We start from the raw sequence: 70,154 nt of genomic DNA on the forward strand, positions 1-70,154 counted from the left end.
TTTTGCCCTTTTTTGCATGTTTACAGGGGTCATTCTTTTGCACCCTGATCCTAAAGGCTTCATCTGATTGCCTTAAAATTATGTCTGTAGCATCTGAAGACCTGGCACAAACACTGGGGCTAAAATTTTTTGTTTCCGAAATACTATATGACGGGGGCGGGGCATCAAAGTTTTCACTTAAGATTTCCTTCGCCGCAATGGACAAAATGCTTAATAACTCTCCTGCACATGCTGCTAAAAATCCAAAACTTCACATGTACATAAAGAGTCTGTACCTGAAGACATCTATATGTTTATATTCAGTTATAGACCTTGCGCCAATCAATATCATTTTTTACATTTTGACGTACTGCACGGTGCCCTTTTAACGAATCTGATTGAAAATTGGCTAGAAAAGACTCAAGACATTGATCTTACTCTATCCCTATTTTTGTGACTTTCCTTCGAAGGGCGTGGCTATTACGGTGCCGCAGAGTCTGATTATTCTCCGTGGCAACAAAAGTTCCTGCAAAATGATTCAGATGATCCATCTTCTCGAAATTTTTCACATTTGAGGATATTCAGGCCCTGAAGACGGCTGCCAACTTATTTTTGATCGCAGTGGTAGCGCCACCAACTGGTTAAAACAAATACAAATTATTTTCGTTGATTTTTTTCTCCGGGCAGGTTAACAAAATCTACCTTACATTTGCTCGGATGAGTGTTTAGACCTTGAGGATGTCACAATACGAAAGTCTTTCGCCTTCTTCAGAGTGTCACATGATGGTGTCTTGTGGCCCGTCTTTATCAGCTGATGTTCCATGAGGGCGTGACTTACCTGTCACAAGAATAAAGGCAAGTCACGCCCCCCGCTGTCCGTTCACTCCGCCAAAATGCTGCTCCAGGTGGTAGAGAGGATGAAGGCTCCCTTGTCTCTGTTCATGGTTTTTATGCCTCGCTTGCAGATCTCAATGGCCTCTCTGATCCAGCGCTGTTGTTTGTTCTCTTCGGTGCGGATGACCCTGCCCTTCTCCCGGTCCATGATGTGGTTTTCCCTTTTGCAGTGGTCAGTGATTGCTGATTTGTAATGTTCATGTTGTGCTTGTTCTTTTACTGCTCTGATTTTTCATTTTTTTGACAGGTAAGTCACACCCTCATGGAACATCAGCTGATAAAGACGGGTCTCAAGACACCATCATGCGACACTCTGAAGAAGGCGAAAGACTCGCCGAAACATGTCAGGTAAAAAATTAACCTAAAACATAATTGTCTGCTTTTAATGAATCAATCAAATATCAATAATAAGAAGACAAAATGAACTTAATACAAATAAATGAATGCTTAATAACTCCCCTGCACATGCTCCTAAAAATCCAAACCTTCACCTGTAAATAAAACGTCCCGACCTGAAGACATCTTAATGTTATTATTTTGTTATACACACAGTGCCGCCAAGTGGAATAAAAAATTTGTTTTTATTTTAATTTTCACGTACTGCACGGTGCCCTTTTGACGAATCCGACTGAAAATTAGTCAGAAAAGACTCAAGACAATGATCTTACTCTCTGCCGAATTTTGTGACGTTTTGGCAAAAGGCGTGGCTATTAAGGTGCTGAAAAGTCCGATTGTACTCTGTGGCAACAAAAGCTCCGGCAACATGACTCAGATGATCCTATCTTCTCGAAGTTGTACACATTTGAGGATACTTCAGCCCTGAAGACATCTACCAACTTATTTTACATCGTAGTAGTAGCGCCACCAACTGGTAAAAGCTAATACAAGTTATTTTCTTGGATGTTTTTCTCCGTGCAACTCAACAAGGTCGCCCTCATATATGCTCGGATGACTGTTTCGGCCATGAGGATGTCACAATACGAAATTCGTGATTTTTCGTGAAAAGTTGTGGGAGTGGCATTGCACTGTTCGGCAATAAAACAAAGCTGATTATGAGGTTCTAAATATGAACGACAACTCGTAAAACTTTACACACACATGAGGCCGAGCAAATTTATCAATATTTTATACGTTAGTTGTGCAGCTTTTTTGAAATGGCTCGCCATGGCCCTCGAGAAATGTTAAAAAAAAGCAGCTCTGGTTGAGTGTTTCACCTCGCTTTTTGTAAATTTTATGGAGTACAGTGAACCCTCAGTTATCGCGGTTAATGGGGACCGAGACCATCCGCGAAAACTGAAAATCCGCGAAGTAGCGGCGCACCTTCAAAAATGCTTAAAAAAAATATACAATATATATAATAAATATATAAATATATATATATATATATATATATATATATATATATATATATATATACGGGGAGAGAGAGAGTGAAATTCATGTTATAACAAAAAAAAACAAATTATTATTAAAACGTATTATTTTTTTATTCCCCAGCCATTCTTTTTGTATTTATTTAATTACTCCGACTTTTACCTGCTGGTACGCCGTCCGGTGTGCCCTGTGAAATGAAAGGTGGCATTCTTTATTTATTTATTCATTTATTCATTCATAACTGACAGCCTCGCGCTCCGCTCGTGCCCGGGCAGAAGAGGTGCTCCAATTCGGCTTCACTGTGACACACGCCCGCCCTCCTCCCCCGGAGCTTCCATTCGGTTAAACTTAGGGGCCGCTTGGCACCGCCCGTGCCCGGGGAAGGTGCTCCTCTTCGGCTTACTGTGACGCGAGCATGCCCTCCTCCTGCGGAGCTTCCATTCGGTTAAACTTAGGGGCCGCTTGGAACCGCCCGTGCCCGGGGAAGGTGCTCCTCTTCGGCTTACTGTGACGCGAGCATGCCCTCCTCCTCCGGAGCTTCCATTCGGTTAAACTTAGGGGCCGCTTGGCACCGCCCGTGCCCGGGGAAGGTGCTCCTCTACGGCTTAACTGCCACGCACGCCGGCCGGAGCTCTGGTACGGTCCGAACCGCGCGAAACGTCGCCACCGATCGTGTCCGGGGGAACGTGCTCTTCTTCGTCCACTCTCCTCTTCGCCCACGCTCTTCTTCGGCGCACGCCGGCCGTCTAACTGCTCCAGCGCCCCGTCGTGCCGCTCGGCGAAACTACAATGCCCCCGAATATTTTTTAGACCTGCGAAGCACTGAACCCGCGAAAGGTGAACCGCGAAGTAGCGAGGGTTCACTGTATGTATAAGACCAAGACCTACAAAAAAGTCTCTTGGAGCAATGAGCTAGGTTTTACAGGAAGTCGGCCATTTTGAATTTACTTAAAAGGGGGCGGGTCACCACAATGGACTTTGTGTAGAAATTATTATTGGGGCCCGAGCCGCGACCGCGGCGAGGTCCCTATTGTTTTTGTAGAAATTATTATTATTATTATTTTTCCGATTGTTCGATCGCATTTTTGACCCCCGAAACATGCACAAAAACTCACCAAACTTGGCAGTCTCATCGGGCATGGCGAAAAATTTGATATTTTAACGTCTAATATGAACAGGAAGTGAGTTATGAATTTTTGAAAGTCCGACTTTTGCCCTTTTTTGCATGTTTACAGGGGTCATTCTTTTGCACCCTGATCCTAAAGGCTTCATCTGATTGCCTTAAAAAAGTACAGTGAACCCTCGGTTATCGCGGTTAATGGGGACCGAGACCACCCGCGAAAACTGAAAATCCGCGAAGTAGCGGCGCACCTTCAAAAATGCTTAAAAAAAATATACAATATATATAATAAATATATATATATATATATATATATATATATACGGGGAGAGAGAGAGTGAAATTCATTTTATAACAAAAAAAACAAATTATTATTAAAACGTATTATTTTTTTATTCCCCAGCCATTCTTTTTGTATTTATTTAATTACTCCGACTTTTACCTGCTGGTATGCCGTCCGGTGTGCCCTGTGAAATGAAAGGTGGCATTCTTTATTTATTTATTCATTTATTCATTCATAACTGACAGCCTCGCGCTCCGCTCGTGCCCGGGCAGAAGAGGTGCTCCAATTCGGCTTAACTGTGACACACGCCCGCCCTCCTCCCCCGGAGCTTCCATTCGGTTAAACTTAGGGGCCGCTTGGCACCGCCGTGCCCGGGGAAGGTGCTACTCTTCGGCTTACTGTGACGCGAGCATGCCCTCCTCCTCCGGAGCTTCCATTCGGTTAAACTTAGGGGCCGCTTGGAACCGCCCGTGCCCGGGGAAGGTGCTCCTCTTCGGCTTACTGTGACGCGAGCATGCCCTCCTCCTCCGGAGCTTCCATTCGGTTAAACTCAGGGGCCGCTTGGAACCGCCCGTGCCCGGGGAAGGTGCTCCTCTTCGGCTTACTGTGACGCGAACATGCCCTCCTCCTCCGGAGCTTCCATTCGGTTAAACTTAGGGGCCGCTTGGCACCGCCCGTGCCCGGGGAAGGTGCTCCTCTATGGCTTAACTGCCACGCACGCCGACCGGAGCTCTGGTACGGTCCGAACCGCGCGAAACGTCGCCACCGATCGTGTCCGGGGGAACGTGCTCTTCTTCGTCCACTCTCCTCTTCGCCCACGCTCTTCTTCGGCGCACGCCGGCCGTCTAACCGCTCCAGCGCCCCGTCGTGCCGCTCGGCGAAACTACAATGCCCCCGAATATTTTTTAGACCCGCGAAGCACTGAACCCGCGAAAGGTGAACCGCGAAGTAGCGAGGGTTCACTGTATGTATAAGACCAAGACCTACAAAAAAGTCTCTTGGAGCAATGAGCTAGGTTTTACAGGAAGTCGGCCATTTTGAATTTACTTAAAAGGGGGCGGGTCACCACAATGGACTTTGTGTAGAAATTATTATTTCGGCCCGAGCAGCGACCGCGGCGAGGTCCCTATTGTTTTTGTAGAAAATATTATTACTTTTATTATTATTATTATTATTATTATTATTAGGGCCTGAGCAGCGACCGCTGCGAAGTCCCTATTGTTTTTGTAGGAATTATTATTATTATTATTTTTCCGATTGTTCGATCGCATTTTTGACCCCCGAAACATGCACAAAAACTCACCAAACTTGGCAGTCTCATCGGGCATGGCGAAAAATTTGATATTTTTTAACGTCTAATATGAACAGGAAGTGAGTTATGAATTCTTGAAAGTCCGATTTTTGCCCTTTTTTGCATGTTTACAGGGGTCATTCTTTTGCACCCTGATCCTAAAGGCTTCATCTGATTGCCTTAAAGTTCTGTCTGGAGCATCTTAAGACCTGGGACAAACACTGGGGCTAAAATTTTTTGTTTCCGAAATACTATATGACGGGGGCGGGGCTTCAAAGTTTTCACTTAAGATTTCCTTCGCCGCAATGGACAAAATGCTTAATAACTCTCCTGCACGTGCTGCTAAAAATCCAAAACTTCACATGTACATAAAGAGTCGGTACCTGAAGACATCTATATGTTTATATTCAGTTATACACCTTGCGCCAATCAATATAAATTTTTACATTTTGACGTACTGCACGGTGCCCTTTTAACGAATCCGATTGAAAATTGGCTAGAAAAGACTCAAGACATTGATCTTACTCTATCCCTATTTTTATGACTTTCCTTCAAAGGGCGTGGCTATTACGGTGCCGCAGAGTCTGATTATTCTCCGTGGCAACAAAAGTTCCTGCAAAATGATTCAGATGATCCATCTTCTGGAAATCTTTCACATTTGAGGATATTCAGGCCCTGAAGACGGCTGCCAACTTATTTTTGATCGCAGTGGTAGCGCCACCAACTGGTTAAAACAAATACAAATTATTTTCGTTGATGTTTTTCTCCGGGCAGGTTAACAAAATCTACCTTATATTTGCTCGGATGAGTGTTTAGGCCTTGAGGATGTCACAATACGAAAGTCTTTCGCCTTCTTCAGAGTGTCACATGATGGTGTCTTGTGACCCGTCTTTATCAGCTGATGTTCCATGAGGGCGTGACTTACCTGTCACGAGAATGAAGGCAAGTCACGCCCCCCGCTGTCCGTTCACTCCGCCAAGATGCTGGTCCAGGTGGTAGAGAGGATGAAGGCTCCCTTGTCTCTGTTCATGGTTTTTATGCCTCGCTTGCAGATCTCAATGGCCTCTCTGATCCAGCGCTGTTGTTTGTTCTCTTCTGTGCGGATGACCCTGCCCTTCTCCCGGTCCATGATGTGGTTTTCCCTTTTGCAGTGGTCAGTGATTGCTGATTTGTAATGTTCATGTTGTGCTTGTTCTTTTACTGCTCTGATTTTTTCATTTTTTTGACAGGTAAGTCACACCCTCATGGAACATCAGCTCAAGACACCATCATGCGACACTCTGAAGAAGGCGAAAGACTCGCCGAAACATGTCAGGTAAAAAATTATCCTAAAACATAATTGTCTGCTTTTAATGAATCAGTCAAATATCAATAATAAGAAGACAAAATGAACCTAATACAAATAAATGAATGCTTAATAACTCCCCTGCACATGCTCCTAAAAATCCAAACCTTCACCTGTAAATAAAACGTCCCGACCTGAAGACATCTTAATGTTATTATTTTGTTATACACACAGTGCCGCCAAGTGGAATCAAAAATTTGTTTTTATTTTAATTTTCACGTACTGCACGGTGCCCTTTTGACGAATCCGACTGAAAATTAGTCAGAAAAGACTCAAGACAATGATCTTACTCTCTGCCGAATTTTGTGACGTTTTGGCAAAAGGCGTGGCTATTCAGGTGCTGAAAAGTCCGATTGTACTCTGTGGCAACAAAAGCTCCGGCAACATGACTCAGATGATCCTATCTTCTCGAAGTTGTACACATTTGAGGATACTTCAGCCCTGAAGACATCTACCAACTTATTTTACATCGTAGTAGTAGCGCCACCAACTGGTAAAAGCTAATACAAGTTATTTTCTTGGATGTTTTTCTCCGTGCAACTCAACAAGGTCGCCCTCATATATGCTCGGATGACTGTTTCGGCCATGAGGATGTCACAATACGAAATTCGTGATTTTTCGTGAAAAGTTGTGGGAGTGGCATTGCACTGTTCGGCAATAAAACAAAGCTGATTATGAGGTTCTAAATATGAACGACAACTCGTAAAACTTTACACACACATCAGGCCGAGCAAATTTATCAATATTTTATACGTTAGTTGTGCAGCTTTTTTGAAATGGCTCGCCATGGCCCTCGAGAAATGTTAAAAAAAAGCAGCTCTGGTTGAGTGTTTCACCTCGCTTTTTGTAAATTTTATGGAGTACAGTGAACCCTCGGTTATCGCGGTTAATGGGGACCGAGACCACCCGCGAAAACTGAAAATCCGCGAAGTAGCGGCGCACCTTCAAAAATGCTTAAAAAAAATATACAATATATATAATAAATATAGAAATATATATATATATATATATATATATATATATATATATATATATATATATATATATATATATATATATAGATATATATATATATATATATATATATATATATATATATATATATATAGATATATATATATATATATACGGGGAGAGAGAGAGTGAAATTCATGTTATAACAAAAAAACCAAATTATTATTAAAACGTATTATTTTTTTATTCCCCAGCCATTCTTTTTGTATTTATTTAATTACTCCGACTTTTACCTGCTGGTACGCCGTCCGGTGTGCCCTGTGAAATGAAAGGTGGCATTCTTTATTTATTTATTCATTTATTCATTCATAACTGACAGCCTCGCGCTCCGCTCGTGCCCGGGCAGAAGAGGTGCTCCAATTTGGCTTAACTGTGACACACGCCCGTCCTCCTCCCCCGGAGCTTCCATTCGGTTAAACTTAGGGGCCGCTTGGCACCGCCCGTGCCCGGGGAAGGTGCTCCTCTTCGGCTTACTGTGACGCGAGCATGCCCTCCTCCTCCGGAGCTTCCATTCGGTTAAACTTAGGGGCCGCTTGGAACCGCCCGTGCCCGGGGAAGGTGCTCCTCTTCGGCTTACTGTGACGCGAGCATGCCCTCCTCCTCCGGAGCTTCCATTCGGTTAAACTTAGGGGCCGCTTGACACCGCCCGTGCCCGGGGAAGGTGCTCCTCTACGGCTTAACTGCCACGCACGCTGGCCGGAGCTCTGGTACGGTCCGAACCGCGCGAAACGTCGCCACCGATCGTGTCCGGGGGAACGTGCTCTTCTTCGTCCACTCTCCTCTTCGCCCACGCTCTTCTTCGGCGCACGCCGGCCGTCTAACCGCTCCAGCGCCCCGTCGTGCCGCTCGGCGAAACTACAATGCCCCCGAATATTTTTTATACCCGCGAAGCACTGAACCCGCGAAAGGTGAACCGCGAAGTAGCGAGGGTTCACTGTATGTATAAGACCAAGACCTACAAAAAAGTCTCTTGGAGCAATGAGCTAGGTTTTACAGGAAGTCGGCCATTTTGAATTTACTTAAAAGGGGGCGGGTCACCACAATGGACTTTGTGTAGAAATTATTATTGGGGCCCGAGCAGCGACCGCGGCGAGGTCCCTATTGTTTTTGTAGAAAATATTATTACTTTTATTATTATTATTATTATTATTATTATTAGGGCCTGAGCAGCGACCGCTGCGAAGTCCCTATTGTTTTTGTAGAAATTATTATTATTATTATTTTTCCGATTGTTCGATCGCATTTTTGACCCCCGAAACATGCACAAAAACTCACCAAACTTGGCAGTCTCATCGGGCATGGCGAAAAATTTGATATTTTAACGTCTAATATGAACAGGAAGTGAGTTATGAATTTTTGAAAGTCCGACTTTTGCCCTTTTTTGCATGTTTACAGGGGTCATTCTTTTGCACCCTGATCCTAAAGGCTTCATCTGATTGCCTTAAAATTCTGTCTGTAGCATCTTAAGACCTGGGACAAACACTGGGGCTAAAATTTTTTGTTTCCGAAATACTATATGACGGGGGCGGGGCTTCAAAGTTTTCACTTAAGATTTCCTTCGCCGCAATGGACAAAATGCTTAATAACTCTCCTGCACATGCTGCTAAAAATCCAAAACTTCACATGTACATAAAGAGTCGGTACCTGAAGACATCTATATGTTTATATTCAGTTATACACCTTGCGCCAATCAATATCAATTTTTACATTTTGACGTACTGCACGGTGCCCTTTTAACGAATCCGATTGAAAATTGGCTAGAAAAGACTCAAGACATTGATCTTACTCTATCCCTATTTTTACGACTTTCCTTCAAAGGGCGTGGCTATTACGGTGCCGCAGAGTCTGATTATTCTCCGTGGCAACAAAAGTTCCTGCAAAATGATTCAGATGATCCATCTTCTGGAAATCTTTCACATTTGAGGATATTCAGGCCCTGAAGACGGCTGCCAACTTATTTTTGATCGCAGTGGTAGTGCCACCAACTGGTTAAAACAAATACAAATTATTTTCGTTGATGTTTTTCTCCGGGCAGGTGAACAAAATCTACCTTATATTTGCTCGGATGAGTGTTTAGGCCTTGAGCATGTCACAATACGAAAGTCTTTCGCCTTCTTCAGAGTGTCACATGATGCTGTCTTGTGACCCGTCTTTATCAGCTGATGTTCCATGAGGGCGTGACTTACCTGTCACAAGAATGAAGGCAAGTCACGCCCCCCGCTGTCCGTTCACTCCGCCAAGATGCTGGTCCAGGTGGTAGAGAGGATGAAGGCTCCCTTGTCTCTGTTCATGGTTTTTATGCCTCGCTTGCAGATCTCAATGGCCTCTCTGATCCAGCTCTGTTGTTTGTTCTCTTCTGTGCGGATGACCCTGCCCTTCTCCCGGTCCATGATGTGGTTTTCCCTTTTGCAGTGGTCAGTGATTGCTGATTTGTAATGTTCATGTTGTGCTTGTTCTTTTACTGCTCTGATTTTTTCATTTTTTTGACAGGTAAGTCACACCCTCATGGAACATCAGCTCAAGACACCATCATGCGACACTCTGAAGAAGGCGAAAGACTCGCCGAAACATGTCAGGTAAAAAATTAACCTAAAACATAATTGTCTGCTTTTAATGAATCAGTCAAATATCAATAATAAGAAGACAAAATGAACCTAATACAAATAAATGAATGCTTAATAACTCCCCTGCACATGCTCCTAAAAATCAAAACCTTCACCTGTAAATAAAACGTCCCGACCTGAAGACATCTTAATGTTATTATTTTGTTATACACACAGTGCCGCCAAGTGGAATCAAAAATTTGTTTTTATTTTAATTTTCACGTACTGCACGGTGCCCTTTTGACGAATCCGACTGAAAATGAGTCAGAAAAGATTCAAGACAATGATCTTACTCTCTGCCGAATTTTGTGACGTTTTGGCAAAAGGCGTGGCTATTAAGGTGCTGAAAAGTCCGATTGTACTCTGTGGCAACAAAAGCTCCGGCAACATGACTCAGATGATCCTATCTTCTCGAAGTTGTACACATTTGAGGATACTTCAGCCCTGAAGACATCTACCAACTTATTTTACATCGTAGTAGTAGCGCCACCAACTGGTAAAAGCTAATACAAGTTATTTTCTTGGATGTTTTTCTCCGTGCAACTCAACAAGGTCGCCCTCATATATGCTCGGATGACTGTTTCGGCCATGAGGATGTCACAATACGAAATTCGTCCTTTTTCATGAAAAGTTGTGGGAGTGGCATTGCACTGTTCGGCAATAAAACAAAGCTGATTATGAGGTTCTAAATATGAACGACAACTTGTAAAACTTTACACACACATCAGGCCGAGCAAATTTATCAATATTTTATACGTTAGTTGTGCAGCTTTTTTTAAATGGCTCGCCATGGCCCTCGAGAAATGTTAAAAAAAGCAGCTCTGGTTGAGTGTTTCACCTCGCTTTTTGTAAATTTTATGGAGTACAGTGAACCCTCGGTTATCGCGGTTAACGGGGACCGAGACCACCCGCGAAAACTGAAAATCCGCGAAGTAGCGGCGCACCTTCAAAAATGCTTAAAAAAAATAAACAGGTCACTGCTCGGGCCCTAATAATAATAATAATAATAATTTCCACAAAAACAATGGGGACCTCGTAGCGGTCGCTGCTCGGGCCCTAATAATAATTTCTACAAAAACAATAGGGACCTCGCCGCGGTCGCTGCTCGGGCCCCAATAATAATTTCTACACAAAGTCCATTGTGGTGACCCGCCCCCTTTTAAGTAAATTCAAAATGGCCGACTTCCTGTAAAACCTAGCTCATTGCTCCAAGAGTCTTTTTTGTAGGTCTTGGTCTTATACATACAGTGAACCCTCGCTACTTGGCGGTTCACCTTTCGCGGGTTCAGTGCTTCGCGGGTCTAAAAAATATTCGGGGGCATTGTAGTTTCGCCGAGCGGCACGACGGGGCGCTGGAGCGGTTAGACGGCCGGCGTGCGCCAAAGAAGAGCGTGGGCGAAGAGGAGAGTGGACGAAGAAGAGCACGTTCCCCCGGACACGATCGGTGGCGACGTTTCGCGCGGTTCGGACAGTACCAGAGCTCCGGCCGGCGTGCGTGGCAGTTAAGCCGTAGAGGAGCACCTTCCCCGGGCACGGGCGGTGCCAAGCGGCCCCTAAGTTTAACCGAATGGAAGCTCCGGAGGAGGAGGGCATGCTCGCGTCACAGTAAGCCGAAGAGGAGCACCTTCCCCGGGCACGGGCGGTTCCAAGCGGCCCCTAAGTTTAACCGAATGGAAGCTCCGGGGGAGGAGGGCATGCTCGCGTCACAGTAAGCCGAAGAGGAGCACCTTCCCCGGCCACGGGCGGTTCCAAGCGGCCCCTAAGTTTAACCGAATGGAAGCTCCGGAGGAGGAGGGCATGCTCGCGTCACAGTAAGCCGAAGAGGAGCACCTTCCCCGGGCACGGGCGGTGCCAAGCGGCCCCTAAGTTTAACCGAATGGAAGCTCCGGGGGAGGAGGGTGGGCGTGTGTCACAGTTAAGCCGAATTGGAGCACCTCTTCCGCCCGGGCACGAGCGGAGCGCGAAGCTGTCAGTTATGAATGAATAAATGAATAAATAAATAAAGAAAGAAAGAATGGCACCTTTCATTTCACAGGGCACACCAGACGGCGTACCAGCAGGTAAAAGTCTGAGTAATTAAATAAATACAAAAAGAATGGCTGGGGAATAAAAAAATAATACGTTTTAATAATAATTTGGTTTTTTTGTTATAACATCAATTTCACTCTCTCTCTCTCTCCCCGTATATATATATTTATATATTTATTATATATATTGTATTTTTTTTTAAGCATTTTTGAAGGTGCGCCGCTACTTCGCGGATTTTCAGTTTTCGCGGGTGGTCTCGGTCCCCATTAACCGCGATAACCGAGGGTTCACTGTACTCCATAAAATTTACAAAAAGCGAGGTGAAACACTCAACCAGGGCTGCTTTTTTTAACATTTCTCGAGGGCCATGGCGAGCCATTTCAAAATAGCTGCACAACTAACGTATAAAATATTGATAAATTTGCTCTGCCTGATGTGTGTGTAAAGTTTCACGAGTTGTCGTTCATATTTAGAACCTCATAATCAGCGTTGTTTTATTGCCGAACAGTGCAATGCCACTCCCACAACTTTTCACGAAAAAGGATGAATTTCGTATTGTGACATCCTCATGGCCGAAACAGTCATCCGAGCATATATGAGGGCGACCTTGTTGAGTTGCACGGAGAAAAACATCCAAAAAAATAACTTGTATTAGCTTTTACCAGTTGGTGGCGCTACTACTACGATGAAAAATAAGTTGGTGGATGTCTTCAGGGCTGAAGTATCCTCAAATGTGTACAACTTCGAGAAGATAGTATCATCTGAGTAATGTTGCCGGAGCTTTTGTTGCCACAGAGTACAATCGGACTTTTCAGCACCGTAATAGCCACGCCTTTTGCCAAAACGTCACAAAATTCGGCAGAGAGTAAGTGAGTCTTTTCTGACTAATTTTCAGTCGGATTCGTCAAAAGGGCACCGTGCAGTACGTGAAAATTAAAATAAAAACAAATTTTTGATTCCACTTGGCGGCGCTGTGTGTATAACAAAATAATAACATTAAGATGTCTTCAGGTCGGGACGTTTTATTTACAGGTGAAGGTTTGGATTTTTAGGAGCATGTCCAGGGGAGTTATTAAGCATTCATTTATTTGTATTAGGTTCATTTTGTCTTCTTATTATTGATATTTGACTGATTCATTAAAAGCAGACAATTATGTTTTAGGTTAATTTTTTACCTGACATGTTTCGGCGAGTCTTTCGCCTTCTTCAGAGTGTCGCATGATGGTGTCTTGAGACCCGTCTTTATCAGCTGATGTTCCATGAGGGTGTGACTTACCTGTCAAAAAAATTAAAAAATCAGAGCAGTAAAAGAACAAGCACAACATGAACATTACAAATCAGCAATCACTGACCACTGCAAAAGGGAAAACCACATCATGGACTGGGAGAAGGGCAGGGTCATCCGCACCGGAGAGAACAAACTACAGCGCTGGATCAAAGAAGCAATTGAGATCTGCAAGCGAGGCATAAAAACCATGAACAGAGACAAGGGAGCCTTCATCCTCTCTACCACCTGGAGCAGCATCTTGGCGGAGTGAACGGACAGCGGGGGGCGTGACTTGCCTTCATTCTTGTGACAGGTAAGGCACGCCTTCATGGAACATCAGCTGATTAAGACTGGTCACAAGACACCATCACAGGGTTCGAAGTTAACTTTAAAAACTGCTTCCCCATAGGGCAAGTGCCACTAAAATTTGCCTTGCCCGAGTGGCCAAATTACTTGCCCAACTTGGGCAAGTGACAATTCTTTTTCTCTTGCCCTGAGTGACTTTTTGTATGACAAAGTGTATAATTACAAATTGCATGAATTTTTTGTTCGGACAGTTCCCGCCTAGAAAGAATTAAAAATACGTTACAATCATAAGTGTTGCTTATATAAAAATGTATCATGTATTAACACATTAATTAGGTGTCTGCTGACCCAGGATTATGTTATTGTTATGTTATGTTATATATCAAAGAGAATGTGGAATGACACTGAACGATGGAAGGTGGAAGGATGTGGAAAGATCGTGAATGACATTGAATGATTTGGAATGACACTGAAAGATTTTGAATAATACTGAATGACACTGAATGAAGTAAAACTCTCTGGGAACGGGCCAATTCAAGATAGCTGCCGCACTGTGGGGGAGGCTTTGGTACCAAATTTGGAAAGAGACCCAAACGGTTGGGTCCATTTTATATCAGTGTGGGGGTGAAACGTTGGTCTCTGCGGAGCTGTCTGAATATTGGAGAAGTGAGAAGACAAAGTAAAACAGAACAATTAAAATCACTCTTCAAATACATATTGTTTGGTAAGCAGAGCATGATTTACAGCTCACCATTTTATTGCATGCACCAAGCATGTTATACATTTTTCTGTCCACGGGATGGCGTAGTCAAGAAAAATGAAGCATCTCGAAGCCCATTCGTGTGTGAAGTATTTCCCTGCAGGGCTTGGCTGCTTTATGGGGCTTCATTTTGCCATCACTAGTTTTAGATAGTTTTAATTTTTGAAAGAGCATTTTCATTTTACAGTGAACCCTCGCTACTTCGCGGTTCACCTTTCGCGGGTTCAGTGCTTCGCGGGTCTAAAAAATATTCGGGGGCATTGTAGTTTCGCCGAGCGGCACGACGGGGCGCTGGAGCTGTTAGACGGCCGGCATGCGCCGAAGAAGAGCGTGGGCGAAGAGGAGAGTGGACGAAGAAGAGCACGTTCCCCCGGGCACGATTTGGGGCGACGTTTCGCGCGGTTCGGACCGTACCAGAGCTCCGGCCAGCGTGCGTGGCAGTTAAGCCGAAGAGGAACAACTTCCGCCCGGGCACTAGCGGGGCGACATTTCGCTCTGTTCGGGAGCGTACGAGAGCTCCGGAGGAGGCCGGCCGGCGTGCGTGGCAGTTAAGCCGAAGAGGAGCACCTTCCCCGGGCACGGGCGGTGTCAAGCGGCCCCTAAGTTTAACCGAATGGAAGCTCCGGAGGAGGAGGGCATGCTCGCGTCACAGTTAAGCCGAAGAGAAGCACCTTCCCCGGGCACGGGCGGGGCGAAATGAAACCGAGTTCAACCGAACGGAGACACGCTTCGGGGGAGCAGGTGCATGACAATTAAGCCGAAGAGGAGCACCTCTTCCGCCCGAGCACGAGCGGAGCGCGAGGCTGTCAGTTATGAATGAATAAATGAATAAAAAAAATAAATGAAGAATGCCACCTTTCATTTCACAGGGCACACCGGACGGCGTACCAGCAGGTAAAGGTCGAAGTAATTAAAAAAATACAAAAAGAAGTAATTGAATAAATAAAAAAATAATGGCTGGGGAATAAAAAAATAATAAGTTTTAATAATAATTTTTTTTTTTTGTTATAGCATGAATTTCACTCTCTCTCTCTCTCTACCCGTGTATATATATATATATATATACATATATATATATATATATATATACATATTTATTATTATTTTTTTTTAAGCATTTTTGAAGGTGCACCACTACTTCGCACTTTTTTTTTTTAAGCATTTTTGAAGGTGCGCCGCTACTTCGCGGATTTTCAGTTTTCGCGGGTGGTCTCGGTCCCCATTAACCGCGATAACCGAGGGTTCACTGTATTTTTTTCATTATCGAATTTTATTTTTTTCTATTCAAGTTTTGAGTTCATTTTCGTTTACTAAAATAACCTTGGGCTGCAACTACTATCACAGCAACGGCTCATTATATTTTGGCTGCTAAATATGCCAATTTGTCAGAGAGAAGACCGTGACAAAGAATGGCCCAATCGCAATAAACACTCTACACCATACGTTCCTCGTTGACGTGTACATGGGGTGTTGCAGAGCACAGGTTCCAAGCGTACCGATATTGCAAAATTGGGACAATGCGTGTGACGACACCAACTTCCGCCTCCTATGTCATCGAGCTTGGCGGCACGTTATCATTATGTATTTATTTGTAACAATTTTGACGTTGAGAGTGATATTAAAACTTAAGTAATGTGGTAGTTAAGAAAAAACCCTGGCTTGGGACCCACCGGAACAAGCTATAGCTTCATTTGTACTATTTGAGGCGCTCTCACAATCTGCGGCGCATGCACACAAGGTCGCTAAGTACGCTAGCTGCACTCGGACAAAACACGTAGGTGACTTTAAAAGAGTGACCGAAATTGCACACATGCAACTGTTTATCATAATGTCATAATTTGATATGTACATTTGAAGAGAATTTTTTTCAGCATGGGCACAAGAATTCCACCGAACATCGCCAGTTCAATGGGATTTTGGTTAAGTCCGCAAATAATTGTGGACAATATACTTTGGCTGCGCGCTCGAATAATTTTACTCGTATATACTTCAATGAGGGTGTAGTGTGGGTATCGGGATCTTTAACACGCCCTAACACGAAGCTGACTCTCCAACCGCCACAGCCTTTTAATGACGAAATTATAAAATAAACAAAAACACTGTTCAACAACATAAAATAAAATAAAAAATCACATCATACTTACATTTATAAACTTTAATCCTCAAGAACATTATTCTCAGGTTGACCGAAAGACGAGGACACGGGAGCGCCTCTGGCATGTTCTTCTTCCTTGTGTAGGCGAATGACGTTTTAAGGTGCTTGTCCGCCACCTGCTGTGCTGAACTATGTATTAAATAAGAAAAGCAAATTGTTGAATGTTTTTTCCCCAATGAAGACTGAATTGTAAAATACCCGGAAATGGCTTTTCTGTTTTATTGTGCATTTAAAAAAAATTCAGATTGTCCTTTTTTGTTGAGATAATTGTTGAATATTGAAATTGCACATGTAACTGGTAATTTAGTTTTAGATATTATTTGAACCAGTGGAGGGCCATGCATTTCACACCTGGGCCTTCAATGAAGTCCTACTTAGTCCTACTTGAATAAATCCCCCTCATAATACCATAATTTATGACACCACGGGTGGACAAACAATATACAGAAAAGCACTTAGACAGCACTGACCGAGTGTTGGACGATATAGCTTCTCTTGAAAGGTCCGTGTTGAAAATGGCCTCGCAAGTGAATCTTCAATTTCTAAAGATAAAGATGTCTTTTAATTGTCCCATAACGGGGACATTTGCAGTGTTACAGCAGCAAAGATATACATCACACAGTGGCACCGACGTAATGTAGCCGTTAATGTATAACATTGGCAGCAGGCATTCATAAAAAGCATGCAAATATACACAGTATATACGTATATACACAGATCCCCATGTATATACACACTTACAGCCCACAACATTTACAAGTGTAAGGAAACACTCCTAATGCCTGTCTATGGTTCAGAGGGGAAATAAATAAAAATGCTGCAATGATAAAAAAAAATACTGAATGATTGAAAATACTGCAATGATAAAAATACTGCAAGAATAAAAGTACTGTACCCAGCCAACATGTCCAACTGGGCCCCAAATGGGGTAAATGCGGGATTCCTGGGTACCAAGTGGGAATGGGCTAGAAGTGGGCAATGGTACAGGGTTCCATGTGGGCGCCATCTGGGATTGGTGGGCATGGGCTTAAACTGGGCAAATGTTGTGGGTGCAATACGGGTTGTGTATGGGCTAAGTGGGCATGGGTTAGAACTGGTAAAGATAAAGATAAAGATGGCCTTTATTAGTCCCACAATGGGGAAATTTGAGGTGTTACAGCAGCAAAGATATAGCTCACACAGAGTCGGCGGCGTAATGTAGCCGTTAATGTATAACATTAGCAGCAGACATTCATAAAAAGCATGCAAATATACACAGTATAAACGTATCTAAGTGTAAGGAAACACTCCTAATGTCTGTCCATTATACAGAGGGGAAAATGCTGTAATGATAAAAACTACTGAATCTACTACTGAAACCATTTATAGGTCCTATTTGGGTTATGTGTGGGCTAAGTGGGCATGGGTTAGAACTGGTCAACCATGTGAGGGTCTCATATGGGCTGTATATGGGCCAAGTGGGCATGGGTTAGAGCTGGTCAACCATGTCTGGGTCCTATTTGGGTTATGTGTGGGCTAAGTGGGCATGGGTTAGAAGTGGTCACCATTTATCGGTCCTGTTTGGGTTATGTGTGGGATAAGTGGGCATAGGTTAGAGCTGGTCAACCATGTCTGGGTCCTGTATGGGTTATAGATGAGCTAAGCGGGCATGGGTTTGAAAATTTGTTCTGGAGCCTTTTTGATATTTAATGCATGCTATGCTAATAGTAACCACCCGAAGACTATTCTCAGTAGAACTATTCAATGGATGCCAAAACGATAGAGACATGGCCATGGAGCCTATGCTGCGAGATTGTGAAAGGACTAAAATAAGTGTAGGATTTTTGAGGACCAGAAGTCAGCTTTTATTAGGTTTGACATTGATTTAACTTATGGAACAATGCAAATTATGGTCGGGTTGTTGTTGGACTTTTTCCGCTTTTGACTAAGGGACGGGTGTTTTTATTTTCTGGGACTCTTTAGAACAAGCGGCACGGTGGCGGACTGGTTAGCAAGTCCGCATCACAGTACAGAAGTGCAAGGTTCTCCCTGTGCCTGCTAGGGTTTTCGCCGGTTTCCTCCCACTTTCCAAAAACATCCATGATAGGTTGATTGGTCACTGGTCCAAGGTCTGAGTGTGAGAGCGGATGGTTGCTTGTCTCTGTGTGCCCTGCGATTGACTGGCAACCAGTTCAGGGTGTACCCTGTCGACTGCCCGAAGACAGCTGGGATAGGCTCCAGCACTCCCGGGGACCCTTGTGAGGACAAGAAGCAGTACAGAGGATTGATCGATTTATTAAAATTAAAATTAAATTCATGTATTTATCTATGCTAAATTTAACAAGGCTGGACGTTATATTTTGTGAATTTACATGTACCCCCAACTGTGACTTAATAACCCTTAAGGGACAAGATAACATTTTATAATATACCAGACAGCTAAGATTGTCATCTATGAACTATTTGACAAGGCAGGTCCAGCATTGTCAGCCACATCCAACAGTCAACACAGTTACTTTTTTTTAAATAAACAAAATCAACATTATTAATTAGTTATTTTATTAATTCTGTATGCTGTGAAAGATCTTTATTCAAAGTATATTTGAAGTTATTTCTACCTTATTGCTTGATTTTTGTAGATTCAAGTTGGAGTTGTCAAAATTACAGATTCTTTTGAAGGCAGCATATTCAAACTGTGAGAAAAGGAGCGAATGCAAGCTACGCGGTCTTTGAGGTGCGGCAGAAGAGCTGAAAGCACGGTGAGTCCCGAACGATAATTGAATTAATTAATTAATCTTGGGTAAATGTCTGGCTCTCATTTTTTAGACTTACTTTACAATGTGTTTTGTAATTTTTCAAGGTTGCCTGTGTTGGAAAACTGCTTGGTGCGTTAGCTAAAACACAGTATGCTAAAATGATAAGTGACGAGAACACAGAGGGTATATCAACAACGTACGTACTCGAATTATTTTGGGGAAAACTTAAGTACATTATAATCACCCTTTTAATAATACTGATAAGCGTTGTGTGTTTTATTTATTTTTATGAGGACCTTTACAACGAGCTACATATTGTTCGCATTGGGCCTACGACGCTAAACACAGTGTCCCTCGATCTCTCTCCAAAATTCTCCAAAAGACTTAAGCTTTCACTCAAATTAATACAATCTACTCCACTAGCTCATTTAAGGCTTTTTTGTGATGTGTTTGATTTGGGTAAGTAAAGCAAAACATATTAACTGTTGAATGTTGCCTGTTATTTAAATAATAGAAATTCAAGATGAAAGTTGAACAGATATTGAAATGCTAGATTGGCTCATTCAGAATCATGCCACAATGTGCTTTGTATGTTTTGTGTGTGGGTTTATCAAGCTCTAATTCAATGCAGTGTCCAAAACGAGCGCGCATAATTGTTGGATGAATGTTGGTTAATAGAGTCAGATAATAGTTAAAATTCCAACAGTTGAACAGATGTTGAAATGCTAGATTGGCTCATTCAGAATCATGCCACAATGTGCTTTGTATGTTTTGTGTGTCGGCTTATCAAGCTCTAATTCAATGCAGTGTTGAGCTGCATTTGAGAGGAACTACGTAAGTAACTAATGTGGAAAAATTGTGACTTCTTTGTGTACTTTTATTTTGAATATTCAAATTTTGTGGGTAAAGGTTAGAGAAAATAAGTTAAAAATGAGAGCTGTACAGGTATTTAAGTTTTTGGTTTGTAAAATACCCGAATGTGGGTTTCAGCAGGTGAGGCAATGATTGGACAGAGCAAAAGCTATGCTCCAAAATAGAAGTGATTACACCTTCACTAGACTAACCTGCAGCTAATTACATAATTATAAAATTAACACTTTAACCTGGCTTCCCCATCACAGATGTATTCTTTTAAATGCAAAGCTTTTTGTTCTAGCTTTTGTTGTTAAATGACATTCATGCCCAAGTGTCTATGCATCCATTGCAGGGATGTTTTCTCAAGTGACGAGTCTGAAGCCTGTGATGACGAAGTACCATCTACACCTCCCCATGGATTGTCACAGAGAAAAAGCTTCCTAACCAAGAGAGGCGCTGCAGAAGGTCCTTGAGTACGTCCAACGTGTTGAGTCTGTGAGTCTACTGCAGGATCTAATGCAGGTATGAAAATGATGAAATTTTAATGTATTATCTTCAAAATTATAAATAATTATTTAATTTCTTGAAATATAAAATTAGGTACCCTAAACCCAAGTAGGAACCCCAGTCCCAGTACATTCCTGATTCTGGAGCTACAGAGATCAAACCATCCTACTGTATCACTAAATAGCCCCACCTCTAAAACCCTGATTCGGAAGGCCGAGTTGAAAGACTTCAGAGTTCAAGATGGTCAACTGCAACTATGATAAGCCGAATGTGTTCACCCCAAGTCGGAAACTGAGAAAAAGACTCAATTTTCACATGATTTCAGTCCCTTCTATATTTAAAAGAATGTATTGGGGCTCTAAAAATGTGAAATATTTTTACAAGTATTTCTTTTACTACTCATAGGCAGTTTCATAATAATAGTACAATTTGGCATCGTGTATTGTTTTTTGGTTCCATTCAAAATGCACAAGACGTATAGACATATTTTGTTTGTGGATCGCTGCAGCATCACACGAGCGCACAGAGACAAACGTGGCAGCAACTTAAAACAATTAAAATATCGAATCGAAATCAAGAACTGAAAATCAAAAATCGAATCGGGGCTTGAGTGAATCGTTACCTCCCTAATCATAATCATTTTGGTAGAATGTTGGGCTCTTGCCCTTTGAGTGTATATGGCGTTACCGAAGCTGTTCACTTAATCGACAATTCCTTTCCTGTGACGTTTATCATACCCAGTTTAACTGCCAAAATATTTTTAAGTGTGTGATGATTATCTGGATCGAGTGACACCCATGTTATAATGGTTGCAGGTATTGGTGGATTGGACGATAGTGTCAGAACAATGATGGCGTTCATCATGACAAATCCTCTGTCTCTGAAGTACAATCTCTTTGGACATCGTAGCAAGAACAAGCGCCGAGACCTGCCTTTTTCTGATGTTCTATACGGTAATATATTTTTTTTTTAATTTTTTTTTTAAGGGATTGTGGTGTGAAGACATTTCAGCATGTCCCATAAGGTTTCACAATCATTAAATAGCTTTACTAAGTTGGCTTCTTGTCTTTTTTGTTTTAGGAGCACTGAAAAGGAATGGAGCCACAAAGGACATCAACGAGAAGGACACAGGCAACCCTGTCCAAGTGGTTCATGGGAGCTTGTGATCAAGGTGGGAATAGGGCAGTTCGAGCTCGGAGATCTCAAGGCAACTGTCAGGTTTAAAACGTCCTGACGCCATTTTTAGACTGAAGGTGGCATAAATCCAGACCAAACCAGTTAGAGTTTTGTTTTTGACCATTCGCGAATGGGAGAGGAAGTCAGGAGGTGAAGCAGGCGTCTTGCCAGTTCAATCTCGCGCACTCTCTCTCACTCTCTACCACCCGTTCGGTCTTTTATCAGCAACCTAAGCAGACAATGGAGGTCTGTCTGAAATTCTAGCAGGCAGGCAGGAAGCAATCAACCACAGTAGTCAGTCAGGAATTCGAAACTAAAGTGTGTGCGTGTGTTCCAGTTGTGCGCGTGTGTGCTAAAGCAATAATGTGAGTGTCTGTGTGTGTGCGCAATTATAACTGATACAAATAGTGTATAAAAACATGATTAGAAATACACAAACTATTTACATATCCTCATCCCATCTCACATTTCCCCGTTTGTGGGTTTAAATCATGTCCTTACGGCTTTAAGACAGATCATCATAATGAAATCATACAACAGTGTGGTCATCCGTGGAGGGGCGAAAACCCTCAGTAGGGACAAAATTCCCCTCCTCCCTTCCGGCGTGGAACGAGATTCTCATGGTATGTTGGTCACTTGGGAATAAAACATAAAAAAACTTCAATATACCTAGTGAAAAATAACAAAACTGTCTCCACGCAGAGTTTGTCTCCACGCAGAGCTTGTCTCTGCGGCGACTTGATGGAGGCCCTTGCCTCGTTGTAGGAGGGGACAGCCGTCTTTACCTCCCGGATCTTCGTGTGTGGTGTATGTGTGTGCATGTGTGGGGGCAGGGGCAAAAGGGTCCATGTGTTATTTAGGTTTCAGTGTCCAGTTCGAGTTTGTCATTGTCCAGTTCGAATTCGTCATTCTCAACATCAATCAGGTTGTAATGGTACATTTGGGCAACAAACATGCAGTTAATAATCATCTTTGTCATAAGAATAATGCAACATGAACAGACTACACATAACAAAAATGAAAACCATAATTATCCCGATATATTGTCTTTCAAATTCTTCGTAGTGGTCATAACATCAATAATTGTTTCATTTTATTAAAAATGTAAATGCAGTAATGTTCTCCAATCAAGGCTAAAATTCTTTATGTACGTCATTAATTTCCAAACAATATCTAATCTTTTTGTTCTGTGGCTTCAACATTCGTATCTGTGGCTGGTTGTGCGGTTCCGATGTGCGTGTGGTCCGATATTGTGACTCAGGTGGGCTCCTGTTCGAGGGATTCGCGTTGCTCGGCCTTTAGCTGGAAACCGGAGAAGCTTGTACTGCAACTGGTGGATCCAGCTGCCACGCCCCGCGACCTTTGCTGCCGTCGGGGTCACTGCAATCATCTGGCGAGGGCCATCTCAGCATTCACTTGTCCCAACGAAGTCGTTTCAGCACCTTGAAGAAGAGTTGGTCTCCCACACGGACGTGATTTCTCTGTGGATCAGAACACACTGACCAGTAATTGCGTCTTTTTTTTTTTTTTTCTTTTTGGTCAAAACATGTTTCCCATGTGGACTGGGACTGATGTGCCAGTCGCTGGTGGTTCTGATGAACCTGAGAGTCGATAGGGGATAGTGTCCTAACTTCGGCTGGCACTATCCTCATTGTTGTGATTGAAACACAGTCTGGTCATTGTCTCCTTTTTTTCCCTCATTGTCTTGATAAGTCTGCCCTTAACAGTCCCATTTGTGCGTTCCACAAGTCCTGCAGACTGTATGCACAATGACGCTTTGAGTCAATTTTGCAACAACTGTCCCACTTGTTACAACATCATTCACAAAATGCATAATTTTCACTTCAAATCACTTCTTGAAATTCCAAATGTCAGGATAATTTGTGTTAGGTTGAAGATGTATTTTATCCCATATTTTACTCTATTAGTATTGCAAAAGAATTGTTCCACAGCGTGACCCATGTTTGACCATATGGATGAGAAGACTTCACAGAGAAGCGGATGCCTGAAGACTGGATCAACGTCTGCAACATCAAAGGAGGTGTGCTGAGACACACCTCTGAAACAAAAGGACTGAGACTTTAGTACCAGAGCACTAAAAGGGCATATCTGCCTTTTCAATCAGTGGATGACTGCCATTGATGTCTGTCTTTCCTCTTGTGTCTGAGATGTTTACATGTTCCTGCTGGTGCTCCCCCCTTCATCCCTTAGTGCAAATACATTGTATTGTTAGGGACTTCCCTAATAAAATAGAGGGCTCGGCGGAGTGTGCTCCAGAACGAATTTGGAGATGTAACTGAGCACACCTCCGTTCGTTCTCCTCGCGAGTAAAAGATCAACTCTTGTCTTCCTTCCATTCATTTAGCCTATGTTCAGTGAATGCTTAGGTGATTGAACCTGACAATTTGATTACACAACACTTTTTCCAACTGTTTTAGCATCAACATATGTTGTCGGAAACAACTTAATCCATTTTGAAAACATATGAATTACAACCAAACAATATTGCATCTCAAACAAATAACACTGTCTAAAAAAAAGTTTTTTGTTGAAAAGTCTGTATGTGGGAACAATTTCATATCATACTACCCCTCTCTTGACACATAGTTATGCTCGTGTGTCACTCTTATTACTTTTCCCATCAATGAATTAGGCAGCCAGGATTTGCCATCTGCCAATTTGCTGATCCTGTCCTCAGCAATGTTTGCACCTTTGTTCTCCCAATGTGTGCGTTCAATTACTGGTACCTTTTTCCCTGGCGTGGGATCAAATTGTCAAGTTGATTTTCTGCGTGTGTGTGCGTGTGGGGGTGTGTTCATTTTCCCTTTTAGCTGCGCTGTGTCGATATAAAGGCGAGGCAGTTTCCAATTGTAATTGTGTCATTTTCTGTTAAGTGAATTTTGCGTTCACAAATAACTATTTTAGACGTGCTTTATGCACAACTTTTCTTTTCCTGTTGTGGTTTTTAAAGCCCAATGTCGACAGAACGCATGAACATTTATCTTGACTGTCAGTCCACATTGTAACCATACAACTCATACAAGATGGGAAACCCCAAATTTTAATTAGCTCACACCCGCCTACGCTCTTCCTGCTTATCCTAACAATCTCTTATCCGTTGGTATCACAATGTTAGTACTCCCATCGCATAAAAGTCAGTTTGATTTCAGGCTGCGACCTTGGTTCTCAAACACTTTTACTTCTTATCAGTCTGGAATGCGCACCTGGTCTGTGTTACAAGTCTGAGTTCCTCCAGTCGGGAGGAAGGTCAAGTCGCGGTTTGGTGATAATTTGGACGGCTCCACAGTCGTGTGGCGCCTCCTAGATGATGCGGGGAAAAAATGACGCTGGGCTGAAATGCACCGCAACTTATCAGTATAATGTGTCCCTGTGACAATTAGGCCGGCGTGCAATGTGAATGTGGTGGGAAAAGAATGTAATTTTTTGATTCCTTAAAGCAGCAGTGAAAGCTCTTAATCACACTCTAAGTGGTTCTCTGCCACGAAATCCAAATTGTTGTGACTAAATATGCAAATGAATTCATTTTGCCCTGGTTCCTGCAGTAACCCAGGCTAATGAAGTCATTTTTTGCAGTCACTGTTTTGCTCAAATGGCTTATAATAATTTGGTAGTGCGTTAAGATGCTTTGTCGATACAATCTTGTAGTGTATCTTCACAAGTTCCAACATACACAACCCATTCCATGGCCATGACGATACTGTTTTAAAGATTACCAAGGCTTGTTGGACCTTTCTCTGCCACATAAATTACAGCCCTGAGAGGCACTGGGCCTCAACTTTATCTATGAAGGGTCAGGGATTTAATGGGGGTCACCGAGGCGTCCCAAGGAAAGTTTTTACAGAAAAGTGGTCTGGCAATATCTTTTCTCTTTCTTATCACTTACCCCTTTAAAGTTTTGACGTTTGTTTGAATTCGCCCGTGCTTATTAATTCTATTGAAGTCCAATTTTGCCAGTGTATCACGGCCTAATGAGTAAAACGCATGTTGATGTAGAACTCCTTCTACACACACTTTTATGTTTGACTTTTTACGTCACGTGATCCTCCATTGCTACCACAACTCGTCCTGAAAAGTTAATGTTTTGTAACAAGACTTACTGCTTCCTCCTTTCTTTCTTTTCTTTTTCCTTCCTTCTGCCCAACACGTTCATGCTTTCTGTGCATAATTTAGAATTTTCTTTTCCATTTTACAAGTTGGCCAATTTAAATTAGGTTGTTTTATTTGAAAAGCCTGTAATTCTCTTTTTTTTCCCCTTTTCACCTAATCACAAATTTCTTATCACAAAAATGAACATGTTAATTCTATTTTATTTCCTATTTTTCCAATCTTGTGACTCATTTCACTTCAACCAGTTCTACCTTAAAGTGGACAAGTACACATCAATGTTTTTTGTAGTTTCTATTTTCTTCTCTGCTTTAATGAAAATTATAGCCCTTCTAGCCAAATTTTTCCTGTGTCATTTCGATCTCTGCATTTCATTCCATTTCTGGCCTACCTTAATACTAAAACAAAAATGCTCTTTCAAAAATTAAAACTATCTAAAACTAGTGATGGCAAAATGAAGCCCCATAAAGCAGCCAAGCCCTGCAGGGAAATACTTCACACACGAATGGGCTTCGAGATGCTTCATTTTTCTTGACTACGCCATCCCATGGACAGAAAAATGTATAACATGCTTGGTGCATGCAATAAAATGGTGAGCTGTAAATCATGCTCTGCCCACCAAACAATATGTATTTGAAGAGTGATTTTAATTGTTCTGTTTTACTTTGTCTTCTAACTTCTCCAATATTCAGACAGCTCCGCCGAGACCAACGTTTAACCCCCACACTGATATAAAATGGACCCAACCGTTTGGGTCTCTTTCCAAATTTGGTACCAAAGCCTCCCCCACAGTGCGGCAGCTATCTTGAATTGGCCCGTTCCCAGAAAGTTTTACTTCATTCAGTGTCATTCAGTATTATTCAAAATCTTTCAGTGTCATTCCAAATCATTCAATGTCATTCACAATCTTTCCACATCCTTCCACCTTCCATCGTTCAGTGTCATTCCACATTCTCTTTCATATATAACATAACATAACAATAACATAATCCTGGGTCAGCAGACACCTAATTAATGTGTTAATACATGATACATTTTTCTATAAGCAACCCTTATGATTGTAACGTATTTTTAATTCTTTCTAGGCGGGAACTGTCCGAACAAAAAATTCATACAATTTGTAATTAGACACTTTGTCATACAAAAAGTCACTCAGGGCAAGAGAAAAAAAATTGTCACTTGCCCAAGTTGGGCAAGTAATTTGGCCACTCGGGCAAGGCACATTTTAGTGGCACTTGCCCTATGGGCAAGCAGTTTTTAAAGTTAACTTCGAACCCTGTGATGGTGTCTTGTGACCTGTCTTTATCAGCTGATGTTCCATGAAGGCGTGCCTTACCTGTCACAAGAATGAAGGCAAGTCACGCCCCCCGCTGTCCATTCACTCCGCCAAGACGCTGCTCCAGGTGGTAGAGAGGATGAAGGCTCCCTTGTCTCTGTTCATGGTTTTTATGCCTCGCTTGCAGATCTCAATGGCCTCTCTGATCCAGCGCTGTAGTTTGTTCTCTTCTGTGCGGATGACCCTGCCCTTCTCCCGGTCCATGATGTGGTTTTCCCTTTTGCAGTGGTCAGTGATTGCTGATTTGTAATGTTCATGTTGTGCTTGTTCTTTTACTGCTCTGATTTTTTAATTTTTTTGACAGGTAAGTCACACCCTCATGGAACATCAGCTGATAAAGACTGGTCTCAAGACACCATCATGCGACACTCTGAAGAAGGCGAAAGACTCGCTGAAACATGTCAGGTAAAAAATTAACCTAAAACATAAATGTCTGCTTTTAATGAATCAGTCAAATATCAATAATAAGAAGACAAAATGAACCTAATACAAATAAATGAATGCTTAATAACTCCCCTGCACATGCTCCTAAAAATCCAAACCTTCACCTGTAAATAAAACGTCCCGACCTGAAGACATCTTAATGTTCTTATTTTGTTTTACACACAGCGCCGCCAAGTGGAATCAAAAATTTGTTTTTATTTAAATTTTCACGTACTGCACGGTGCCCTTCTGACGAATCCGACTGAAAATTAGTCAGAAAAGACTCAAGACAATGATCTTACTCTCTGCCGAATTTTGTGACGTTTTGGCAAAAGGCGTGGCTATTACGGTGCTGAAAAGTCCGATTGTACTTTGTGACAACAAAAGCTCCGGCAACATGACTCAGATGATCCTATCTTCTCGAAGTTGTACACATTTGAGGATACTTCAGCCCTGAAGACTTCTACCAACTTATTTTTCATCGTAGTAGTAGCGCCACCAACTGGTAAAAGCTAATACAAGTTATTTTCTTGGATGTTTTTCTCCGTGCAACTCAACAAGGTCGCCCTCATATATGCTCGGATTACTGTTTCGGCCATGAGGATGTCACAATACGAAATTCGTCCTTTTTCGTGAAAGGTTGTGGGAGTGGCATTGCACTGTTCGGCAATAAAACAACGCTGATTATGAGGTTGTAAATATGAACGACAACTCGTGAAACTTTACACACACATCAGGCCGAGCAAATTTATCAATATTTTATACGTTAGTTGTGCAGCTTTTTTGAAATGGCTCGCCATGGCCCTCGAGAAATGTTCAAAAAAGCAACCCTGGTTGAGTGTTTCACCTCGCCTTTTGTAAAATTTATGGAGTACAGTGAACCCTCGGTTATCGCGGTTAATGGGGACCGAGACCACCCGCGAAAACTGAAAATCCGCGAAGTAGCGGCACACCTTCAAAAATGCTTAAAAAAAATACAATATATATAATAAATATATAAATATATATATATATATATATATATATATATATATATATATACGGGGAGAGAGAGAGTGAAATTCATGTTATAACAAAAAAAACAAATTATTATTAAAACATATTATTTTTTAATTCCCCAGCCATTCTTTTTGTATTTATTTAATTACTCCGACTTTTACCTGCTGGTACGCCGTCCGGTGTACCCTGTGAAATGAAAGGTGGCATTCTTTATTTATTTATTCATTTATTCATTCATAACTGACAGCCTCGCGCTCCGCTCGTGCCCGGGCGGAAGAGGTGCTCCAATTCGGCTTAACTGTGACACACGCCCGCCCTCCTCCCCCGGAACTTCCATTCGGTTAAACTTAGGGGCTGCTTGGCACCGCCCGTGCCCGGGGAAGGTGCTCCTCTTCGGCTTACTGTGACGCGAGCATGCCCTCCTCCTCCGGAGCTTCCATTCAGTTAAACTTAGGGGCCGCTTGAAACCGCCCGTGCCCGGGGAAGGTGCTCCTCTTCGGCTTACTGTGACGCGAGCATCCCCTCCTCCTCCGGAGCTTCCATTCGGTTAAACTTAGGGGCCGCTTGGAACCGCCCGTGCCCGTGGAAGGTGCTCCTCTTCGGCTTACTGTGACGCGAGCATGCCCTCCTCCTCCGGAGCTTCCATTCGGTTAAACTTAGGGGCCGCTTGGCACCGCCCGTGCCCGGGGAAGGTGTTCCTCTACGGCTTAACTGCCACGCACGCCGGCCGGAGCTCTGGTACGGTCCAAACCGCGCGAAACGTCGCCACCGATCGTGTCCGGGGGAACGTGCTCTTCTTCGTCCACTCTCCTCTTCGCCCACGCTCTTCTTCGGCGCACGCCGGCCGTCTAACCGCTCCAGCGCCCCGTCGTGCCGCTCGGCGAAACTACAATGCCCCCGAATATTTTTTAGACCCGCGAAGCACTGAACCCGCGAAAGGTGAACCGCGAAGTAGCGAGGGTTCACTGTATGTATAAGACCAAGACCTACAAAAAAGTCTCTTGGAGCAATGAGCTAGGTTTTACAGGAAGTCGGCCATTTTTAATTTCCTTAAAAGGGGGCGGGTCACCACAATGGACTTTGTGTAGAAATTATTATTGGGGCCCGAGCAGCGACGGCGGCGAGGTCCCTATTGTTTTTGTAGAAATTATTATTAGGGCCCGAGCAGCGACTGCTACGAGGTCCCCATTGTTTTTGTGGAAATTATTATTATTTTTATTATTATTATTAGGGCCCGAGCAGTGACCGCTGCGAGGTCCCTATTGTTTTTCTAGAAATTGTTATTAGGGCCCGAGCTGCGACGGCTGCGAGGTCCCTATTGTTTTTGTAGAAAATATTATTACTTTTATTATTAATAATATTATTATTATTATTATTAGGGCCTGAGCAGCGACCGCTGCGAAGTCCCTATTGTTTTTGTAGAAATTATTATTATTATTATTTTTCCGATTGTTCGATCGCATTTTTGACCCCCGAAACATGCACAAAAACTCACCAAACTTGGCAGTCTCATCGGGCATGGCGAAAAATTTGATATTTTAACGTCTAATATGAACAGGAAGTGAGTTATGAATTTTTGAAAGTCCGACTTTTGCCCTTTTTTGCATGTTTACAGGGGTCATTCTTTTGCACCCTGATCCTAAAGGCTTCATCTGATTGCCTTAAAATTCTGTCTGTAGCATCTGAAGACCTGGGACAAACACTGGGGCTAAAATTTTTTGTTTCCGAAATACTATATGACAGGGGCGGGGCTTCAAAGTTTTCACTTAAGATTTCCTTCGCCGCAATGGACAAAATGCTTAATAACTCTCCTGCACATGCTGCTAAAAATCCAAAACTTCACATGTACATAAAGAGTCTGTACCTGAAGACATCTATATGTTTATATTCAGTTATACACCTTGCGCCAATCAATATCATTTTTTACATTTTGACGTACTGCACGGTGCCCTTTTAACGAATCTGATTGAAAATTGGCTAGAAAAGACTCAAGACATTGATCTTACTCTATCCCTATTTTTGTGACTTTCCTTCGAAGGGCGTGGCTATTACGGTGCCGCAGAGTCTGATTATTCTCCGTGGCAACAAAAGTTCCTGCAAAATGATTCAGATGATCCATCTTCTCGAAATTTTTCACATTTGAGGATATTCAGGCCCTGAAGACGGCTGCCAACTTATTTTTGATCGCAGTGGTAGCGCCACCAACTGGTTAAAACAAATACAAATTATTTTCGTTGATGTTTTTCTCCGGGCAGGTGAACAAAATCTACCTTATATTTGCTCGGATGAGTGTTTAGGCCTTGAGCATGTCACAATACAAAAGTCTTTCGCCTTCTTCAGAGTGTCACATGATGCTGTCTTGTGACCCGTCTTTATCAGCTGATGTTCCATGAGGGCGTGACTTACCTGTCACAAGAATGAAGGCAAGTCACGCCCCCCGCTGTCCGTTCACTCCGCCAAGATGCTGGTCCAGGTGGTAGAGAGGATGAAGGCTCCCTTGTCTCTGTTCATGGTTTTTATGCCTCGCTTGCAGATCTCAATGGCCTCTCTGATCCAGCGCTGTTGTTTGTTCTCTTCTGTGCGGATGACCCTGCCCTTCTCCCGGTCCATGATGTGGTTTTCCCTTTTGCAGTGGTCAGTGATTGCTGATTTGTAATGTTCATGTTGTGCTTGTTCTTTTACTGCTCTGATTTTTTTCATTTTTTTGACAGGTAAGTCACACCCTCATGAAACATCAGCTCAAGACACCATCATGCGACACTCTGAAGAAGGCGAAAGACTCGCCGAAACATGTCAGGTAAAAAATTAACCTAAAACATAATTGTCTGCTTTTAATGAATCAGTCAAATATCAATAATAAGAAGACAAAATGAACCTAATACAAATAAATGAATGCTTAATAACTCCCCTGCACATGCTCCTAAAAATCCAAACCTTCACCTGTAAATAAAACGTCCCGACCTGAAGACATCGTAATGTTATTATTTTGTTATACACACAGTGCCGCCAAGTGGAATCAAAAATTTGTTTTTATTTTAATTTTCACGTACTGCACGGTGCCCTTTTGACGAATCCGACTGAAAATTAGTCAGAAAAGACTCAAGACAATGATCTTACTCTCTGCCGAATTTTGTGACGTTTTGGCAAAAGGCGTGGCTATTAAGGTGCTGAAAAGTCCGATTGTACTCTGTGGCAACAAAAGCTCCGGCAACATGACTCAGATGATCCTATCTTCTCGAAGTTGTACACATTTGAGGATACTTCAGCCCTGAAGACATCTACCAACTTATTTTACATCGTAGTAGTAGCGCCACCAACTGGTAAAAGCTAATACAAGTTATTTTCTTGGATGTTTTTCTCCGTGCAACTCAACAAGGTCGCCCTCATATATGCTCGGATGACTGTTTCGGCCATGAGGATGTCACAATACGAAATTCGTCCTTTTTCGTGAAAAGTTGTGGGAGTGGCATTGCACTGTTCGGCAATAAAACAAAGCTGATTATGAGGTTCTAAATATGAACGACAACTCGTAAAACTTTACACACACATCAGGCCGAGCAAATTTATCAATATTTTATACGTTAGTTGTGCAGCTTTTTTGAAATGGCTCGCCATGGCCCTCGAGAAATGTTAAAAAAAGCAGCTCTGGTTGAGTGTTTCACCTCGCTTTTTGTAAATTTTATGGAGTACAGTGAACCCTCGGTTATCGCGGTTAATGGGGACCGAGACCACCCGCGAAAACTGAAAATCCGCGAAGTAGCGGCGCACCTTCAAAAATGCTTAAAAAAAATATACAATATATATTATATATATATATATATATATATATATATATATATATATATACGGGGAGAGAGAGAGTGAAATTCATGTTATAACAAAAAAACCAAATTATTATTAAAACGTATTATTTTTTTATTCCCCAGCCATTCTTTTAGTATTTATTTAATTACTCCGACTTTTACCTGCTGGTACGCCGTCCGGTGTGCCCTGTGAAATGAAAGGTGGCATTCTTTATTTATTTATTCATTTATTCATTCATAACTGACAGCCTCGCGCTCCGCTCGTGCCCGGGTAGAAGAGGTGCTCCAATTTGGCTTAACTGTGACACACGCCCGCCCTCCTCCCCCGGAGCTTCCATTCGGTTAAACTTAGGGGCCGCTTGGCACCGCCCGTGCCCGGGGAAGGTGCTCCTCTTCGGCTTACTGTGACGCGAGCATGCCCTCCTCCTCCGGAGCTTCCATTCGGTTAAACTTAGGGGCCGCTTGGAACCGCCCGTGCCCGGGGAAGGTGCTCCTCTACGGCTTAACTGCCACGCACGCCGGCCGGAGCTCTGGTACGGTCCGAACCGCGCGAAACGTCGCCACCGATCGTGTCCGGGGGAACGTGCTCTTCTTCGTCCACTCTCCTCTTCGCCCACGCTCTTCTTCGGCGCACGCCGGCCGTCTAACCGCTCCAGCGCCCCGTCGTGCCGCTCGGCGAAACTACAATGACCCCCGAATATTTTTTAGACCCGCGAAGCACTGAACCCGCGAAAGGTGAACCGCGAAGTAGCGAGGGTTCACTGTATGTATAAGACCAAGACCTACAAAAAAGTCTCTTGGAGCAATGAGCTAGGTTTTACAGGAAGTCGGCCATTTTGAATTTACTTAAAAGGGGGCGGGTCACCACAATGGACTTTGTGTAGAAATTATTATTGGGGCCCGAGCAGCGACCGCGGCGAGGTCCCTATTGTTTTTGTAGAAATTATTATTATTATTATTTTTCCGATTGTTCGATCGCATTTTTGACCCCCGAAACATGCACAAAAACTCACCAAACTTGGCAGTCTCATCGGGCATGGCGAAAAATTTGATATTTTAACGTCTAATATGAACAGGAAGTGAGTTATGAATTTTTGAAAGTCCGACTTTTGCCCTTTTTTGCATGTTTACAGGGGTCATTCTTTTGCACCCTGATCCTAAAGGCTTCATCTGATTGCCTTAAAATTCTGTCTGTAGCATCTGAAGACCTGGGACAAACACTGGGGCTAAAATTTTTTGTTTCCGAAATACTATATGACGGGGGCGGGGCTTCAAAGTTTTCACTTAAGATTTCCTTCGCCGCAATGGAAAAAATGCTTAATAACTCTCCTGCACATGCTGCTAAAAATCCAAAACTTCACATGTACATAAAGAGTCTGTACCTGAAGACATCTATATGTTTATATTCAGTTATACACCTTGCGCCAATCAATATCATTTTTTACATTTTGACGTACTGCATGGTGCCCTTTTAACGAATCCGATTGAAAATTGGCTAGAAAAGACTCAAGACATTGATCTTACTCTATCCCTATTTTTATGACTTTCCTTCAAAGGGCGTGGCTATTACGGTGCCGCAGAGTCTGATTATTCTCCGTGGCAACAAAAGTTCCTGCAAAATGATTCAGATGATCCATCTTCTGGAAATCTTTCACATTTGAGGATATTCAGGCCCTGAAGACGGCTGCCAACTTATTTTTGATCGCAGTGGTAGCGCCACCAACTGGTTAAAACAAATACAAATTATTTTCGTTGATGTTTTTCTCCGGGCAGGTGAACAAAATCTACCTTATATTTGCTCGGATGAGTGTTTAGGCCTTGAGCATGTCACAATACAAAAGTCTTTCGCCTTCTTCAGAGTGTCACATGATGCTGTCTTGTGACCCGTCTTTATCAGCTGATGTTCCATGAGGGCGTGACTTACCTGTCACAAGAATGAAGGCAAGTCACGCCCCCCGCTGTCCGTTCACTCCGCCAAGATGCTGGTCCAGGTGGTAGAGAGGATGAAGGCTCCCTTGTCTCTGTTCATGGTTTTTATGCCTCGCTTGCAGATCTCAATGGCCTCTCTGATCCAGCGCTGTTGTTTGTTCTCTTCGGTGCGGATGACCCTGCCCTTCTCCCGGTCCATGATGTGGTTTTCCCTTTTGCAGTGGTCAGTGATTGCTGATTTGTAATGTTCATGTTGTGCTTGTTCTTTGACTGCTCTGATTTTTCATTTTTTTGACAGGTAAGTCACACCCTCATGGAACATCAGCTGATAAAGACGGGTCTCAAGACACCATCATGCGACACTCTGAAGAAGGCGAAAGACTCGCCGAAACATGTCAGGTAAAAAATTAACCTAAAACATAATTGTCTGCTTTTAATGAATCAGTCAAATATCAATAATAAGAAGACAAAATGAACCTAATACAAATAAATGAATGCTTAATAACTCCCCTGCACATGCTCCTAAAAATCCAAACCTTCACCTGTAAATAAAACGTCCCGACCTGAAGACATCTTAATGTTATTATTTTGTTATACACACAGTGCCGCCAAGTGGAATCAAAAATTTGTTTTTATTTTAATTTTCACGTACTGCACGGTGCCCTTTTGACAAATCCGACTGAAAATTAGTCAGAAAAGACTCAAGACAATGATCTTACTCTCTGCCGAATTTTGTGACGTTTTGGCAAAAGGCGTGGCTATTAAGGTGCTGAAAAGTCCGATTGTACTCTGTGGCAACAAAAGCTCCGGCAACATGACTCAGATGATCCTATCTTCTCGAAGTTGTACACATTTGAGGATACTTCAGCCCTGAAGACATCTACCAACTTATTTTACATCGTAGTAGTAGCGCCACCAACTGGTAAAAGCTAATACAAGTTATTTTCTTGGATGTTTTTCTCCGTGCAACTCAACAAGGTCGCCCTCATATATGCTCGGATGACTGTTTCGGCCATGAGGATGTCACAATACGAAATTCGTGATTTTTCGTGAAAAGTTGTGGGAGTGGCATTGCACTGTTCGGCAATAAAACAAAGCTGATTATGAGGTTCTAAATATGAACGACAACTCGTAAAACTTTACACACACATCAGGCCGAGCAAATTTATCAATATTTTATACGTTAGTTGTGCAGCTTTTTTGAAATGGCTCGCCATGGCCCTCGAGAAATGTTAAAAAAAAGCAGCTCTGGTTGAATGTTTCACCTCGCTTTTTGTAAATTTTATGGAGTACAGTGAACCCTCGGTTATCGCGGTTAATGGGGACCGAGACCACCCGCGAAAACTGAAAATCCGCGAAGTAGCGGCGCACCTTCAAAAATGCTTAAAAAAAATATACAATATATATAATAAATATATAAATATATATATATATATATATACGGGGAGAGAGAGAGTGAAATTCATGTTATAACAAAAAAAACAAATTATTATTAAAACGTATTATTTTTTTATTCCCCAGCCATTCTTTTTGTATTTATTTAATTACTCCGACTTTTACCTGCTGGTACGCCGTCCGGTGTGCCCTGTGAAATGAAAGGTGGCATTCTTTATTTATTTATTCATTTATTCATTCATAACTGACAGCCTCGCGCTCCGCTCGTGCCCGGGCAGAAGAGGTGCTCCAATTTGGCTTAACTGTGACACACGCCCGTCCTCCTCCCCCGGAGCTTCCATTCGGTTAAACTTAGGGGCCGCTTGGCACCGCCCGTGCCCGGGGAAGGTGCTCCTCTTCGGCTTACTGTGACGCGAGCATGCCCTCCTCCTCCGGAGCTTCCATTCGGTTAAACTTAGGGGCCGCTTGGAACCGCCCGTGCCCGGGGAAGGTGCTCCTCTTCGGCTTACTGTGACGCGAGCATGCCCTCCTCCTCCGGAGCTTCCATTCGGTTAAACTTAGGGGCCGCTTGGCACCGCCCGTGCCCGGGGAAGGTGCTCCTCTACGGCTTAACTGCCACGCACGCTGGCCGGAGCTCTGGTACGGTCCGAACCGCGCGAAACGTCGCCACCGATCGTGTCCGGGGGAACGTGCTCTTCTTCGTCCACTCTCCTCTTCGCCCACGCTCTTCTTCGGCGCACGCCGGCCGTCTAACCGCTCCAGCGCCCCGTCGTGCCGCTCGGCGAAACTACAATGCCCCCGAATATTTTTTAGACCCGCGAAGCACTGAACCCGCGAAAGGTGAACCGCGAAGTAGCGAGGGTTCACTGTATGTATAAGACCAAGACCTACAAAAAAGTCTCTTGGAGCAATGAGCTAGGTTTTACAGGAAGTCGGCCATTTTGAATTTACTTAAAAGGGGGCGGGTCACCACAATGGACTTTGTGTAGAAATTATTATTGGGGCCCGAGCAGCGACCGCGGCGAGGTCCCTATTGTTTTTGTAGAAAATATTATTACTTTTATTATTATTATTATTATTATTATTAGGGCCTGAGCAGCGACCGCTGCGAAGTCCCTATTATTTTTGTAGAAATTATTATTATTATTATTTTTCCGATTGTTCGATCGCATTTTTGACCCCCGAAACATGCACAAAAACTCACCAAACTTGGCAGTCTCATCGGGCATGGCGAAAAATTTGATATTTTAACGTCTAATATGAACAGGAAGTGAGTTATGAATTTTTGAAAGTCCGACTTTTGCCCTTTTTTGCATGTTTACAGGGGTCATTCTTTTGCACCCTGATCCTAAAGGCTTCATCTGATTGCCTTAAAATTATGTCTGTAGCATCTGAAGACCTGGCACAAACACTGGGGCTAAAATTTTTTGTTTCCGAAATACTATATGACGGGGGCGGGGCATCAAAGTTTTCACTTAAGATTTCCTTCGCCGCAATGGACAAAATGCTTAATAACTCTCCTGCACATGCTGCTAAAAATCCAAAACTTCACATGTACATAAAGAGTCTGTACCTGAAGACATCTATATGTTTATATTCAGTTATAGACCTTGCGCCAATCAATATCATTTTTTACATTTTGACGTACTGCACGGTGCCCTTTTAACGAATCTGATTGAAAATTGGCTAGAAAAGACTCAAGACATTGATCTTACTCTATCCCTATTTTTGTGACTTTCCTTCGAAGGGCGTGGCTATTACGGTGCCGCAGAGTCTGATTATTCTCCGTGGCAACAAAAGTTCCTGCAAAATGATTCAGATGATCCATCTTCTCGAAATTTTTCACATTTGAGGATATTCAGGCCCTGAAGACGGCTGCCAACTTATTTTTGATCGCAGTGGTAGCGCCACCAACTGGTTAAAACAAATACAAATTATTTTCGTTGATTTTTTTCTCCGGGCAGGTTAACAAAATCTACCTTACATTTGCTCGGATGAGTGTTTAGACCTTGAGGATGTCACAATACGAAAGTCTTTCGCCTTCTTCAGAGTGTCACATGATGGTGTCTTGTGGCCCGTCTTTATCAGCTGATGTTCCATGAGGGCGTGACTTACCTGTCACAAGAATAAAGGCAAGTCACGCCCCCCGCTGTCCGTTCACTCCGCCAAAATGCTGCTCCAGGTGGTAGAGAGGATGAAGGCTCCCTTGTCTCTGTTCATGGTTTTTATGCCTCGCTTGCAGATCTCAATGGCCTCTCTGATCCAGCGCTGTTGTTTGTTCTCTTCGGTGCGGATGACCCTGCCCTTCTCCCGGTCCATGATGTGGTTTTCCCTTTTGCAGTGGTCAGTGATTGCTGATTTGTAATGTTCATGTTGTGCTTGTTCTTTTACTGCTCTGATTTTTCATTTTTTTGACAGGTAAGTCACACCCTCATGGAACATCAGCTGATAAAGACGGGTCTCAAGACACCATCATGCGACACTCTGAAGAAGGCGAAAGACTCGCCGAAACATGTCAGGTAAAAAATTAACCTAAAACATAATTGTCTGCTTTTAATGAATCAATCAAATATCAATAATAAGAAGACAAAATGAACTTAATACAAATAAATGAATGCTTAATAACTCCCCTGCACATGCTCCTAAAAATCCAAACCTTCACCTGTAAATAAAACGTCCCGACCTGAAGACATCTTAATGTTATTATTTTGTTATACACACAGTGCCGCCAAGTGGAATAAAAAATTTGTTTTTATTTTAATTTTCACGTACTGCACGGTGCCCTTTTGACGAATCCGACTGAAAATTAGTCAGAAAAGACTCAAGACAATGATCTTACTCTCTGCCGAATTTTGTGACGTTTTGGCAAAAGGCGTGGCTATTAAGGTGCTGAAAAGTCCGATTGTACTCTGTGGCAACAAAAGCTCCGGCAACATGACTCAGATGATCCTATCTTCTCGAAGTTGTACACATTTGAGGATACTTCAGCCCTGAAGACATCTACCAACTTATTTTACATCATAGTAGTAGCGCCACCAACTGGTAAAAGCTAATACAAGTTATTTTCTTGGATGTTTTTCTCCGTGCAACTCAACAAGGTCGCCCTCATATATGCTCGGATGACTGTTTCGGCCATGAGGATGTCACAATACGAAATTCGTGATTTTTCGTGAAAAGTTGTGGGAGTGGCATTGCACTGTTCGGCAATAAAACAAAGCTGATTATGAGGTTCTAAATATGAACGACAACTCGTAAAACTTTACACACACATGAGGCCGAGCAAATTTATCAATATTTTATACGTTAGTTGTGCAGCTTTTTTGAAATGGCTCGCCATGGCCCTCGAGAAATGTTAAAAAAAAGCAGCTCTGGTTGAGTGTTTCACCTCGCTTTTTGTAAATTTTATGGAGTACAGTGAACCCTCAGTTATCGCGGTTAATGGGGACCGAGACCATCCGCGAAAACTGAAAATCCGCGAAGTAGCGGCGCACCTTCAAAAATGCTTAAAAAAAATATACAATATATATAATAAATATATAAATATATATATATATATATATATACGGGGAGAGAGAGAGTGAAATTCATGTTATAACAAAAAAAACAAATTATTATTAAAACGTATTATTTTTTTATTCCCCAGCCATTCTTTTTGTATTTATTTAATTACTCCGACTTTTACCTGCTGGTACGCCGTCCGGTGTGCCCTGTGAAATGAAAGGTGGCATTCTTTATTTATTTATTCATTTATTCATTCATAACTGACAGCCTCGCGCTCCGCTCGTGCCCGGGCAGAAGAGGTGCTCCAATTTGGCTTAACTGTGACACACGCCCGTCCTCCTCCCCCGGAGCTTCCATTCGGTTAAACTTAGGGGCCGCTTGGCACCGCCCGTGCCCGGGGAAGGTGCTCCTCTTCGGCTTACTGTGACGCGAGCATGCCCTCCTCCTCCGGAGCTTCCATTCGGTTAAACTTAGGGGCCGCTTGGAACCGCCCGTGCCCGGGGAAGGTGCTCCTCTTCGGCTTACTGTGACGCGAGCATGCCCTCCTCCTCCGGAGCTTCCATTCGGTTAAACTTAGGGGCCGCTTGGCACCGCCCGTGCCCGGGGAAGGTGCTCCTCTACGGCTTAACTGCCACGCACGCTGGCCGGAGCTCTGGTACGGTCCGAACCGCGCGAAACGTCGCCACCGATCGTGTCCGGGGGAACGTGCTCTTCTTCGTCCACTCTCCTCTTCGCCCACGCTCTTCTTCGGCGCACGCCGGCCGTCTAACCGCTCCAGCGCCCCGTCGTGCCGCTCGGCGAAACTACAATGCCCCCGAATATTTTTTAGACCCGCGAAGCACTGAACCCGCGAAAGGTGAACCGCGAAGTAGCGAGGGTTCACTGTATGTATAAGACCAAGACCTACAAAAAAGTCTCTTGGAGCAATGAGCTAGGTTTTACAGGAAGTCGGCCATTTTGAATTTACTTAAAAGGGGGCGGGTCACCACAATGGACTTTGTGTAGAAATTATTATTGGGGCCCGAGCAGCGACCGCGGCGAGGTCCCTATTGTTTTTGTAGAAAATATTATTACTTTTATTATTATTATTATTATTATTATTAGGGCCTGAGCAGCGACCGCTGCGAAGTCCCTATTGTTTTTGTAGAAATTATTATTATTATTATTTTTCCGATTGTTCGATCGCATTTTTGACCCCCGAAACATGCACAAAAACTCACCAAACTTGGCAGTCTCATCGGGCATGGCGAAAAATTTGATATTTTAACGTCTAATATGAACAGGAAGTGAGTTATGAATTTTTGAAAGTCCGACTTTTGCCCTTTTTTGCATGTTTACAGGGGTCATTCTTTTGCACCCTGATCCTAAAGGCTTCATCTGATTGCCTTAAAATTATGTCTGTAGCATCTGAAGACCTGGCACAAACACTGGGGCTAAAATTTTTTGTTTCCGAAATACTATATGACGGGGGCGGGGCATCAAAGTTTTCACTTAAGATTTCCTTCGCCGCAATGGACAAAATGCTTAATAACTCTCCTGCACATGCTGCTAAAAATCCAAAACTTCACATGTACATAAAGAGTCTGTACCTGAAGACATCTATATGTTTATATTCAGTTATAGACCTTGCGCCAATCAATATCATTTTTTACATTTTGACGTACTGCACGGTGCCCTTTTAACGAATCTGATTGAAAATTGGCTAGAAAAGACTCAAGACATTGATCTTACTCTATCCCTATTTTTGTGACTTTCCTTCGAAGGGCGTGGCTATTACGGTGCCGCAGAGTCTGATTATTCTCCGTGGCAACAAAAGTTCCTGCAAAATGATTCAGATGATCCATCTTCTCGAAATTTTTCACATTTGAGGATATTCAGGCCCTGAAGACGGCTGCCAACTTATTTTTGATCGCAGTGGTAGCGCCACCAACTGGTTAAAACAAATACAAATTATTTTCGTTGATTTTTTTCTCCGGGCAGGTTAACAAAATCTACCTTACATTTGCTCGGATGAGTGTTTAGACCTTGAGGATGTCACAATACGAAAGTCTTTCGCCTTCTTCAGAGTGTCACATGATGGTGTCTTGTGGCCCGTCTTTATCAGCTGATGTTCCATGAGGGCGTGACTTACCTGTCACAAGAATAAAGGCAAGTCACGCCCCCCGCTGTCCGTTCACTCCGCCAAAATGCTGCTCCAGGTGGTAGAGAGGATGAAGGCTCCCTTGTCTCTGTTCATGGTTTTTATGCCTCGCTTGCAGATCTCAATGGCCTCTCTGATCCAGCGCTGTTGTTTGTTCTCTTCGGTGCGGATGACCCTGCCCTTCTCCCGGTCCATGATGTGGTTTTCCCTTTTGCAGTGGTCAGTGATTGCTGATTTGTAATGTTCATGTTGTGCTTGTTCTTTTACTGCTCTGATTTTTCATTTTTTTGACAGGTAAGTCACACCCTCATGGAACATCAGCTGATAAAGACGGGTCTCAAGACACCATCATGCGACACTCTGAAGAAGGCGAAAGACTCGCCGAAACATGTCAGGTAAAAAATTAACCTAAAACATAATTGTCTGCTTTTAATGAATCAATCAAATATCAATAATAAGAAGACAAAATGAACTTAATACAAATAAATGAATGCTTAATAACTCCCCTGCACATGCTCCTAAAAATCCAAACCTTCACCTGTAAATAAAACGTCCCGACCTGAAGACATCTTAATGTTATTATTTTGTTATACACACAGTGCCGCCAAGTGGAATAAAAAATTTGTTTTTATTTTAATTTTCACGTACTGCACGGTGCCCTTTTGACGAATCCGACTGAAAATTAGTCAGAAAAGACTCAAGACAATGATCTTACTCTCTGCCGAATTTTGTGACGTTTTGGCAAAAGGCGTGGCTATTAAGGTGCTGAAAAGTCCGATTGTACTCTGTGGCAACAAAAGCTCCGGCAACATGACTCAGATGATCCTATCTTCTCGAAGTTGTACACATTTGAGGATACTTCAGCCCTGAAGACATCTACCAACTTATTTTACATCGTAGTAGTAGCGCCACCAACTGGTAAAAGCTAATACAAGTTATTTTCTTGGATGTTTTTCTCCGTGCAACTCAACAAGGTCGCCCTCATATATGCTCGGATGACTGTTTCGGCCATGAGGATGTCACAATACGAAATTCGTGATTTTTCGTGAAAAGTTGTGGGAGTGGCATTGCACTGTTCGGCAATAAAACAAAGCTGATTATGAGGTTCTAAATATGAACGACAACTCGTAAAACTTTACACACACATGAGGCCGAGCAAATTTATCAATATTTTATACGTTAGTTGTGCAGCTTTTTTTAAATGGCTCGCCATGGCCCTCGAGAAATGTTAAAAAAAAGCAGCTCTGGTTGAGTGTTTCACCTCGCTTTTTGTAAATTTTATGGAGTACAGTGAACCCTCAGTTATCGCGGTTAATGGGGACCGAGACCATCCGCGAAAACTGAAAATCCGCGAAGTAGCGGCGCACCTTCAAAAATGCTTAAAAAAAATATACAATATATATAATAAATATATAAATATATATATATATATATATATATATATATATATATATATATATATATATACGGGGAGAGAGAGAGTGAAATTCATGTTATAACAAAAAAAAACAAATTATTATTAAAACGTATTATTTTTTTATTCCCCAGCCATTCTTTTTGTATTTATTTAATTACTCCGACTTTTACCTGCTGGTACGCCGTCCGGTGTGCCCTGTGAAATGAAAGGTGGCATTCTTTATTTATTTATTCATTTATTCATTCATAACTGACAGCCTCGCGCTCCGCTCGTGCCCGGGCAGAAGAGGTGCTCCAATTTGGCTTAACTGTGACACACGCCCGTCCTCCTCCGTCCGGAGCTTCCATTCGGTTAAACTTAGGGGCCGCTTGGCACCGCCCGTGCCCGGGGAAGGTGCTCCTCTTCGGCTTACTGTGACGCGAGCATGCCCTCCTCCTCCGGAGCTTCCATTCGGTTAAACTTAGGGGCCGCTTGGAACCGCCCGTGCCCGGGGAAGGTGCTCCTCTTCGGCTTACTGTGACGCGAGCATGCCCTCCTCCTCCGGAGCTTCCATTCGTTTAAACTTAGGGGCCGCTTGGCACCGCCCGTGCCCGGGGAAGGTGCTCCTCTACGGCTTAACTGCCACGCACGCCGGCCGGAGCTCTGGTACGGTCCGAACCGCGCGAAACGTCGCCACCGATCGTGTCCGGGGGAACGTGCTCTTCTTCGTCCACTCTCCTCTTCGCCCACGCTCTTCTTCGGCGCACGCCGGCCGTCTAACCGCTCCAGCGCCCCGTCGTGCCGCTCGGCGAAACTACAATGCCCCCGAATATTTTTTAGACCCGCGAAGCACTGAACCCGCGAAAGGTGAACCGCGAAGTAGCGAGGGTTCACTGTATGTATAAGACCAAGACCTACAAAAAAGTCTCTTGGAGCAATGAGCTAGGTTTTACAGGAAGTCGGCCATTTTGAATTTACTTAAAAGGGGGCGGGTCACCACAATGGACTTTGTGTAGAAATTATTATTGGGGCCCGAGCAGCGACCGCGGCCAGGTCCCTATTGTTTTTGTAGAAAACATTATTACTTTTATTATTATTATTATTAGGGCCTGAGCAGCGACCGCTGCGAAGTCCCTATTGTTTTTGTAGAAATTATTATTATTATTATTTTTCCGATTGTTCGATCGCATTTTTGACCCCCGAAACATGCACAAAAACTCACCAAACTTGGCAGTCTCATCGGGCATGGCGAAAAATTTGATATTTTAACGTCTAATATGAACAGGAAGTGAGTTATGAATTTTTGAAAGTCCGACTTTTGCCCTTTTTTGCATGTTTACAGGGGTCATTCTTTTGCACCCTGATCCTAAAGGCTTCATCTGATTGCCTTAAAATTCTGTCTGTAGCATCTGAAGACCTGGGACAAACACTGGGGCTAAAATTTTTTGTTTCCGAAATACTATATGACGGGGGCGGGGCTTCAAAGTTTTCACTTAAGATTTCCTTCGCCGCAATGGACAAAATGCTTAATAACTCTCCTGCACATGCTGCTAAAAATCCAAAACTTCACATGTACATAAAGAGTCTGTACCTGAAGACATCTATATGTTTATATTCAGTTATACACCTTGCGCCAATCAATATCATTTTTTACATTTTGACGTACTGCATGGTGCCCTTTTAACGAATCCGATTGAAAATTGGCTAGAAAAGACTCAAGACATTGATCTTACTCTATCCCTATTTTTATGACTTTCCTTCAAAGGGCGTGGCTATTACGGTGCCGCAGAGTCTGATTATTCTCCGTGGCAACAAAAGTTCCTGCAAAATGATTCAGATGATCCATCTTCTGGAAATCTTTCACATTTGAGGATATTCAGGCCCTGAAGACGGCTGCCAACTTATTTTTGATCGCAGTGGTAGCGCCACCAACTGGTTAAAACAAATACAAATTATTTTCGTTGATGTTTTTCTCCGGGCAGGTGAACAAAATCTACCTTATATTTGCTCGGATGAGTGTTTAGGCCTTGAGCATGTCACAATACAAAAGTCTTTCGCCTTCTTCAGAGTGTCACATGATGCTGTCTTGTGACCCGTCTTTATCAGCTGATGTTCCATGAGGGCGTGACTTACCTGTCACAAGAATGAAGGCAAGTCACGCCCCCCGCTGTCCGTTCACTCCGCCAAGATGCTGCTCCAGGTGGTAGAGAGGATGAAGGCTCCCTTGTCTCTGTTCATGGTTTTTATGCCTCGCTTGCAGATCTCAATGGCCTCTCTGATCCAGCGCTGTTGTTTGTTCTCTTCTGTGCGGATGACCCTGCCCTTCTCCCGGTCCATGATGTGGTTTTCCCTTTTGCAGTGGTCAGTGATTGCTGATTTGTAATGTTCATGCTGTGCTTGTTCTTTTACTGCTCTGATTTTTTAATTTTTTTGACAGGTAAGTCACACCCTCATGGAACATCAGCTCAAGACACCATCATGCGACACTCTGAAGAAGGCAAAAGACTCGCCGAAACATGTCAGGTAAAAAATTAACCTAAAACATAATTGTCTGCTTTTAATGAATCAGTCAAATATCAATAATAAGAAGACAAAATGAACCTAATACAAATAAATGAATGCTTAATAACTCCCCTGCACATGCTCCTAAAAATCCAAACCTTCACCTGTAAATAAAACGTCCCGACCTGAAGACATCTTAATGTTATTATTTTGTTATACACACAGTGCCGCCAAGTGGAATCAAAAATTTGTTTTTATTTTAATTTTCACGTACTGCACGGTGCCCTTTTGACGAATCCGACTGAAAATGAGTCAGAAAAGATTCAAGACAATGATCTTACTCTCTGCCGAATTTTGTGACGTTTTGGCAAAAGGCGTGGCTATTAAGGTGCTGAAAAGTCCGATTGTACTCTGTGGCAACAAAAGCTCCGGCAACATGACTCAGATGATCCTATCTTCTCGAAGTTGTACACATTTGAGGATACTTCAGCCCTGAAGACATCTACCAACTTATTTTCCATCGTAGTAGTAGCGCCACCAACTGGTAAAAGCTAATACAAGTTATTTTCTTGGATGTTTTTCTCCGTGCAACTCAACAAGGTCGCCCTCATATATGCTCGGATGACTGTTTCGGCCATGAGGATGTCACAATACGAAATTCGTCCTTTTTCATGAAAAGTTGTGGGAGTGGCATTGCACTGTTCGGCAATAAAACAAAGCTGATTATGAGGTTCTAAATATGAACGACAACTCGTAAAACTTTACACACACATCAGGCCGAGCAAATTTATCAATATTTTCTACGTTAGTTGTGCAGCTTTTTTTAAATGGCTCGCCATGGCCCTCGAGAAATGTTAAAAAAAGCAGCTCTGGTTGAGTGTTTCACCTCGCTTTTTGTAAATTTTATGGAGTACAGTGAACCCTCGGTTATCGCGGTTAACGGGGACCGAGACCACCCGCGAAAACTGAAAATCCGCGAAGTAGCGGCGCACCTTCAAAAATGCTTAAAAAAAATAAACAATATATATAATAAATATATATATATATATATATATATATATATATATATATATATACGGGGAGAGAGAGAGTGAAATTCATGTTATAACAAAAAAACCAAATTATTATTAAAACGTATTATTTTTTTATTCCCCAGCCATTCTTTTAGTATTTATTTAATTACTCCGACTTTTACCTGCTGGTACGCCGTCCGGTGTGCCCTGTGAAATGAAAGGTGGCATTCTTTATTTATTTATTCATTTATTCATTCATAACTGACAGCCTCGCGCTCCGCTCGTGCCCGGGCAGAAGAGGTGCTCCAATTTGGCTTAACTGTGACACACGCCCGTCCTCCTCCCCCGGAGCTTCCATTCGGTTAAACTTAGGGGCCGCTTGGCACCGCCCGTGCCCGGGGAAGGTGCTCCTCTTCGGCTTACTGTGACGCGAGCATGCCCTCCTCCTCCGGAGCTTCCATTCGGTTAAACTTAGGGGCCGCTTGGAACCGCCCGTGCCCGGGGAAGGTGCTCCTCTTCGGCTTACTGTGACGCGAGCATGCCCTCCTCCTCCGGAGCTTCCATTCGGTTAAACTTAGGGGCCGCTTGGCACCGCCCGTGCCCGGGGAAGGTGCTCCTCTACGGCTTAACTGCCACGCACGCTGGCCGGAGCTCTGGTACGGTCCGAACCGCGCGAAACGTCGCCACCGATCGTGTCCGGGGGAATGTGCTCTTCTTCGTCCACTCTCCTCTTCGCCCACGCTCTTCTTCGGCGCACGCCGGCCGTCTAACCGCTCCAGCGCCCCGTCGTGCCGCTCGGCGAAACTACAATGCCCCCGAATATTTTTTAGACCCGCGAAGCACTGAACCCGCGAAAGGTGAACCGCGAAGTAGCGAGGGTTCACTGTATGTATAAGACCAAGACCTACAAAAAAGTCTCTTGGAGCAATGAGCTAGGTTTTACAGGAAGTCGGCCATTTTGAATTTACTTAAAAGGGGGCGGGTCACCACAATGGACTTTGTGTAGAAATTATTATTGGGGCCCGAGCAGCGACCGCGGCGAGGTCCCTATTGTTTTTGTAGAAAATATTATTACTTTTATTATTATTATTATTATTATTATTAGGGCCTGAGCAGCGACCGCTGCGAAGTCCCTATTGTTTTTGTCGAAATTATTATTATTATTATTTTTCCGATTGTTCGATCGCATTTTTGACCCCTGAAACATGCACAAAAACTCACCAAACTTGGCAGTCTCATCGGGCATGGCGAAAAATTTGATATTTTAACGTCTAATATGAACAGGAAGTGAGTTATGAATTTTTGAAAGTCCGACTTTTGCCCTTTTTTGCATGTTTACAGGGGTCATTCTTTTGCACCCTGATCCTAAAGGCTTCATCTGATTGCCTTAAAATTCTGTCTGTAGCATCTGAAGACCTGGCACAAACACTGGGGCTAAAATTTTTTGTTTCCGAAATACTATATGACGGGGGCGGGGCATCAAAGTTTTCACTTAAGATTTCCTTCGCCGCAATGGACAAAATGCTTAATAACTCTCCTGCACATGCTGCTAAAAATCCAAAACTTCACATGTACATAAAGAGTCTGTACCTGAAGACATCTATATGTTTATATTCAGTTATACACCTTGCGCCAATCAATATCATTTTTTACATTTTGACGTACTGCACGGTGCCCTTTTAACGAATCTGATTGAAAATTGGCTAGAAAAGACTCAAGACATTGATCTTACTCTATCCCTATTTTTGTGACTTTCCTTCGAAGGGCGTGGCTATTACGGTGCCGCAGAGTCTGATTATTCTCCGTGGCAACAAAAGTTCCTGCAAAATGATTCAGATGATCCATCTTCTCGAAATTTTTCACATTTGAGGATATTCAGGCCCTGAAGACGGCTGCCAACTTATTTTTGATCGCAGTGGTAGCGCCACCAACTGGTTAAAACAAATACAAATTATTTTCGTTGATTTTTTTCTCCGGGCAGGTTAACAAAATCTACCTTACATTTGCTCGGATGAGTGTTTAGACCTTGAGGATGTCACAATACGAAAGTCTTTCGCCTTCTTCAGAGTGTCACATGATGGTGTCTTGTGGCCCGTCTTTATCAGCTGATGTTCCATGAGGGCGTGACTTACCTGTCACAAGAATAAAGGCAAGTCACGCCCCCCGCTGTCCGTTCACTCCGCCAAAATGCTGCTCCAGGTGGTAGAGAGGATGAAGGCTCCCTTGTCTCTGTTCATGGTTTTTATGCCTCGCTTGCAGATCTCAATGGCCTCTCTGATCCAGCGCTGTTGTTTGTTCTCTTCGGTGCGGATGACCCTGCCCTTCTCCCGGTCCATGATGTGGTTTTCCCTTTTGCAGTGGTCAGTGATTGCTGATTTGTAATGTTCATGTTGTGCTTGTTCTTTTACTGCTCTGATTTTTCATTTTTTTGACAGGTAAGTCACACCCTCATGGAACATCAGCTGATAAAGACGGGTCTCAAGACACCATCATGCGACACTCTGAAGAAGGCGAAAGACTCGCCGAAACATGTCAGGTAAAAAATTAACCTAAAACATAATTGTCTGCTTTTAATGAATCAGTCAAATATCAATAATAAGAAGACAAAATGAACCTAATACAAATAAATGAATGCTTAATAACTCCCCTGCACATGCTCCTAAAAATCCAAACCTTCACCTGTAAATAAAACGTCCCGACCTGAAGACATCTTAATGTTATTATTTTGTTATACACACAGTGCCGCCAAGTGGAATCAAAAATTTGTTTTTATTTTAATTTTCACGTACTGCACGGTGCCCTTTCGACGAATCCGACTGAAAATTAGTCAGAAAAGACTCAAGACAATGATCTTACTCTCTGCCGAATTTTGTGACGTTTTGGCAAAAGGCGTGGCTATTACGGTGCTGAAAAGTCCGATTGTACTCTGTGGCAACAAAAGCTCCAGCAACATGACTCAGGTGATCCTATCTTCTCGAAGTTGCACACATTTGAGGATACTTAAGCCCTGAAGACATCTACCAACTTATTTTTCATCGTAGTAGTAGCGCCACCAACTGGTAAAAGCTAATACAAGTTATTTTCTTGGATGTTTTTCTCCGTGCAACTCAACAAGGTCGCCCTCATATATGCTCGGATGACTGTTTCGGCCATGAGGATGTCACAATACGAAATTCGTCCTTTTTCATGAAAAGTTGTGGGAGTGGCATTGCACTGTTCGGCAATAAAACAAAGCTGATTATGAGGTTCTAAATATGAACGACAACTCGTGAAACTTTACACACACATCAGGCCGAGCAAATTTATCAATATTTTATACGTTAGTTGTGCAGCTTTTTTTAAATGGCTCGCCATGGCCCTCGAGAAATGTTCAAAAAAGCAGCCCTGGTTGAGTGTTTCACCTCGCTTTTTGTAAATTTTATGGAGTACGGTGAACCCTCGGTTATCGCGGTTAATGGGGACCGAGACCACCCGCAAAAACTGAAAATCCGCGAAGTAGCAGCGCACCTTCAAAAATGCTTAAAAAAAATATACAATATATATAATAAATATATAAATATATATATATATATATATATATATATATATATATATATACGGGGGAGAGAGAGAGACAGAGAGTGAAATTCATGTTATAACAAAAAAAACAAATTATTATTAAAACTTATTATTTTTTTATTCCCCAACCATTCTTTTTGTATTTATTTAATTACTCCGACTTTTACCTGCTGGTACGCCGTCCGGTGTGCCCTGTGAAATGAAAGGTGGCATTCTTTATTTATTTATTCATTTATTCATTCATAACTGACAGCCTCGCGCTCCGCTCGTGCCCGGGCAGAAGAGGTGCTCCAATTCGGCTTCACTGTGACACACGCCCGCCCTCCTCCCCCGGAGCTTCCATTCGGTTAAACTTAGGGGCCGCTTGGCACCGCCCGTGCCCGGGGAAGGTGCTCCTCTTCGGCTTACTGTGACGCGAGCATGCCCTCCTCCTGCGGAGCTTCCATTCGGTTAAACTTAGGGGCCGCTTGGAACCGCCCGTGCCCGGGGAAGGTGCTCCTCTTCGGCTTACTGTGACGCGAGCATGCCCTCCTCCTCCGGAGCTTCCATTCGGTTAAACTTAGGGGCCGCTTGGCACCGCCCGTGCCCGGGGAAGGTGCTCCTCTACGGCTTAACTGCCACGCACGCCGGCCGGAGCTCTGGTACGGTCCGAACCGCGCGAAACGTCGCCACCGATCGTGTCCGGGGGAACGTGCTCTTCTTCGTCCACTCTCCTCTTCGCCCACGCTCTTCTTCGGCGCACGCCGGCCGTCTAACTGCTCCAGCGCCCCGTCGTGCCGCTCGGCGAAACTACAATGCCCCCGAATATTTTTTAGACCTGCGAAGCACTGAACCCGCGAAAGGTGAACCGCGAAGTAGCGAGGGTTCACTGTATGTATAAGACCAAGACCTACAAAAAAGTCTCTTGGAGCAATGAGCTAGGTTTTACAGGAAGTCGGCCATTTTGAATTTACTTAAAAGGGGGCGGGTCACCACAATGGACTTTGTGTAGAAATTATTATTGGGGCCCGAGCCGCGACCGCGGCGAGGTCCCTATTGTTTTTGTAGAAATTATTATTATTATTATTTTTCCGATTGTTCGATCGCATTTTTGACCCCCGAAACATGCACAAAAACTCACCAAACTTGGCAGTCTCATCGGGCATGGCGAAAAATTTGATATTTTAACGTCTAATATGAACAGGAAGTGAGTTATGAATTTTTGAAAGTCCGACTTTTGCCCTTTTTTGCATGTTTACAGGGGTCATTCTTTTGCACCCTGATCCTAAAGGCTTCATCTGATTGCCTTAAAAAAGTACAGTGAACCCTCGGTTATCGCGGTTAATGGGGACCGAGACCACCCGCGAAAACTGAAAATCCGCGAAGTAGCGGCGCACCTTCAAAAATGCTTAAAAAAAATATACAATATATATAATAATATATATATATATATATATATATATATATATACGGGGAGAGAGAGAGTGAAATTCATTTTATAACAAAAAAAACAAATTATTATTAAAACGTATTATTTTTTTATTCCCCAGCCATTCTTTTTGTATTTATTTAATTACTCCGACTTTTACCTGCTGGTATGCCGTCCGGTGTGCCCTGTGAAATGAAAGGTGGCATTCTTTATTTATTTATTCATTTATTCATTCATAACTGACAGCCTCGCGCTCCGCTCGTGCCCGGGCAGAAGAGGTGCTCCAATTCGGCTTAACTGTGACACACGCCCGCCCTCCTCCCCCGGAGCTTCCATTCGGTTAAACTTAGGGGCCGCTTGGCACCGCCGTGCCCGGGGAAGGTGCTACTCTTCGGCTTACTGTGACGCGAGCATGCCCTCCTCCTCCGGAGCTTCCATTCGGTTAAACTTAGGGGCCGCTTGGAACCGCCCGTGCCCGGGGAAGGTGCTCCTCTTCGGCTTACTGTGACGCGAGCATGCCCTCCTCCTCCGGAGCTTCCATTCGGTTAAACTCAGGGGCCGCTTGGAACCGCCCGTGCCCGGGGAAGGTGCTCCTCTTCGGCTTACTGTGACGCGAACATGCCCTCCTCCTCCGGAGCTTCCATTCGGTTAAACTTAGGGGCCGCTTGGCACCGCCCGTGCCCGGGGAAGGTGCTCCTCTATGGCTTAACTGCCACGCACGCCGACCGGAGCTCTGGTACGGTCCGAACCGCGCGAAACGTCGCCACCGATCGTGTCCGGGGGAACGTGCTCTTCTTCGTCCACTCTCCTCTTCGCCCACGCTCTTCTTCGGCGCACGCCGGCCGTCTAACCGCTCCAGCGCCCCGTCGTGCCGCTCGGCGAAACTACAATGCCCCCGAATATTTTTTAGACCCGCGAAGCACTGAACCCGCGAAAGGTGAACCGCGAAGTAGCGAGGGTTCACTGTATGTATAAGACCAAGACCTACAAAAAAGTCTCTTGGAGCAATGAGCTAGGTTTTACAGGAAGTCGGCCATTTTGAATTTACTTAAAAGGGGGCGGGTCACCACAATGGACTTTGTGTAGAAATTATTATTTCGGCCCGAGCAGCGACCGCGGCGAGGTCCCTATTGTTTTTGTAGAAAATATTATTACTTTTATTATTATTATTATTATTATTATTATTAGGGCCTGAGCAGCGACCGCTGCGAAGTCCCTATTGTTTTTGTAGGAATTATTATTATTATTATTTTTCCGATTGTTCGATCGCATTTTTGACCCCCGAAACATGCACAAAAACTCACCAAACTTGGCAGTCTCATCGGGCATGGCGAAAAATTTGATATTTTTTAACGTCTAATATGAACAGGAAGTGAGTTATGAATTCTTGAAAGTCCGATTTTTGCCCTTTTTTGCATGTTTACAGGGGTCATTCTTTTGCACCCTGATCCTAAAGGCTTCATCTGATTGCCTTAAAGTTCTGTCTGGAGCATCTTAAGACCTGGGACAAACACTGGGGCTAAAATTTTTTGTTTCCGAAATACTATATGACGGGGGCGGGGCTTCAAAGTTTTCACTTAAGATTTCCTTCGCCGCAATGGACAAAATGCTTAATAACTCTCCTGCACGTGCTGCTAAAAATCCAAAACTTCACATGTACATAAAGAGTCGGTACCTGAAGACATCTATATGTTTATATTCAGTTATACACCTTGCGCCAATCAATATAAATTTTTACATTTTGACGTACTGCACGGTGCCCTTTTAACGAATCCGATTGAAAATTGGCTAGAAAAGACTCAAGACATTGATCTTACTCTATCCCTATTTTTATGACTTTCCTTCAAAGGGCGTGGCTATTACGGTGCCGCAGAGTCTGATTATTCTCCGTGGCAACAAAAGTTCCTGCAAAATGATTCAGATGATCCATCTTCTGGAAATCTTTCACATTTGAGGATATTCAGGCCCTGAAGACGGCTGCCAACTTATTTTTGATCGCAGTGGTAGCGCCACCAACTGGTTAAAACAAATACAAATTATTTTCGTTGATGTTTTTCTCCGGGCAGGTTAACAAAATCTACCTTATATTTGCTCGGATGAGTGTTTAGGCCTTGAGGATGTCACAATACGAAAGTCTTTCGCCTTCTTCAGAGTGTCACATGATGGTGTCTTGTGACCCGTCTTTATCAGCTGATGTTCCATGAGGGCGTGACTTACCTGTCACGAGAATGAAGGCAAGTCACGCCCCCCGCTGTCCGTTCACTCCGCCAAGATGCTGGTCCAGGTGGTAGAGAGGATGAAGGCTCCCTTGTCTCTGTTCATGGTTTTTATGCCTCGCTTGCAGATCTCAATGGCCTCTCTGATCCAGCGCTGTTGTTTGTTCTCTTCTGTGCGGATGACCCTGCCCTTCTCCCGGTCCATGATGTGGTTTTCCCTTTTGCAGTGGTCAGTGATTGCTGATTTGTAATGTTCATGTTGTGCTTGTTCTTTTACTGCTCTGATTTTTTCATTTTTTTGACAGGTAAGTCACACCCTCATGGAACATCAGCTCAAGACACCATCATGCGACACTCTGAAGAAGGCGAAAGACTCGCCGAAACATGTCAGGTAAAAAATTATCCTAAAACATAATTGTCTGCTTTTAATGAATCAGTCAAATATCAATAATAAGAAGACAAAATGAACCTAATACAAATAAATGAATGCTTAATAACTCCCCTGCACATGCTCCTAAAAATCCAAACCTTCACCTGTAAATAAAACGTCCCGACCTGAAGACATCTTAATGTTATTATTTTGTTATACACACAGTGCCGCCAAGTGGAATCAAAAATTTGTTTTTATTTTAATTTTCACGTACTGCACGGTGCCCTTTTGACGAATCCGACTGAAAATTAGTCAGAAAAGACTCAAGACAATGATCTTACTCTCTGCCGAATTTTGTGACGTTTTGGCAAAAGGCGTGGCTATTCAGGTGCTGAAAAGTCCGATTGTACTCTGTGGCAACAAAAGCTCCGGCAACATGACTCAGATGATCCTATCTTCTCGAAGTTGTACACATTTGAGGATACTTCAGCCCTGAAGACATCTACCAACTTATTTTACATCGTAGTAGTAGCGCCACCAACTGGTAAAAGCTAATACAAGTTATTTTCTTGGATGTTTTTCTCCGTGCAACTCAACAAGGTCGCCCTCATATATGCTCGGATGACTGTTTCGGCCATGAGGATGTCACAATACGAAATTCGTCCTTTTTCATGAAAAGTTGTGGGAGTGGCATTGCACTGTTCGGCAATAAAACAAAGCTGATTATGAGGTTCTAAATATGAACGACAACTTGTAAAACTTTACACACACATCAGGCCGAGCAAATTTATCAATATTTTATACGTTAGTTGTGCAGCTTTTTTTAAATGGCTCGCCATGGCCCTCGAGAAATGTTAAAAAAAGCAGCTCTGGTTGAGTGTTTCACCTCGCTTTTTGTAAATTTTATGGAGTACAGTGAACCCTCGGTTATCGCGGTTAACGGGGACCGAGACCACCCGCGAAAACTGAAAATCCGCGAAGTAGCGGCGCACCTTCAAAAATGCTTAAAAAAAATAAACAGGTCACTGCTCGGGCCCTAATAATAATAATAATAATAATTTCCACAAAAACAATGGGGACCTCGTAGCGGTCGCTGCTCGGGCCCTAATAATAATTTCTACAAAAACAATAGGGACCTCGCCGCGGTCGCTGCTCGGGCCCCAATAATAATTTCTACACAAAGTCCATTGTGGTGACCCGCCCCCTTTTAAGTAAATTCAAAATGGCCGACTTCCTGTAAAACCTAGCTCATTGCTCCAAGAGTCTTTTTTGTAGGTCTTGGTCTTATACATACAGTGAACCCTCGCTACTTGGCGGTTCACCTTTCGCGGGTTCAGTGCTTCGCGGGTCTAAAAAATATTCGGGGGCATTGTAGTTTCGCCGAGCGGCACGACGGGGCGCTGGAGCGGTTAGACGGCCGGCGTGCGCCAAAGAAGAGCGTGGGCGAAGAGGAGAGTGGACGAAGAAGAGCACGTTCCCCCGGACACGATCGGTGGCGACGTTTCGCGCGGTTCGGACAGTACCAGAGCTCCGGCCGGCGTGCGTGGCAGTTAAGCCGTAGAGGAGCACCTTCCCCGGGCACGGGCGGTGCCAAGCGGCCCCTAAGTTTAACCGAATGGAAGCTCCGGAGGAGGAGGGCATGCTCGCGTCACAGTAAGCCGAAGAGGAGCACCTTCCCCGGGCACGGGCGGTTCCAAGCGGCCCCTAAGTTTAACCGAATGGAAGCTCCGGGGGAGGAGGGCATGCTCGCGTCACAGTAAGCCGAAGAGGAGCACCTTCCCCGGCCACGGGCGGTTCCAAGCGGCCCCTAAGTTTAACCGAATGGAAGCTCCGGAGGAGGAGGGCATGCTCGCGTCACAGTAAGCCGAAGAGGAGCACCTTCCCCGGGCACGGGCGGTGCCAAGCGGCCCCTAAGTTTAACCGAATGGAAGCTCCGGGGGAGGAGGGTGGGCGTGTGTCACAGTTAAGCCGAATTGGAGCACCTCTTCCGCCCGGGCACGAGCGGAGCGCGAAGCTGTCAGTTATGAATGAATAAATGAATAAATAAATAAAGAAAGAAAGAATGGCACCTTTCATTTCACAGGGCACACCAGACGGCGTACCAGCAGGTAAAAGTCTGAGTAATTAAATAAATACAAAAAGAATGGCTGGGGAATAAAAAAATAATACGTTTTAATAATAATTTGGTTTTTTTGTTATAACATCAATTTCACTCTCTCTCTCTCTCCCCGTATATATATATTTATATATTTATTATATATATTGTATTTTTTTTTAAGCATTTTTGAAGGTGCGCCGCTACTTCGCGGATTTTCAGTTTTCGCGGGTGGTCTCGGTCCCCATTAACCGCGATAACCGAGGGTTCACTGTACTCCATAAAATTTACAAAAAGCGAGGTGAAACACTCAACCAGGGCTGCTTTTTTTAACATTTCTCGAGGGCCATGGCGAGCCATTTCAAAATAGCTGCACAACTAACATATAAAATATTGATAAATTTGCTCTGCCTGATGTGTGTGTAAAGTTTCACGAGTTGTCGTTCATATTTAGAACCTCATAATCAGCGTTGTTTTATTGCCGAACAGTGCAATGCCACTCCCACAACTTTTCACGAAAAAGGATGAATTTCGTATTGTGACATCCTCATGGCCGAAACAGTCATCCGAGCATATATGAGGGCGACCTTGTTGAGTTGCACGGAGAAAAACATCCAAAAAAATAACTTGTATTAGCTTTTACCAGTTGGTGGCGCTACTACTACGATGAAAAATAAGTTGGTGGATGTCTTCAGGGCTGAAGTATCCTCAAATGTGTACAACTTCGAGAAGATAGTATCATCTGAGTAATGTTGCCGGAGCTTTTGTTGCCACAGAGTACAATCGGACTTTTCAGCACCGTAATAGCCACGCCTTTTGCCAAAACGTCACAAAATTCGGCAGAGAGTAAGTGAGTCTTTTCTGACTAATTTTCAGTCGGATTCGTCAAAAGGGCACCGTGCAGTACGTGAAAATTAAAATAAAAACAAATTTTTGATTCCACTTGGCGGCGCTGTGTGTATAACAAAATAATAACATTAAGATGTCTTCAGGTCGGGACGTTTTATTTACAGGTGAAGGTTTGGATTTTTAGGAGCATGTCCAGGGGAGTTATTAAGCATTCATTTATTTGTATTAGGTTCATTTTGTCTTCTTATTATTGATATTTGACTGATTCATTAAAAGCAGACAATTATGTTTTAGGTTAATTTTTTACCTGACATGTTTCGGCGAGTCTTTCGCCTTCTTCAGAGTGTCGCATGATGGTGTCTTGAGACCCGTCTTTATCAGCTGATGTTCCATGAGGGTGTGACTTACCTGTCAAAAAAATTAAAAAATCAGAGCAGTAAAAGAACAAGCACAACATGAACATTACAAATCAGCAATCACTGACCACTGCAAAAGGGAAAACCACATCATGGACTGGGAGAAGGGCAGGGTCATCCGCACCGGAGAGAACAAACTACAGCGCTGGATCAAAGAAGCAATTGAGATCTGCAAGCGAGGCATAAAAACCATGAACAGAGACAAGGGAGCCTTCATCCTCTCTACCACCTGGAGCAGCATCTTGGCGGAGTGAACGGACAGCGGGGGGCGTGACTTGCCTTCATTCTTGTGACAGGTAAGGCACGCCTTCATGGAACATCAGCTGATTAAGACTGGTCACAAGACACCATCACAGGGTTCGAAGTTAACTTTAAAAACTGCTTCCCCATAGGGCAAGTGCCACTAAAATTTGCCTTGCCCGAGTGGCCAAATTACTTGCCCAACTTGGGCAAGTGACAATTCTTTTTCTCTTGCCCTGAGTGACTTTTTGTATGACAAAGTGTATAATTACAAATTGCATGAATTTTTTGTTCGGACAGTTCCCGCCTAGAAAGAATTAAAAATACGTTACAATCATAAGTGTTGCTTATATAAAAATGTATCATGTATTAACACATTAATTAGGTGTCTGCTGACCCAGGATTATGTTATTGTTATGTTATGTTATATATCAAAGAGAATGTGGAATGACACTGAACGATGGAAGGTGGAAGGATGTGGAAAGATCGTGAATGACATTGAATGATTTGGAATGACACTGAAAGATTTTGAATAATACTGAATGACACTGAATGAAGTAAAACTCTCTGGGAACGGGCCAATTCAAGATAGCTGCCGCACTGTGGGGGAGGCTTTGGTACCAAATTTGGAAAGAGACCCAAACGGTTGGGTCCATTTTATATCAGTGTGGGGGTGAAACGTTGGTCTCTGCGGAGCTGTCTGAATATTGGAGAAGTGAGAAGACAAAGTAAAACAGAACAATTAAAATCACTCTTCAAATACATATTGTTTGGTAAGCAGAGCATGATTTACAGCTCACCATTTTATTGCATGCACCAAGCATGTTATACATTTTTCTGTCCACGGGATGGCGTAGTCAAGAAAAATGAAGCATCTCGAAGCCCATTCGTGTGTGAAGTATTTCCCTGCAGGGCTTGGCTGCTTTATGGGGCTTCATTTTGCCATCACTAGTTTTAGATAGTTTTAATTTTTGAAAGAGCATTTTCATTTTACAGTGAACCCTCGCTACTTCGCGGTTCACCTTTCGCGGGTTCAGTGCTTCGCGGGTCTAAAAAATATTCGGGGGCATTGTAGTTTCGCCGAGCGGCACGACGGGGCGCTGGAGCTGTTAGACGGCCGGCATGCGCCGAAGAAGAGCGTGGGCGAAGAGGAGAGTGGACGAAGAAGAGCACGTTCCCCCGGGCACGATTTGGGGCGACGTTTCGCGCGGTTCGGACCGTACCAGAGCTCCGGCCAGCGTGCGTGGCAGTTAAGCCGAAGAGGAACAACTTCCGCCCGGGCACTAGCGGGGCGACATTTCGCTCTGTTCGGGAGCGTACGAGAGCTCCGGAGGAGGCCGGCCGGCGTGCGTGGCAGTTAAGCCGAAGAGGAGCACCTTCCCCGGGCACGGGCGGTGTCAAGCGGCCCCTAAGTTTAACCGAATGGAAGCTCCGGAGGAGGAGGGCATGCTCGCGTCACAGTTAAGCCGAAGAGAAGCACCTTCCCCGGGCACGGGCGGGGCGAAATGAAACCGAGTTCAACCGAACGGAGACACGCTTCGGGGGAGCAGGTGCATGACAATTAAGCCGAAGAGGAGCACCTCTTCCGCCCGAGCACGAGCGGAGCGCGAGGCTGTCAGTTATGAATGAATAAATGAATAAAAAAAATAAATGAAGAATGCCACCTTTCATTTCACAGGGCACACCGGACGGCGTACCAGCAGGTAAAGGTCGAAGTAATTAAAAAAATACAAAAAGAAGTAATTGAATAAATACAAAAATAATGGCTGGGGAATAAAAAAATAATAAGTTTTAATAATAATTTTTTTTTTTTGTTATAGCATGAATTTCACTCTCTCTCTCTCTCTACCCGTGTATATATATATATATATATACATATATATATATATATATATATACATATTTATTATTATTTTTTTTTAAGCATTTTTGAAGGTGCACCACTACTTCGCACTTTTTTTTTTTAAGCATTTTTGAAGGTGCGCCGCTACTTCGCGGATTTTCAGTTTTCGCGGGTGGTCTCGGTCCCCATTAACCGCGATAACCGAGGGTTCACTGTATTTTTTTCATTATCGAATTTTATTTTTTTCTATTCAAGTTTTGAGTTCATTTTCGTTTACTAAAATAACCTTGGGCTGCAACTACTATCACAGCAACGGCTCATTATATTTTGGCTGCTAAATATGCCAATTTGTCAGAGAGAAGACCGTGACAAAGAATGGCCCAATCGCAATAAACACTCTACACCATACGTTCCTCGTTGACGTGTACATGGGGTGTTGCAGAGCACAGGTTCCAAGCGTACCGATATTGCAAAATTGGGACAATGCGTGTGACGACACCAACTTCCGCCTCCTATGTCATCGAGCTTGGCGGCACGTTATCATTATGTATTTATTTGTAACAATTTTGACGTTGAGAGTGATATTAAAACTTAAGTAATGTGGTAGTTAAGAAAAAACCCTGGCTTGGGACCCACCGGAACAAGCTATAGCTTCATTTGTACTATTTGAGGCGCTCTCACAATCTGCGGCGCATGCACACAAGGTCGCTAAGTACGCTAGCTGCACTCGGACAAAACACGTAGGTGACTTTAAAAGAGTGACCGAAATTGCACACATGCAACTGTTTATCATAATGTCATAATTTGATATGTACATTTGAAGAGAATTTTTTTCAGCATGGGCACAAGAATTCCACCGAACATCGCCAGTTCAATGGGATTTTGGTTAAGTCCGCAAATAATTGTGGACAATATACTTTGGCTGCGCGCTCGAATAATTTTACTCGTATATACTTCAATGAGGGTGTAGTGTGGGTATCGGGATCTTTAACACGCCCTAACACGAAGCTGACTCTCCAACCGCCACAGCCTTTTAATGACGAAATTATAAAATAAACAAAAACACTGTTCAACAACATAAAATAAAATAAAAAATCACATCATACTTACATTTATAAACTTTAATCCTCAAGAACATTATTCTCAGGTTGACCGAAAGACGAGGACACGGGAGCGCCTCTGGCATGTTCTTCTTCCTTGTGTAGGCGAATGACGTTTTAAGGTGCTTGTCCGCCACCTGCTGTGCTGAACTATGTATTAAATAAGAAAAGCAAATTGTTGAATGTTTTTTCCCCAATGAAGACTGAATTGTAAAATACCCGGAAATGGCTTTTCTGTTTTATTGTGCATTTAAAAAAAATTCAGATTGTCCTTTTTTGTTGAGATAATTGTTGAATATTGAAATTGCACATGTAACTGGTAATTTAGTTTTAGATATTATTTGAACCAGTGGAGGGCCATGCATTTCACACCTGGGCCTTCAATGAAGTCCTACTTAGTCCTACTTGAATAAATCCCCCTCATAATACCATAATTTATGACACCACGGGTGGACAAACAATATACAGAAAAGCACTTAGACAGCACTGACCGAGTGTTGGACGATATAGCTTCTCTTGAAAGGTCCGTGTTGAAAATGGCCTCGCAAGTGAATCTTCAATTTCTAAAGATAAAGATGTCTTTTAATTGTCCCATAACGGGGACATTTGCAGTGTTACAGCAGCAAAGATATACATCACACAGTGGCACCGACGTAATGTAGCCGTTAATGTATAACATTGGCAGCAGGCATTCATAAAAAGCATGCAAATATACACAGTATATACGTATATACACAGATCCCCATGTATATACACACTTACAGCCCACAACATATACAAGTGTAAGGAAACACTCCTAATGCCTGTCTATGGTTCAGAGGGGAAATAAATAAAAATGCTGCAATGATAAAAAAAAATACTGAATGATTGAAAATACTGCAATGATAAAAATACTGCAAGAATAAAAGTACTGTACCCAGCCAACATGTCCAACTGGGCCCCAAATGGGGTAAATGCGGGATTCCTGGGTACCAAGTGGGAATGGGCTAGAAGTGGGCAATGGTACAGGGTTCCATGTGGGCGCCATCTGGGATTGGTGGGCATGGGCTTAAACTGGGCAAATGTTGTGGGTGCAATACGGGTTGTGTATGGGCTAAGTGGGCATGGGTTAGAACTGGTAAAGATAAAGATAAAGATGGCCTTTATTAGTCCCACAATGGGGAAATTTGAGGTGTTACAGCAGCAAAGATATAGCTCACACAGAGTCGGCGGCGTAATGTAGCCGTTAATGTATAACATTAGCAGCAGACATTCATAAAAAGCATGCAAATATACACAGTATAAACGTATCTAAGTGTAAGGAAACACTCCTAATGTCTGTCCATTATACAGAGGGGAAAATGCTGTAATGATAAAAACTACTGAATCTACTACTGAAACCATTTATAGGTCCTATTTGGGTTATGTGTGGGCTAAGTGGGCATGGGTTAGAACTGGTCAACCATGTGAGGGTCTCATATGGGCTGTATATGGGCCAAGTGGGCATGGGTTAGAGCTGGTCAACCATGTCTGGGTCCTATTTGGGTTATGTGTGGGCTAAGTGGGCATGGGTTAGAAGTGGTCACCATTTATCGGTCCTGTTTGGGTTATGTGTGGGATAAGTGGGCATAGGTTAGAGCTGGTCAACCATGTCTGGGTCCTGTATGGGTTATAGATGAGCTAAGCGGGCATGGGTTTGAAAATTTGTTCTGGAGCCTTTTTGATATTTAATGCATGCTATGCTAATAGTAACCACCCGAAGACTATTCTCAGTAGAACTATTCAATGGATGCCAAAACGATAGAGACATGGCCATGGAGCCTATGCTGCGAGATTGTGAAAGGACTAAAATAAGTGTAGGATTTTTGAGGACCAGAAGTCAGCTTTTATTAGGTTTGACATTGATTTAACTTATGGAACAATGCAAATTATGGTCGGGTTGTTGTTGGACTTTTTCCGCTTTTGACTAAGGGACGGGTGTTTTTATTTTCTGGGACTCTTTAGAACAAGCGGCACGGTGGCGGACTGGTTAGCAAGTCCGCATCACAGTACAGAAGTGCAAGGTTCTCCCTGTGCCTGCTAGGGTTTTCGCCGGTTTCCTCCCACTTTCCAAAAACATCCATGATAGGTTGATTGGTCACTGGTCCAAGGTCTGAGTGTGAGAGCGGATGGTTGCTTGTCTCTGTGTGCCCTGCGATTGACTGGCAACCAGTTCAGGGTGTACCCTGTCGACTGCCCGAAGACAGCTGGGATAGGCTCCAGCACTCCCGGGGACCCTTGTGAGGACAAGAAGCAGTACAGAGGATTGATTGATTTATTAAAATTAAAATTAAATTCATGTATTTATCTATGCTAAATTTAACAAGGCTGGACGTTATATTTTGTGAATTTACATGTACCCCCAACTGTGACTTAATAACCCTTAAGGGACAAGATAACATTTTATAATATACCAGACAGCTAAGATTGTCATCTATGAACTATTTGACAAGGCAGGTCCAGCATTGTCAGCCACATCCAACAGTCAACACAGTTACTTTTTTTTAAATAAACAAAATCAACATTATTAATTAGTTATTTTATTAATTCTGTATGCTGTGAAAGATCTTTATTCAAAGTATATTTGAAGTTATTTCTACCTTATTGCTTGATTTTTGTAGATTCAAGTTGGAGTTGTCAAAATTACAGATTCTTTTGAAGGCAGCATATTCAAACTGTGAGAAAAGGAGCGAATGCAAGCTACGCGGTCTTTGAGGTGCGGCAGAAGAGCTGAAAGCACGGTGAGTCCCGAACGATAATTGAATTAATTAATTAATCTTGGGTAAATGTCTGGCTCTCATTTTTTAGACTTACTTTACAATGTGTTTTGTAATTTTTCAAGGTTGCCTGTGTTGGAAAACTGCTTGGTGCGTTAGCTAAAACACAGTATGCTAAAATGATAAGTGACGAGAACACAGAGGGTATATCAACAACGTACGTACTCGAATTATTTTGGGGAAAACTTAAGTACATTATAATCACCCTTTTAATAATACTGATAAGCGTTGTGTGTTTTATTTATTTTTATGAGGACCTTTACAACGAGCTACATATTGTTCGCATTGGGCCTACGACGCTAAACACAGTGTCCCTCGATCTCTCTCCAAAATTCTCCAAAAGACTTAAGCTTTCACTCAAATTAATACAATCTACTCCACTAGCTCATTTAAGGCTTTTTTGTGATGTGTTTGATTTGGGTAAGTAAAGCAAAACATATTAACTGTTGAATGTTGCCTGTTATTTAAATAATAGAAATTCAAGATGAAAGTTGAACAGATATTGAAATGCTAGATTGGCTCATTCAGAATCATGCCACAATGTGCTTTGTATGTTTTGTGTGTGGGTTTATCAAGCTCTAATTCAATGCAGTGTCCAAAACGAGCGCGCATAATTGTTGGATGAATGTTGGTTAATAGAGTCAGATAATAGTTAAAATTCCAACAGTTGAACAGATGTTGAAATGCTAGATTGGCTCATTCAGAATCATGCCACAATGTGCTTTGTATGTTTTGTGTGTCGGCTTATCAAGCTCTAATTCAATGCAGTGTTGAGCTGCATTTGAGAGGAACTACGTAAGTAACTAATGTGGAAAAATTGTGACTTCTTTGTGTACTTTTATTTTGAATATTCAAATTTTGTGGGTAAAGGTTAGAGAAAATAAGTTAAAAATGAGAGCTGTACAGGTATTTAAGTTTTTGGTTTGTAAAATACCCGAATGTGGGTTTCAGCAGGTGAGGCAATGATTGGACAGAGCAAAAGCTATGCTCCAAAATAGAAGTGATTACACCTTCACTAGACTAACCTGCAGCTAATTACATAATTATAAAATTAACACTTTAACCTGGCTTCCCCATCACAGATGTATTCTTTTAAATGCAAAGCTTTTTGTTCTAGCTTTTGTTGTTAAATGACATTCATGCCCAAGTGTCTATGCATCCATTGCAGGGATGTTTTCTCAAGTGACGAGTCTGAAGCCTGTGATGACGAAGTACCATCTACACCTCCCCATGGATTGTCACAGAGAAAAAGCTTCCTAACCAAGAGAGGCGCTGCAGAAGGTCCTTGAGTACGTCCAACGTGTTGAGTCTGTGAGTCTACTGCAGGATCTAATGCAGGTATGAAAATGATGAAATTTTAATGTATTATCTTCAAAATTATAAATAATTATTTAATTTCTTGAAATATAAAATTAGGTACCCTAAACCCAAGTAGGAACCCCAGTCCCAGTACATTCCTGATTCTGGAGCTACAGAGATCAAACCATCCTACTGTATCACTAAATAGCCCCACCTCTAAAACCCTGATTCGGAAGGCCGAGTTGAAAGACTTCAGAGTTCAAGATGGTCAACTGCAACTATGATAAGCCGAATGTGTTCACCCCAAGTCGGAAACTGAGAAAAAGACTCAATTTTCACATGATTTCAGTCCCTTCTATATTTAAAAGAATGTATTGGGGCTCTAAAAATGTGAAATATTTTTACAAGTATTTCTTTTACTACTCATAGGCAGTTTCATAATAATAGTACAATTTGGCATCGTGTATTGTTTTTTGGTTCCATTCAAAATGCACAAGACGTATAGACATATTTTGTTTGTGGATCGCTGCAGCATCACACGAGCGCACAGAGACAAACGTGGCAGCAACTTAAAACAATTAAAATATCGAATCGAAATCGGGAACTGAAAATCAAAAATCGAATCGGGGCTTGAGTGAATCGTTACCTCCCTAATCATAATCATTTTGGTAGAATGTTGGGCTCTTGCCCTTTGAGTGTATATGGCGTTACCGAAGCTGTTCACTTAATCGACAATTCCTTTCCTGTGACGTTTATCATACCCAGTTTAACTGCCAAAATATTTTTAAGTGTGTGATGATTATCTGGATCGAGTGACACCCATGTTATAATGGTTGCAGGTATTGGTGGATTGGACGATAGTGTCAGAACAATGATGGCGTTCATCATGACAAATCCTCTGTCTCTGAAGTACAATCTCTTTGGACATCGTAGCAAGAACAAGCGCCGAGACCTGCCTTTTTCTGATGTTCTATACGGTAATATATTTTTTTTTTAATTTTTTTTTTAAGGGATTGTGGTGTGAAGACATTTCAGCATGTCCCATAAGGTTTCACAATCATTAAATAGCTTTACTAAGTTGGCTTCTTGTCTTTTTTGTTTTAGGAGCACTGAAAAGGAATGGAGCCACAAAGGACATCAACGAGAAGGACACAGGCAACCCTGTCCAAGTGGTTCATGGGAGCTTGTGATCAAGGTGGGAATAGGGCAGTTCGAGCTCGGAGATCTCAAGGCAACTGTCAGGTTTAAAACGTCCTGACGCCATTTTTAGACTGAAGGTGGCATAAATCCAGACCAAACCAGTTAGAGTTTTGTTTTTGACCATTCGCGAATGGGAGAGGAAGTCAGGAGGTGAAGCAGGCGTCTTGCCAGTTCAATCTCGCGCACTCTCTCTCACTCTCTACCACCCGTTCGGTCTTTTATCAGCAACCTAAGCAGACAATGGAGGTCTGTCTGAAATTCTAGCAGGCAGGCAGGAAGCAATCAACCACAGTAGTCAGTCAGGAATTCGAAACTAAAGTGTGTGCGTGTGTTCCAGTTGTGCGCGTGTGTGCTAAAGCAATAATGTGAGTGTCTGTGTGTGTGCGCAATTATAACTGATACAAATAGTGTATAAAAACATGATTAGAAATACACAAACTATTTACATATCCTCATCCCATCTCACATTTCCCCGTTTGTGGGTTTAAATCATGTCCTTACGGCTTTAAGACAGATCATCATAATGAAATCATACAACAGTGTGGTCATCCGTGGAGGGGCGAAAACCCTCAGTAGGGACAAAATTCCCCTCCTCCCTTCCGGCGTGGAACGAGATTCTCATGGTATGTTGGTCACTTGGGAATAAAACATAAAAAAACTTCAATATACCTAGTGAAAAATAACAAAACTGTCTCCACGCAGAGTTTGTCTCCACGCAGAGCTTGTCTCTGCGGCGACTTGATGGAGGCCCTTGCCTCGTTGTAGGAGGGGACAGCCGTCTTTACCTCCCGGATCTTCGTGTGTGGTGTATGTGTGTGCATGTGTGGGGGCAGGGGCAAAAGGGTCCATGTGTTATTTAGGTTTCAGTGTCCAGTTCGAGTTTGTCATTGTCCAGTTCGAATTCGTCATTCTCAACATCAATCAGGTTGTAATGGTACATTTGGGCAACAAACATGCAGTTAATAATCATCTTTGTCATAAGAATAATGCAACATGAACAGACTACACATAACAAAAATGAAAACCATAATTATCCCGATATATTGTCTTTCAAATTCTTCGTAGTGGTCATAACATCAATAATTGTTTCATTTTATTAAAAATGTAAATGCAGTAATGTTCTCCAATCAAGGCTAAAATTCTTTATGTACGTCATTAATTTCCAAACAATATCTAATCTTTTTGTTCTGTGGCTTCAACATTCGTATCTGTGGCTGGTTGTGCGGTTCCGATGTGCGTGTGGTCCGATATTGTGACTCAGGTGGGCTCCTGTTCGAGGGATTCGCGTTGCTCGGCCTTTAGCTGGAAACCGGAGAAGCTTGTACTGCAACTGGTGGATCCAGCTGCCACGCCCCGCGACCTTTGCTGCCGTCGGGGTCACTGCAATCATCTGGCGAGGGCCATCTCAGCATTCACTTGTCCCAACGAAGTCGTTTCAGCACCTTGAAGAAGAGTTGGTCTCCCACACGGACGTGATTTCTCTGTGGATCAGAACACACTGACCAGTAATTGCGTCTTTTTTTTTTTTTTTCTTTTTGGTCAAAACATGTTTCCCATGTGGACTGGGACTGATGTGCCAGTCGCTGGTGGTTCTGATGAACCTGAGAGTCGATAGGGGATAGTGTCCTAACTTCGGCTGGCACTATCCTCATTGTTGTGATTGAAACACAGTCTGGTCATTGTCTCCTTTTTTTCCCTCATTGTCTTGATAAGTCTGCCCTTAACAGTCCCATTTGTGCGTTCCACAAGTCCTGCAGACTGTATGCACAATGACGCTTTGAGTCAATTTTGCAACAACTGTCCCACTTGTTACAACATCATTCACAAAATGCATAATTTTCACTTCAAATCACTTCTTGAAATTCCAAATGTCAGGATAATTTGTGTTAGGTTGAAGATGTATTTTATCCCATATTTTACTCTATTAGTATTGCAAAAGAATTGTTCCACAGCGTGACCCATGTTTGACCATATGGATGAGAAGACTTCACAGAGAAGCGGATGCCTGAAGACTGGATCAACGTCTGCAACATCAAAGGAGGTGTGCTGAGACACACCTCTGAAACAAAAGGACTGAGACTTTAGTACCAGAGCACTAAAAGGGCATATCTGCCTTTTCAATCAGTGGATGACTGCCATTGATGTCTGTCTTTCCTCTTGTGTCTGAGATGTTTACATGTTCCTGCTGGTGCTCCCCCCTTCATCCCTTAGTGCAAATACATTGTATTGTTAGGGACTTCCCTAATAAAATAGAGGGCTCGGCGGAGTGTGCTCCAGAACGAATTTGGAGATGTAACTGAGCACACCTCCGTTCGTTCTCCTCGCGAGTAAAAGATCAACTCTTGTCTTCCTTCCATTCATTTAGCCTATGTTCAGTGAATGCTTAGGTGATTGAACCTGACAATTTGATTACACAACACTTTTTCCAACTGTTTTAGCATCAACATATGTTGTCGGAAACAACTTAATCCATTTTGAAAACATATGAATTACAACCAAACAATATTGCATCTCAAACAAATAACACTGTCTAAAAAAAAGTTTTTTGTTGAAAAGTCTGTATGTGGGAACAATTTCATATCATACTACCCCTCTCTTGACACATAGTTATGCTCGTGTGTCACTCTTATTACTTTTCCAATCAATGAATTAGGCAGCCAGGATTTGCCATCTGCCAATTTGCTGATCCTGTCCTCAGCAATGTTTGCACCTTTGTTCTCCCAATGTGTGCGTTCAATTACTGGTACCTTTTTCCCTGGCGTGGGATCAAATTGTCAAGTTGATTTTCTGCGTGTGTGTGCGTGTGGGGGTGTGTTCATTTTCCCTTTTAGCTGCGCTGTGTCGATATAAAGGCGAGGCAGTTTCCAATTGTAATTGTGTCATTTTCTGTTAAGTGAATTTTGCGTTCACAAATAACTATTTTAGACGTGCTTTATGCACAACTTTTCTTTTCCTGTTGTGGTTTTTAAAGCCCAATGTCGACAGAACGCATGAACATTTATCTTGACTGTCAGTCCACATTGTAACCATACAACTCATACAAGATGGGAAACCCCAAATTTTAATTAGCTCACACCCGCCTACGCTCTTCCTGCTTATCCTAACAATCTCTTATCCGTTGGTATCACAATGTTAGTACTCCCATCGCATAAAAGTCAGTTTGATTTCAGGCTGCGACCTTGGTTCTCAAACACTTTTACTTCTTATCAGTCTGGAATGCGCACCTGGTCTGTGTTACAAGTCTGAGTTCCTCCAGTCGGGAGGAAGGTCAAGTCGCGGTTTGGTGATAATTTGGACGGCTCCACAGTCGTGTGGCGCCTCCTAGATGATGCGGGGAAAAAATGACGCTGGGCTGAAATGCACCGCAACTTATCAGTATAATGTGTCCCTGTGACAATTAGGCCGGCGTGCAATGTGAATGTGGTGGGAAAAGAATGTAATTTTTTGATTCCTTAAAGCAGCAGTGAAAGCTCTTAATCACACTCTAAGTGGTTCTCTGCCACGAAATCCAAATTGTTGTGACTAAATATGCAAATGAATTCATTTTGCCCTGGTTCCTGCAGTAACCCAGGCTAATGAAGTCATTTTTTGCAGTCACTGTTTTGCTCAAATGGCTTATAATAATTTGGTAGTGCGTTAAGATGCTTTGTCGATACAATCTTGTAGTGTATCTTCACAAGTTCCAACATACACAACCCATTCCATGGCCATGACGATACTGTTTTAAAGATTACCAAGGCTTGTTGGACCTTTCTCTGCCACATAAATTACAGCCCTGAGAGGCACTGGGCCTCAACTTTATCTATGAAGGGTCAGGGATTTAATGGGGGTCACCGAGGCGTCCCAAGGAAAGTTTTTACAGAAAAGTGGTCTGGCAATATCTTTTCTCTTTCTTATCACTTACCCCTTTAAAGTTTTGACGTTTGTTTGAATTCGCCCGTGCTTATTAATTCTATTGAAGTCCAATTTTGCCAGTGTATCACGGCCTAGTGAGTAAAACGCATGTTGATGTAGAACTCCTTCTACACACACTTTTATGTTTGACTTTTTACGTCACGTGATCCTCCATTGCTACCACAACTCGTCCTGAAAAGTTAATGTTTTGTAACAAGACTTACTGCTTCCTCCTTTCTTTCTTTTCTTTTTCCTTCCTTCTGCCCAACACGTTCATGCTTTCTGTGCATAATTTAGAATTTTCTTTTCCATTTTACAAGTTGGCCAATTTAAATTAGGTTGTTTTATTTGAAAAGCCTGTAATTCTCTTTTTTTTCCCCTTTTCACCTAATCACAAATTTCTTATCACAAAAATGAACATGTTAATTCTATTTTATTTCCTATTTTTCCAATCTTGTGACTCATTTCACTTCAACCAGTTCTACCTTAAAGTGGACAAGTACACATCAATGTTTTTTGTAGTTTCTATTTTCTTCTCTGCTTTAATGAAAATTATAGCCCTTCTAGCCAAATTTTTCCTGTGTCATTTCGATCTCTGCATTTCATTCCATTTCTGG

General features: G+C 42.9%; 1 long non-coding RNA gene across 1 annotated transcript; it reads left to right on the forward strand.

Moving 5' to 3' along the window:
• Window positions 1-31,105: 31,105 nt before the first annotated feature.
• On the forward strand, window positions 31,106-34,526 carry LOC148314337 (uncharacterized). The gene is made up of 3 exons (XR_015841822.1): window positions 31,106-31,209; window positions 31,287-31,372; window positions 34,430-34,526. It is a non-coding gene; the product is annotated as an uncharacterized LOC148314337 (long non-coding RNA).
• The last annotated feature ends 35,628 nt before the right edge of the window (window positions 34,527-70,154 follow it).

The sequence above is a fragment of the Idiotropiscis lumnitzeri genome, unplaced genomic scaffold (genome assembly GCF_059441095.1).
Source record: "Idiotropiscis lumnitzeri isolate Australia: NSW breed Sydney's pygmy pipehorse unplaced genomic scaffold, RoL_Ilum_1.0 HiC_scaffold_322, whole genome shotgun sequence".
NCBI lineage: Eukaryota > Metazoa > Chordata > Actinopteri > Syngnathiformes > Syngnathidae > Idiotropiscis > Idiotropiscis lumnitzeri.